This window comes from Erpetoichthys calabaricus, chromosome 4 (assembly GCF_900747795.2).
Source record: "Erpetoichthys calabaricus chromosome 4, fErpCal1.3, whole genome shotgun sequence".
Classification (NCBI taxonomy): domain Eukaryota; kingdom Metazoa; phylum Chordata; class Cladistia; order Polypteriformes; family Polypteridae; genus Erpetoichthys; species Erpetoichthys calabaricus.
This window is the reverse complement of record NC_041397.2, coordinates 123,169,374-123,241,462: the sequence shown is the minus strand read 5'-3', so window position 1 is coordinate 123,241,462 and position 72,089 is coordinate 123,169,374.

Genomic DNA, 72,089 nt, shown 5'->3' with positions numbered 1-72,089 from the left:
AGTATAGTTTAGGTTTTTACCAATTTATCACTTTAGGAGGCATTACAATAATTCCATATCTCTGTAATTAATGAAACGTAGGATTGACAGATTGTGTTGATTTACACCAGGGGTCCTCAATCATGGTCCTTGAGAGCCGCAGTGGCTACAGGTTTTCATTCCGGCAAGTTTCCTAATTAGACCTCAGTCCTTGCTGATAATAAAATTTGGTGTTTAACTATATGGCTTGTTAGCACTTTCATTAATCAAAGACAAATTTAATTACATTGTAGATCAGAGGTCCTCAATTACAGTCCTGGAGGTCTGCATTGGCTACAGGTTTTCACTTCAACCAATTTTTTTAATTAGAGCCCATTTATTTACTACTAAATCAATACATTTTTGGGCTTAATTTTAGTTATCTTGCCTGTTACAATTCAGAACCCTTAATTGCCTGTTTTAATTTTAGCAGCTATATTTAAAATTTAAATTGTTGCCTGTTCTGTTAATCAGACATTACTTAATATTAAAATGCTGATAACCAATAAACCAGCAGCTCTCCAGCCAACGTGCTTCCTTTTTAAGCCTGTGCATATGCACCATTAAAAGTGACTGCGTTTTTAAAAAAAATGTTTAGAACAAAATGAGAGGGGAATTGGAAGGAGCGTTAAGATTAATTCTGTTCTAGTCCACAAAACACATGGATAATGCTCTCAGGTAAAGAACAGGTACAGCGCAATTACAATTTCTCTTGGATGAATGAAAGCACTAACAAGGCATACACTTACAGTAAATACTAAGTTTCATTATCAGCAAGAACTGAGTTCTAAGTAGGAAACCAGTTGGAAGGAAAACCTGCAGCCACTGCGGCCCTCCAGGACTGTGATTGAGGACCCCTGATTTACACGATGAGAGAATTCTGGCATGTTTTGATTTGTTAAACTACTTGTGTTCCACTGAGAAGCAACATAATCTATTTTGATCACAAAGACAAATGCAATGATAATTGTTCAAATTTTGGGCAATTGTACTTGTCTTTCATATATACTATATAATTTGCAGTTTGTAAAAAAAAAAGAGAGAAATGTGATTCAGTTGTGCACAAGCAACTGCACGTTGTGGAGAAATTCACATGTTATTGTAACAGCTTAAAGTGTCAATAGACTATTGGTCCAAAGCAACTGAGAAAAATTGTAAAGTACAAATGCAAAAGTCTTTAGGGGCTGAAATCCCCAGAAATCTTGTTACTGATCCTATCTTATTTCATATCTCCTAAGGACTTTTGCAAGATCAACACAGCATCCCAAACTCTCTCCAACAAACATCCCACCCTCAGACCCATCATTATTAAGTCCTTTAATCCACTTCAGGTTTAGGGGGCCAAAGCTTATCCCAGTGCCCTTGGTGAAAACCAGAAAACAATTCTGGATGGGGTGCCAATTCATCCTGGGCAGACTCACACACTTTTATGTTACCAATTTAGATTAACCAATTAACCGAACGAGTGTGTCTTTGAGGTGTGAGCAGTAAAACCAGAGAACCAGGTGGAAAAACCCAGACAGACTCCACAAAGACAGTGACTGGGCTGGGGGTTTGAATCTAGGACCACTGGAGCTCACCCACCCGCTCGTTGTGCCATTGGGAAAGCCATTACAGGAATATAAAATCCATGACAATGAGACTACATAACAGTTTCCGCTCACAAGCCATTAGGCTTGTGAATGGCTTTTATTCATTGCTACTCCCATAACTGTACTGGTATAGTTGCATTTTCTTTGTTGATGATTTTTATTATTTGTGTTATTGGTGAAAGGCAGAAAGAAAAAATGTTACCGTTGGTATAACAACTGTTTTACTGTGCATATAACAATAGTTTCTAAACCTAAATGTAACCACTGCACCCCTCCTTAGATAAACATTTAATTTCTATAGCACCATTCTCTAGTGAATACTATGCAGAGGTGACTGTTTTAAGACTACAAGGGAAGCTCTGCTTCATCTAAAATGTCACAAAAAACTGTCAAATATGTACTGTTGTATTTACTTTGATATCACAAAGAGTGTGCTAGAATGTGATCAACTTCACGACTAGTTCATTTAGACTCTACAATAATTTCTTGTAGGTCATTTAACATGATTTTTTTTCTTATACATTCCTGTGGCAGCACAATCCCTTAAAATCCATTGGGGAGCAGCTTCACTGGACTTCAATGGCACTTCAGAATATGCTTTGTTTTCAGTACAGCAAAGCTAGATTTTTATAGACAAATTCTTGAAAACATCATTTCCAGGGAAGCTCAGCGTCCATGGGAGTAAATGGGGCGGTGGGCTTGCAGGACACTGTGCTCCTACATGATGACTGGAGGAACTGTCAAAGTGGCTGGACTTCTTTCTGATTAACAGCGTTTTGGCATTGGAGCATTTCAAGTTCAGTCCCATGCGGATTTTAGGCAAAAGAAGCTGTTGCTTGTACTCTGTTATTTACTAGCAATATAGCCCACTAGTTTCATTTGCACTTATCCTACTGTAAATAAAAACATAAATATATTGCTCTTGATTCCTTGTTTCAGTTTAGTAAAGTTTTTTTCGTTTATTTCAAACTAGGTCACGAGCATGTTGGAAACTAGCCAGCCAGGGATAAGCTATGTGATTTCTTGGTGTTTTTTAAAGACATGGAGTCTTTACATGAATAGTGGATAGTGTAATGCCCCAGCTATACAAGCTATTGTCTTTAGTGGCAACTATTGGAGTTACATCAGGAGGTGTAGAGAGGAGCTTCTCCTACTTAAAACTAATCAAGTCATACAGCAGCAACTCAATGGGCCAAAACCATGTAAGCAACCTGAGAGGAAACTGGTCAAGTCTCTGAAAAAGACTCCCAGTTGGTATGACAGTGTCAAAGACCATGTTCTACAAAAAGAAAGGAGGGCAGATTTTACATATAAATAACCTGATGCAATAATTGCCTAATTTTATGATGTAGGCCTAAAATGTGCTTCCTCTGTTTGAAAGACCACCAGCCACTGATAGTATGCTAAGGTTCTTTATAAGCACAGAACGCTAGTATTATTATTTACAACTATTTATCATAACTGAACAATTGACATGAAGATTTACATATTGAATGGCTCATGGAGACTGAACTATCAGTTTATTGAGTAATCCATTAGACCATTGTCAGCCCCCTCTAGTTACGTTATAATTGCTGACGTTATATCATTGTAATCCCTCATGCTTCAACTCATAAGACATGAAGAAACATCACATAAGTGTATAGTATCCTTAATATATAGGGTAAGTTCATGCTTGCTATGCAGATATTTCTCAGCATCTATCCTCTCCCTAACAACTATGGAAGGCTTCTCTTTGTTGCTCCTTAGGACTGCAGGAATTCTTCTAATATGCAAAGTTCCCTCAAGCAAGTACAAGTGCTTATAATGCTAACCTTTGTTTGTATGAATTATAGTGAAGGTTGATTGGGAAAATTTTCTGTGACATAAACATGTGCAGTTTTTGACTCTGACACAGAGCATGACTTGCATGAGTAATCCAGATGTTATGTTCCTCATGATAAATCCAGCTGATGATGTTTTTCTGAAGTTTTTTTATTCCTTTCCATTAAATACAAAAGTTTTGAGACCTTTGCATTCCTGTTTTAGGTACTTTCATTATTTTTCTGTATACTACTTTGTACTATGCTAACTGTATTCTTGGCTCTTAATAAATTAGCATGAGAGGCAACCAGTGACCAACGTAAGTCTACCTGCAGATGCTGTAGCCTCAGACAAACACAAACTATTGTACTGTTCTTCTCTTTGAAAAGGTAGAAGTTGGAAAGCCCCAGGAATTGTGGTGGTTTAAAGATAACTTGATAGAAGATATAAAGCTCTCCAAAAAATTATTTTCAATCATAATACAGGGTCACTAAATCTATGTATATAAAATTGTATATGGGTAAATTATTATGACCAACTGCCAACAGTGCCCTCCTAGTACTCACTGAAGAACCTCATTGTAAATATGGCCAGTCATATATAGTACTTTACAGGTAGTAGTTGAACCTGCTTACTACTAAGAAGAAGCCCATAAACATAAGTATCTTTGGAAGTAATTCAAATTAAGTATTGTGCTATTATTCTGTAGCATTCAAAATGAACTTGGCATTTTAATAAAGACCACTTTTCAGTAAGAAAGAGTGAGTTCAGTAAAACAATAAATATCTTTTAGTAAGTAGTGTGGTAGGAAGTCACTTGGGGACAAAAAAATATATGAGGAACACAATGTTCTACATTTTTTGCGTAGATGTTTGAAAGACCAGAACTGCAATGACAAGTACTGCAACCAACAGTTCTACACTTTAAAGGATGCAGCAGATCCAGTGTTATTGCCTTGGGTCTCATTCTTTGCTCTCATTTTTATCTTGTTCTTTCTCGCTCAATACTTTAATATATTCTTGAGACATATGCACCATTGTATTTTGCTAAATTTAGCAGATATAATTTTAATCAATGACCAGAAGATGAAACATAAGTCAGGAACCATGCTAAGATCTTAAACCAGAAAATCAATCTGATCATTCCTCAGACCATAGTCAAAATAACATTGCAAAGAACTAAATATTAGAAAAACTAATGTAGAAAAACACAGCACTGCAGAAAGTGTTTCAGGGATTATCTGTTAAACTCAGATAAAGAGGAAGTGAACAGCGTGACCTTTATAGCATTACACTGCTGATGTCTTGTGTCACAACCTCCAACTCAATAGCAAAGCCATAACGACAGTCATCACAAAATGCCAACACCCATAAAAACAAAAAAAGGAGTTGGAAAAAAAAGTGAATAAATTTTAACACTACTCAACCTCACAAAAAATATAATTTTATATTTATTTAGAAATATGTCTACAGAAATGGAGTCAGTCAGTCAGTCATTTTCCAACCCGCTATATCCTAACACAGGGTACCGGGGGTCTGCTGGAGCCAATCCCAACCACCACAGGGCGCACGGCAGGAACAAACCCCATGGCAGGGTGCCAACCCACCGCAGCAGAAATGGAGTAAAAATTATAAATATATATAAAAATATAATCAAAACACATTGATTAAACATCTGGGGCCAATTTTCTAAGTTGCACATGAAAACTGGCAGACACGGTATTAAGACTGCCGAATGATAGCCTCATCCCTTCCTGCATCTTCCTAAAATGTTTTCCCATAGTGAAGCACAAATAAACATTTTTATGACGATACACACAAAAAGAATTTCAGATCAATATAAAAAAGTGACACTTCACATATAATGTTCAGTTTATGCAACATAATTACAGCCTCGTCACCTTGTTTGGTTCCAGTGCTACCAGGATAAACACCAACTTCCAGTGACCTTTAAATGACATAAGTGGGTTTGGAAAATGATTGAATAAATTAATCAGTGCAAGTGGGAGTCTCAAATATTTTGTCGATGTTTATCATAATATTGCACCACACCCCTTTAATACACTTGTCATGTTTTATCCAGGGTCTTAACCCTGTCTTAAATGTAGTTCAATACATGATGTTCTTATGTTGTTCTTAAAATTTCTTTACTATGCATATGTGTCCTTTTTTCAGTATCGTTTTATTAATTACCAGTTAATTACCAGTAATGGTGCTCTGCACGATAACGTGCAGTGAATATACTTGACTTAAGCATTCATAGTTCATTCATCTTCTACGCAGTGGTGTGCTGGGGAGGCAGCATTAAGAAGAAGGATGCCTCACGCCTGGACAAACTGGTGAGGAAGGCAGGCTCTATTGTAGGCATAGAGCTGGACGGTTTGACATCCGTAGCAGAGCAACGGGCACTCAGCAGGCTCCTATCAATTATGGAGAATCCACTACATCCATTAAACAGTGTCATCTCCAGACAGAGGAGCAGTTTCAGCGACAGACTGCTGTCACTGTCCTGCTCCACTGACAGACTGAGAAGATCATTCCTCCCCCAAACTATGCGACTCTTCAATTCCACCAGAGGGGGTAAACGTTGAACATTATTCAAGTTATTGTCTGTTTTTTACCTGCATTTTTTATTACTCTTTAATTTAATATTTTTTGCTGCTGGAGTATGTGAATTTCCCCCTGGGATTAATAAAGTATCTATCTATCTATCTATCTATCTATCTATCTATCTATCTATCTATCTATCTATCTATCTATCTATCTATCTATCTATCTATCTAGTTTTCATACTCTTTCTCTGTATGTTTAGCATTTGTTTGCTCAGAGGTTGATGCGCTTGCTGCTTCTTGAGCAGCTCTTCTTTTATCCACCCTAGCGGCCGCTTCTTTTCTTCTTTCGTCTGTATCTTTTCACGTTAAAACTGATTAAGTCAGTGTTTGTGCTGCAATTACTTAGTACGTTTTCCTTAATTTTTCACTTAAGCTGGCACTTCAATCTGCCTCAAGAATGATTTAAGATATGAAGAGGTAGGGAAAGTGACAGCGAAGGTGGTACGCGCCCGTATGCATGCACTGCACAGCCTCCCTGCTGGCTACTGCCGAGAGTTGATTCTACAATAAAATAAAATAAAATAAAAATAAAAAGTGGAATAACCTTGGAGGTCAATCATCACCCCAGAAGCGGATAGTAGACGTCATGTAGTATATGTGTACCAAATTTCAGTTCAAAAAGTCAAACGGTTTGCGAGCTACAGGTGATTTAAAATCCTGAACAGACAAACAAACAGCCACGGTAGCATATTATATATAAAGATTTCTGTACGGTATGTAAATTCACCTTTGTACAGATGTGTTTAGTTATGTGCCATGTCCCCTTTAAACAGACTATCATGGAGTGAAGCCATAATGACATCACCAGAGATGGATTGCCCTTCCACTTTCCAGTCAGGTGAAGGAAATGGGACCCTCAGATATCAATTGAGTATTGGAGTATAAGGATATTTATATAAATATTGTATTTGATTTTTGTTATGTTTCAACCAATGTTTATTTCCTGGCTTGTGGAGTTTTTCTGCTTGTTTTTTTGTTTTGTTTTGGTTAATTTTGAATTATTTTTTCCTAATTTCATGCAATTTCTGATATGGTTGCTTATTATTTAGCATTTGTGTACTATCTCTTAAGGTTTCTATATTTTCCTGGTGTTCTGTGCAATGGAACCCTAAAAGGAATGTCCACCATGATGCCAGACCTGAGGTACCACCCTCCACCTTTATATTCTGATGGCTGGGATGGCTTCCCCCAGGCTGTTATTGAGTGCTGTTTGGAGGTTATTGTATTTCTTTCTGTTGATTGTTATGGTTTATTGATATTTTTGCTTCTGTTTTTGAGATAATAGTTTCTGGATTACATACTGGGACTGCTTTGCCTTGTATTACATTTTTAGGCAAATCTTATTTACCCCTATTTTCTCCTTTGGTACTTTTTGTGCTTTCTTCAGTTTTATTTAAAAAAAATATAGATTTTTAGGAATTATTTGTTGGATTTTTTTCATAAAGCCTGATGAATATGATTCCTCTATCTACCTAGGCATTTTTGTCATTTTTTTTTAATTGGGCCTGTGTTGGCCTCCACCTGCTTGTGGTAGTCAGGGACATTTGTAGAAAGGCCAGAGAAGGTGCTCTGCAGATCTTTTAGGATACCTTACAGCCTTTTTGTCATATTACTGACTTCGTAGCACAACAATTTTCTGTTTTTCTGTGAGTTTTTGCTACTGTTTACTGGATTCTGCTATTGGATTAGATAGATAGATAGATAGATAGATAGATAGATAGATAGATAGATAGATAGATAGATAGATAGATAGATAGATAGATAGATAGATAGAAAGAAAAAATTTTTTAGATAGATAGATAGAATTATTTTGACTCGTTAGCTTTAAATTGCATTTTTAGGCAAATCCTTTTTGCCCTTGTTGTGTCTTTTACCATTTTTGTTTTATTTATTGCTTATTTGTGAATAAATTATTTATGAAGATTGTTCATTGAACTTGGAGTATTATGTGACCTGTGCCCTCTTTTACCATTTTGTGTGCTGCTAATTCATAATAGCACCACTGGAAAGGATAAGGGTTGAGGGGCAGCCTGAGTTAATCCTTTACATTTTGTATAATAAAGTTTTATCAATAGGTTTTCCTTTTGTTTGTATTAGACCTTTAGATCTGATATATTGTTAATTTTGGCATCAACACAAAATTCAGGCTACTCAGGTCACTAATGTGCATATTAACGTTTTTACTCATCCATATTTAAATGGGCTTAATTCAATTATATGGCTATAGGGGGCTGAAGCCTATGCCAGCAGCATATTGCTGCCAAGTGGGAACCGACTCTATTCAATTCACTTGAGCATCTCTGGGTGCATTCACACACACACACACCCACCCCATTCAAATATTTCAAACCAATTCTGATAAGAGAAAAATCTATGTGAACAAAGGAATATTGTGCAAATTCATCACAGACAGTGACTAATGAAGCTGTGAAGCAGCAACACTGACCACTATGTTATTGTGCTACCTTTGGCAGTTTGGTATATTCATTATGCTGGTTTGATTCTTTAGGAGTTTTGAAGATAAATGGCTCAAAACTAAACTCTTCTATTATTATTTTTTATTCTCATTCCCTATAACTCATACCTACAAGTGTTAAGCCCTATTTGGACAGGATTAGTTTTACACCAAAAATCATTATTACTGAAGGTCTTGTCCGTAACATTTTACTGCATGTTCAGATCTCAGTAAAGATTACAGAGCCTTTTATCTTCAATAAAAAGTCGATAAAAATTATCCCCAAGTTAAACTAGACCTAAAGGAATCAACATGCCAGTAAAACCAACATCTGAGTGATTTGGATGGGATTAAAATTACAGTGATACTCCTTTTTGTGCATGCTGAATAACACTGGGATGGGGTTTCCCTTTGGAGATCTGAAGACATGCTGACAATTTATATCAAGATGGTGGGTGTGCTCCAAATTGGAGGTGCGAATAGACACACTATTGTTATATATAAAGGCTGCTACTGTGGTTGCAACTGACAGTATGCACCAGTACACATACATTAACTAATGGTACTCATAAAGCATGAACATTAAAATGGAGGTACAAGGTACTGGTTTGTACTGGACGATGGATCACTGACTTTCCCCATCTCCTGGTGTAAAATTAATCCTGTCTGAATAGGGCCTTGGAATACTGTGCACAGAGTCACATCCAATAGCTTTGCTTTAGATTTTCTCTTATTGTATAACTATATGGAGGCTAATACACCACACAGTATTCCATATGTGGCCTATGAAATAACAAATGCATAAAAAGTGTGGGGAACTACGGTAAACCCACTTAATTTGCTTTGGTATTGGTGAAAAAAAAAAGTTGTTGGAACCTTAATGTGCTATGCTCCACAGTTGGTCCATAAATGAGGCCATTGTTTTTCTTTGGGGAGCTTCTAAGAAAGGCAGGGTAAGGAGCAGAGTCTGGAGACGGTTCACTGTTATTCTTTCAGGTCATTGTCTCCATGTCTGAAAGTGGAAGAGGATAATGGGCATGACACTTTAACATCTAAATCTTTCTATTGTACACCTGAAAAGTCTATCCCTGTAGAAGATATATTATACCAATGCAGTCGATAGACATCACATGTGCATTAGGCTATTTAAACATCATCTCTTCTGAGTTACTATATACTAAATATAGTGTGTATTTAAACCCTATTACTTTTATTTAATTACTTCTGTACATTGTCTAAATAACAACAGTATTGAGTCCACCACGGCTCACCAGTGTTTATCATAAACTGTAATTTACAGTTACATACTTTATTTCCCTTGTGCAAAATGGTATATTTTTCTTTGTGACACCTAATAAATTTCATTTATATAAATGTTATGTTCCAAATACCTTTAAAATTTCAAATTCAAAACTGCTGTTTCCAATATCCTGTTATAGGGAGGTCACAGAAGACAGAATTACACTGGATGGGAGATGAGTCCAATGTAGAGCATTCACACATATATTGTGACAATTAATTATCCTGGGTTAATTCAGTTACCCATTAATGTCATGTGTGTTTAAAATAAAAAAGGTATCTGGCAGAACTAGATGAAAGTGGATTGCCAATAAGGAAAAGGCGTAAGTATATTTTTGCATAGCACCAGTGCCTGGGCCTAGCACTGAGCCCAGATTTGTGAGCTAGCAGCATTAACTATTGTACCACAATGATGCCTAATCGGCTAATCCATATGTTTAATGCTATGTGCCGATTTAGCTATAATTGGTTAATCCGTTTATTCATTATTCACTTAATCCAAGTTTTTAATGTTTCACATTGATGGAGATTATCTGGGAACCTTTAGGCCCAAGTACAAATGAGTAATGAATGCCATGTCTATCCAACACACACACCCATTCTACCCTAATTTAGAGGCACTAATTAACATAACATGTAGTATATGCCTTTGAAGCATATGAGAAAAATACAGAAAAGAAATCACAAGACAGGGAGAACAAGCAAACTGTATACAAATGGTGCCTCAACAAAGAACTAAACTGAGGTCCCTAGGTATGATGAGGGAGCAGAACTACAAATGTGCTACACCCTGTTTTTCATGAAGTACTTTATTACCAGTCAAAGACAAAAATGAATAAGCACTAAACAATCTGCCTGCAATTAAATTCTACTCGGAAGGATCTTGCTGTAATGGAGAATTACCCAGGAATGGTTCCTACTTTTCACCCAGTTCTACTTGGCTTTTCCCTATATGCTGTGATACTGAATTGGATTCAGCAGGTTCCATAATGGATGGATAGATGGATGGATCAATACACAGTCTTGTTTTAATATAAATGCACAGTACACAATGACAACTTTGCCAAATTTCTCAAAAAGTAAAGTGCATTATACAGCATTTTAATAAAATTTATGAAAAACAGAAGATAAGCCACTAAAGTAATATAATGGAGAATTGAAGGGGAAACTAAAATTGTCTAGAGTTTTTAATAGTGTTTAAAATTAGTACAAAAAATTAACTCTTATAGAGCAGATAACAATATAAGCCAAGTTGGCACCAAACGTCTACGAACTTTCAATGTCAGAAGGCTTGCACAGGTTGTCAACTAGTCATTTAATCAATCAATCTACCATTCAATCAATCAGTTCCGCAGTCTCTCAATAACAATCCCTTCATTTGTAATCAATCATTTAATCAGTCAATCATCTATTCAACTGTAAAGATCTCCATAAGAAGCTGTTCATGCTTCAGTTAACTGTTCTCAATATTACATTCACAGCCATTGTTTTCCATTATATTAATGATGTATTAAGAGCTCATTTGACAAGAAGGCCAGCCAAGTACTACACATCTGCACGGTACAACAAATGTCTAGAATGAGAGCTACAACTAGAATGTCATCAGCTGGAAAACAAATATTGAAACCCTTCAGTTTACAAGACAGTATCCCTCATTCAGTTGATCAGGATCTGCTTTTCCCACTTCCGTTCCAGTTGTCCAGTAAGTGGTGTGGTGACACAGCTCTTCAACAGGGTTTGTATTTTACAACAGATGAAAACATCAAAATATCTGTAATTATAACTTCAAGTTTACGTTGCAGCAGATTACAAAACAGATGCATTCACCTCAGTGTGACTAAATCCAACTTTATGTATGTTCTTTTTAATGGACTTTGTCTTCTCTAAGTCTGTTTATGAATTCAATATGAAATGCAAGACAAAGCAGCAGTGTGTATGGCTCATTTAGCAGGAATTAAAACATACATTTCAGGTTTTTTTAGTTACATTGCCTTCTAAACACACAGTGAGCCAAACCATATTCATTATGACTATTATTTTCTGCCTCTAAAATATTCATGCGGCTGGCAACACCATTCATACTATTGGCAGACATCCTAGAAGCCAATAATTTCCTCCAGTTATTTATTTCTTTATTTATTTTTGCCATGCACAACAAATTATATTGGAGAAGAGCAAGTAGTTACATAATGCGAAAATACAGACAGCTTAAGTAACAAGTGGATAGATAATGGTTGTGAATCTTCTAGCAAAATGACAAATATTAAGCTTTTTTGCTGTTACAATTCATCTAAAAATACAATCAAATGAGTGAAGTGCTCCTTATGGTCTGCTTTTGGGTTACAGATGGCATTTGAGCATCATTCAAAAAAGCGACTTTAAACTTTGAATCAGGTGCCCGACAAGACCTGTGATACTGTGATTGCTCTGTTAAGCACTTTGATTACTGCTCACTATACAAGTTAAAAATGATTTCTTTTTACTGCCTTTATAAAATGCTTAGTGACTATGTTCTCTATAAATGTGGACAAATACAGTAAGTAATGATCATTTTACCCAGTGTGAATGACTATATATTATATAAAATAGTAAATAATGCATTTTGAGTAGCTATTCATAGTTTTCAGTAAGAGTCCAAGTATTACATTAATAGTTTTTAATAGCTTAGCATAGTATTCTAGATGATTATCATTGCAAACTCAAAAAGCTTTGACCAAAACTTGGTTCCAGGCTAGTTTGCATTCTTTGTAAAGTTTACATCGGATTCTCAAATTCATCGAGCTTTGACCTCATCACCCATTCTTAATCTGATGTGTTTAGACTTGGCTGATTTATTGTGGCCTGTGCGTGTGTTAACATCAATTGAATCCTTCAATGTAATTACTGCACCCTGTTTGTGACCCTCATAAAGAGCAGTAGGTAACTGTGTTTGTGAGAGTGTGCCGTGCCACAGTCATGTATTGCTCATTGTTTGATCCTACCTTGCATCCATCTGATACTGACAGAAAAGCTGCTGACTCTCTATAATCCTCTATTAGTGATGGATTAGCCAATAACAATGATTGGGTTTCTTTTTATTACATGCAGATTATATACTGCATATAAGACTTTAAGATGTTGTAGTTTTGACACTTTTCATTAGAAAAAGAACTATACCAAACAAGCTTATTTTTAATTACTTATTAATACTTCTAACTATTAAAGATGATTGGACTGATTCCATCATTAAGGTTTTGGCTAAATTTTTCAACCAGAGGCCCTTCCTGACATTAACTCTCTCTAATTATCCAGACTTGAGACTGGCACCAAGTACTCATGAGTACAACAGAAGTGGGAGAAATATCTAAGAAAGTACAGGAAATTAAGTTGAAGTGGTATGAACATGTTATGAGGAGAGACAATGAACATGTGGTCAAAAGAGTGGTTGGAATGGAAGTACAGGGGAAGAGAAAGTGAGGGAGGCCAAAGTGGAGGTGGATGGATAAAGTGAAAGAAGACTGGCAAGGAGGTGTAAGACCGAGCTGTACAGAGAAGGTTGATCAAGCACATCAACCCCAGATAGAAGTAGGAAAAGATAAAGAGGAAGAAGAATTCTCACTTTTGAGAATAATATACGTAATAATACATATGTAATAATATGTAGTGTAAAACATTATATATATAATGTTTTGTCCCTCTACGATTTTTATTGATTGTTTTCACTGTGAAAGCTTGAATGTCAAATACATATTAATTTTAAAAATGTCTTTTGTAAAGTGCTTTGTGGTATTGATACTGTAATTATAAAAAGTACTTTACAGAACTGATTGATTTTTACAAGTATTGCAATGAGAATTATTTAATTGATCCTTATAAAAATCATCTAGTGAAATTGAGAATATTTTTTTAATAATTCTCACTTAAAAAAATTCCATAAACTAATGTCCACCAATATTTAAAAATGCCTAGTAGACACCATGGTAGTCTGATCCTCAGCACTTCTGCCTCACATCTCTCGCAGTCCTGGATTTAAACCCTGACATTGAGCCCTTGACATCTTGTAAAGCATTTTAGCTAGCTACTTCCTTTATATGAAAATGTGCTATAGAAATAAATGTTGTTGTTATTGACCTGATCATTGCCTGCGTGGGTTTTGCATTTTTTGTTATGTCTGTTTGGGTTTCTCACCAGATCTTCTAGTTCTCCCTCCAAATCCCAAAGACTGACATTATATGTTGATTAGTGACTCTAAATTGGCTACTTACAGTGAGAGTAGGCTTAGGGTTGAATTCCAGCTGTGGTGAACTGACACCCTGTCTAGGGTTAGTTACATCCCTCTGCTCAGTTTCGCTCCGACAGGCTGCAGTCCATGCAATACTTAACTGTTTTAAGAAGGTTGAATATATAATGAGTAGACAGATAAAGTACATCTGTCTGTCTATTTATCTATCTATAGTAGATACAGTCAAATCCACATTTGGACATTGACATAATTTTCATAATTTTAACTCTGTGTGCCAACAAAATAGACTTGAAATAAAGGAATCATTATGTGATTGAAGTGTAGACTTTCAGCTTTAATTTAAGAGGTTTATCGAAAATATCATATGAGCCGTTTAGGAATGACAGCCATTTTTATACATGGCCCCTTTAGTTTCAGGGGCTCAAAAGTACTTGGACAAATTAACATAATCATGAATATAATGATCATTTTCAATATTTGGTTGAAAATTCTTTACAGTCAATGACTGCCTGAAGTCTAGAACCCATGGCAAATTACAAATGCTGGGTTTCCACCCTACAAATGCTTTTCCAGGCCTTTACTGCAGCTGTCTTCAGTTGCTGCTTGTTTGTTAGACTTTCTGCCACTGGTTTTATCTTAAGCAAGTGAAATGCATGTCTAATTGGGCTGAGGTCAGTTGATTGACTTGGCCTTTGAAGAATATTCCACTATTTTGTGCTGAAAAGCACTTGGTTGGTTTTCGCAGTATGTTTTGGCTCATTGTCTATCTGTACTGTGAAGCGTCATTCTATCAGTTTGGCAGCATTTGGCTAAATGTGAGCAGACAGTATATCCCTGCTATTTCTGCCAGCAGTCACATCATCAATAAACACTACTGACCGATTTCCTTTTGAAACCATGCATGATCATGCCATAAAATTGCCTCCACCATGTTTCACAGATGATGTAGTATTCATCAGATCATGAGCCATTTCTTCTATTCTCTGTACTTGTCTTTTTCCAACATTCTGCTATAAATAGATCTTAGTTTCCTGTGTTCTAAAAGAAAATTGTTCCAGAGCTTGGTTGGGAGAATGCTCTAATACAGCACAAACCACCAGACTGGGGCCCAAATGCGACACCTCAGCACCACACTGCAGCAGTTTGAGGAGGTTTTTATGGTGGCTAGAGGGCCAAACTTGCCACCAATCCCCACCAAAGTTTTCCATGCAACAAAGTCTAATCTGTGCTTTATATGCTTGAGGTTTATCAGTGGTTTGCACCTTGTGGTAAACCCTCTATCTTTACTTTCATGAAGTTTTCTCTTGATTGTAGACTTTGGAAATGACTTGCATGGACCGCTCTTTGGACCTTTTATATGTGGAGTTTACAGTGAAAGCTTCTAAATGCAAATGCTTAGAATCAACTCCTGAAATTTTAATGCTTAATAGCTGATTGAAATAAAGAGGGGACTGTTCCTACCTGGCTATGGAACATCTTGTAATTCAACTGTCCACATACTATCGATCCACTGAAAATAGGAGGACCGTGTATAAAAATAGCTGTAATTCCTAAAGGCTCATACAATATTTTTGGTAAACCTCTTAAATTAAAGCTGAAAGTCTACACTTCAATCACATAATGATTGCTTTATTTTAAATCCATTGTGGTGGTGTACAGAACCAAAATTATGAGAATTGTGTCACTGTCCAAATACTTATAGATCTGACTGTTGTAAGAACGCTAGAGGGCACTGTTGCCCCATCAACCCAACAGACAGATACGCAGACACAGGGTAAAAGCACAAAGAAGTTCTTTTAATTATTGTTCTTTCTTTAAAGTGCCTTTTAAGCACCACAGCCACCATACACAAATAAACCAATGACAAATAATGCAATTTTCTCCTCCACACCTCCCAGCAAGCTCTGTCAACTACCTCCCAACTCCGGCTCCCTTGCTGGGTCTCCACCAGTCCTTTATATAGTTCTTGGTGGAGTCAGATGGAGAATCCCAAGTCTTTAATCAGCCCGGAAGTACTGTGGGGCTTCCATCCTCATGACTTCCACACACTTCCAGGCTGTAAGGGAAGCATGACTCCCCAGGTCCTTTAACAGCTTCCCCTGGTGGCAACCACCGCACCCAACAGGGCTGAGAAACCTGACTCCAAGTCCCAGGATACCCTACAGGAATCCGCTACACTCCAGGGGAACTGCCATCTAACGTTTTGGGGGAGGCAGTGCCCTAAAAAAGCTGCCTTCCCCCATCCTTTCACTTCAGGGGCATCCCGGCCAGGTTGAGCTGCCGGCCGTCCATCACACTGTACATAATTTTGAGGGTAGACACAAAAAAAGGGTACCTTTATGCCCAGATTTGATCTCCTGGAGTGAAAACCTATTTACCACACTGTACCAGTCAGATTTCCTCTCCGATTTAATTATTTTGGTTTGAATTCTTTTCCACTGTTTACCCAATATGGACTACCTATTATTTTGCAGCTAGTATGCACTCTTCAATAAATGAATTACTTCAATAATTTGGTGAAATAGCACAGTTCAATGCAAAGTTAAAATGATCTAGAGGCAATCTTGGCAGCACTGAGCATAGGTAGGCTTGGATAGGATGCCTATCCAATGTAGGGACCGGCTAATCAGATCTAGTGTGTATGTCTCTGAGATGTGAGTGAAATATAATAATGTTAAGAAAACCCTCAGATTTCACATGCTCCACACAGCAACTAACTGAGTTGGCAATCAAACTGACTTGTGATTCTATGAAAGGTGCTATATGAAATAATAATTTATTTATAGTGCTACCTTATGCTTCATTACTTTCTCAAGATTATTTAAACTGCCCCTGAATAGTTCTCTTTGGAAAATACCTTCCATGAAGCATTTTAATACTTCTTTTGTGTTGTTTTTTAAAGAAAAGCTTATGTAAAAAAAAAGATTTGTGCTAAATGACAGCATTGCTAAGCACTAGTAAATCCTGCCTTTTGCTATTTGCATCAGACCACATGAAAACCTTAAGAAGCCGGGCTGAGTCCCTTTAGCTCAAAAAATCTAAAATCTCCAGGTTGAATGTTTCTAGTTACATTCAATAATCTACTTGCTTAAAATAACTGGAAATTCTTGCAGCAACCCTGATTGTCTGGCTGCCTCCACAGTTGCAATCATCAGACACTCCAGAAGTTCTATAATTTAATTTCTCACTTAATACATTTGGGCTTTAATGCATGTATCAAGTTTTGGAGAGAGAAGCCAAATCGTGTGACTAATGTCACCAGCAAGATTTCACACAGGGTGGTTAAAACCTGTCAATATCCTTAGAGACAGACATAATTGAAAATAAAATCCTGCTTTAAACATCCAAGAAGTAAGATAAATCTTGTTGAGCTTTCTGGCATCTCCCTAAAGATGTGCACTAACACAAAAAAAGCATATCATAAGCTGTTGCTACGTGGTACTCCTATAAATAATAAATAAATAATTGTGGTGGATCTTTAACTCATTTAGATTTTAAAGTTGAATTTTACTATTTTTTTCTGAATTCTGTTTTGTTTGGTTTTGTTTTTTTCTGCTTTATTTTTTTAACTTTCTGATGTTTATTCTTTTCTTCTTTTTTTCTAGTCATGGTGATGTGATGAAAGAGGTGAAAAATTATGCTTCCAACATTGACAAAAAAAAGCATTAAGTCTAGAATCCCTGAAGCCTAAAAAAATATTCGTAATGCCAGGCCACTTTAAATTCCATCACACCTACTCATCAATGTCTTTGTTTTGCAAATGTGTCGATCAGCACTGGAAGTGCAAGGCAGCTGAAGTCAAACACAAAATTCTCAGAGCTCAGGGGTATTTTCCGTACGTCGCTTAAATCATCCAAGATCAGATGCCTCATCTTAAATAAGTTAATGCCGGTGACACTCCTCCGGGATAAGTCAGTTTTTCAAACGCAGCCATGTAGTAGATTAGTCTAGCTGGATCTAATCATCCGAGATGAATGCGCACGCCCGCGCTGATTGAATAGCCCATATATATTGAGTTTAGAAAACATGATCAGCAAGTCTTTGATAGGCTGTAACAAAATGACGAAAGAACGGGCGCATTTTTTTTCACACAAGTGGAGCAGGACCTTTTATTCAAAGGACATGAAGAATTTCAAGATTTAATATGCACAAGGGGTAACACTACAAAAGCAGCCCAAACCAGAAAAGATGGCTGGCAAAAAGTGGCCGACAAATTAAATGCTAAGTAGTGTGCATTGTACTTACTGAATGCAGCGTTTCATTTCCTATGTGTCAGATTAATTATTATTTAATATGTCATAATTCCAGATCAAACGTGAGCATGGGAACAGGTTATAGTGAAGTACAAGAATATACTTCAAACTGGTAAATATTGGTATATAACTATTTAAAGAATTATTGACATAAATAATCATATATAATATAAAAAACATTAATTTTAAAGCTAATAACAAGGCAGACAAGCAAAAAACAGGTGGAGGTCCACGCAGTCCAGACCTAACCCCTGCAGAAGAGTTGGCTCTCCAGCAAAATGCCCATCGCCCTGTTTCTGAGGGCATTCTAGGGGGAAGCTCCTCCCCAGAACCAGTAGCAGGATGCAGTGGTCACTTCATTTCAGGTAAAGGATGGTCATTTCATATATTTGTCCTCAATGTGTGCTATAGGTATGTTCCATATGGCCCTCTTTTTTTTGTTGGGTCAGTTGCAGGGAATGTTATATCCCTAGAACTTGTGTCTGACCAACAAGATGTTGACGAAGGTCAAATATTTGATGAAGACACTGTGTCTGATTATTCATCAGGAGGAAAGGTACATTTTCCAAATAATGTTTGATCAAACTCCACTCTGATCAGTCCCATGTGCCCCAATCACATTTGGAAATCCTGGGTAATGAGAATGTTAGGCTGTATGTGAGATTCTTCATGGAACGGTGGGTGTTTTTGCCTGTGTATTACCTACCTGCAATGGCATGAAACGCCTCTTTTATTGTCTGCACACGCAGGTGTCCAGGAAACACTATGAAAACCCAAAGGAAATATTTCAGAGCCAAACAGACTTTACGAATTGCCTGGCAAACTGCACTTTTAGATAGATTCTCCGTATCACCTACAGTATATAAAAAAGTGCTGTCTGTGTGGTTGTGAGAGCCCAACTTCGCTTAGTTTGACTTCGAATATAAGGTGGTAATAAATTTTTGAGGTACAATATTCCCCCTCGGCTAAAGTGGTATCTTTCGAAAAGAATTTCCTCTAGGAGCAATAAAGGATCTTGCCGATCGCAAAAAACCCTCTCCATATGAAATTCTCTTCTTATAATTTGTGCACCGATATCAATTGGTTGCTCATTCATGAACGGTGAAGCCATGACTGAATGAATTCCATGAACGGACACTGATTAAGTGTGTGAGCTAATCCTTGTTTACATAGAACAAACCATTTAGATGTGCTGCTATGACAACACATCCAGCAAGAGTTTCGAAAAACCGGCAGATCCAGGATCATGCCAAATCGTCAACAATTACATCCGGCTAAACGAGTAATCCACGTACAAAAAATACCCCCCTGAAGTCTCTTTATCTGGGAGTGAGGTGTTTGGAATTGTAGAAGGTAAATAATATATTGTTATTTGGAATACATACATTTCATGTGCTTTCCGTGTTTACAACAATTCGTGTAAATTTAGGATGACAGGAAATGTGATGCAAAAAATGTTGAAAACATAACTAAAACAGAAGCTTTTTTCAATGTTATAGTAATGAGGAGAAGGTACTGATGAGGAGGTGCAATGGAATTTAATGTGGCCCGGCATTACGGATATTTTTGTAGGCTTCAGTGATTCCAGTGTTAAAAGACTCCTGCAGACTTTAGATGTCTGATGGCAGATGCAGCATTTTTCAATATAATTCATTTGACTCCTTATCTGGCCTGACTGCACTAGCTTCCTGTTCATTTCAGAAACCTGATTCTTGCTTGCTTACATATAAATCCCTTCATTCAAAACTACAGAACATGTTAACTACAGTAGCTACCCACTGAAAATCTAAGAGGCATCTTATTTTCTAGGAGGATGACCTTTTCTCTTCTCCGCAGACTTACTTCACTAATGCTGGACAACTAACTTTTAATGCATTTTCATAAAGCTATACAGTACAGTAATAATACAGTATAGGTGAAAAAGATGAGTAACCTCCCAACACTTGCAAGGACTATTAAGAAGTTACTTAGAGATTGGGGAATTGTAAAGGAAGAAGTGCTGCTTAGATGAATAATGGTGAAATTAAACACATTGCCAGGACCAGATAACATTTTTTCTTGAGTGCTTAAGGAGGTTAGTCAAGACATTCAGTATATAAACCCTTAATGAAAATTTACAGAGATCAATGCACTATAAAGAAATTTCTAAGGACTGTTGCTAGCAAATGTTACTTAATAAATGTGATCGGGCAGATCCACACAGCTGTAACACAGTAAGCTTGCATGCATAACTGGTAAATTAAAGAAAGCAATTATTAAGGAAAAGATTGAGCAATACATTTCAAGAAAATTAGTATTGGTGAACAGTCAGTATGAGTGTAGGAATTGTATTAAGCAATAAAATCATATGATCAGAGAGGTCCATATGATATTATTTATTTTGATTTTCAGATGGCTTTTGATAAGGTGCCACATGAAAGGCTAGTGACCAAACTTGGGACCAAACAACTGGGAATTTAGTTCACTGTGTAGATGGGAACAAAAATGGTTTAAATATCGAAAGCAAAGGATTATGGTATGAGGAATTTATTTTAGAATTAAGTTTTGGTAGAATTGGTGTCCTTCAGGGAATAGTACTGAAGCAGCTGCTCTTTTTAATATATAAGTGATCTAAACAAGAAAAAAAATAAGAAAATGGTTAAGTTTACACAAGATACCAAACTAGATGGAGTGACACATAATGTAGAATCAGCCAGCTCACTACAGAGGGTCTTGGATAGAGTACAGGTTTGTGGTAGATTAAATTTATTGTGAATAAATGTAAAGTATTACTCATATGAAGTAAACATGTTAGATATTAATGCACAACAGGAGATTTGAAAATATAAAATAAATTATTTGAGCAGAACTTAGGAGTCATCATGGACTCTTCACTGTCTATATCCAAACACTCTACAGAAGCCATTATGAAGGTTAATAGGATGTTAAGTTATGTAACACAGTTTATAGTACAAGTCATGGAGGTTTAAGATTATCCTATTACAATACACCAGTGAGGTCTCTTCTAGAGTATTCTGTGAGCTTTGGACTCCATATTACAAGAAAGACAGCAGTGACTAGAATAGAATAGACTAGATTCAAAGACTTAGCGTTATGAGCTATAAGGAAAGACTGAAGACTGAACCTTTTTAGTTTAAACAAATGGAGCTTAAGAGGTGACATGAATGAATTGTTTAAAATTATGACAGAGGGACAGAGATGGAAACTTGTTAATCGTAGATTTTGCAGATATGTTATTTTGGACATATTAGGCAACATTGAGCCTTTGAGGCTGAATGGCTTCTTCTCATTGAGATTGCTCTAATGCTATAATGCTATTATTGAAACAGACTGAGGACTCACCCTTCTTCCACTGAACCTGTAACACTTTCATTTATTGCTAACACCCGTGCTGTTCCTTATCGTATATATAAACGTCTATGCGTGGAAGTGTGTATGTTTGTCTGGCCCAGAAGTGAATGGTGGAGTCAGAGTAAGGGCTCCGCCTCCAAGGAAACAGAAAACTAAATGTCTGCATGTGTGTGTGTGTGTCTGTCTATCTGTCTGGCCCGGAAGTGCAAGGCTACTACAGCATGAAGTTCAGAGAGCTGGCAAGGAGGACCCAAGTTAACGAGTAGGAAGAAGAAAGCGACTCTGTTGCCAAAGTAAAACTGCTGAGAAGAGAGAGAAACTCTTACGCAAGCGAAATGAACACATTGGCAAAACAGAATCCCTTGTACTTTTCCTCCCGCCGCTAATACACAAGCGAGGCGAGCAAATCGGCAAAATGAAACCTAGGAGAGAGATGCCCAGAGTAGTGTTTACAGCATGAGCCTACACAGCTAGTTTACAATACTGTATATATTAACTTGACCCTGCCTTTTGCTGATGCACCAAAACAAACTAAAAACAGGTCTTTATACCAACCATCACCCTCCAAAATGAATATAAATATTAACAGCTTCATCAGAGGCCACAGAAACAGTCCTTTAATTCAAGCAACTGATTAAGTTGTTGACTCAAAGGGTTGTGTCAAAGAATACCAGGTATGGTCTCTGTGCTTAAGGTCTGACTTTTATATTGCAGGCCTCCTCAACCACTGTCTGGTGATATGGAACACATTTGGTTCTCCTGTTCCAAACTGCAAGGTGCAGACTCAAGTAGTCGTGATGATACCCATCACTGAAGAGTGTGTAAATAGAACTGGGTCAAGGGTAGGGCTGCCCTGAAAATAAGGACATTGGGTCAAAAAATGAGGACGCCGTTCCCTATGATGCCATAATATGCCCTTTATACTGTCTTCTGCTTTTTAAAAATGATATAAACCTTTAGTAGCAGTTTATCACTATAATTATGATATGATGGCCACAAATACAGTCACTGGCAAACTAATAACCCATTAAATATTTTGAATATGTCAAGCCTCTAAAATAAACACACTTTATTCCTTCCATTCTTATTTGGATAGGTGAACTGTTGTAAACTTGATACACATGGTAAATTTGCTTCAAGTAAAATAAAAATAATTTTACTCTTTTCAATTTAGTTTATTTGCATTTATCTACATTCTTTTATATTTTTCTACTGAAGCTATTTTTCTCAGTAAATCTGGTTTCTTGGATAAATATGTATAGAAATCTTTACATAGCATGCTAGTGAAATTGAATCTTGTGAACATTAGCCCCTAAATTGAATCTGTTCTGCCCTTTTGAAAACAAGGATATTTGCTACTCATGTAGTCTGTGAACTTGTACTTTCTTTTCGGCATAATGGGTATTCCTGAATTTATATAAATGAAAGAATTATGAAAATATTATTATATTGCTTGAAGAAGTGACTTATTACTTGATCAACTGATAACTAAAATGATATTGCATTTATATGACAGAATAAAAGTGTGATTTTGTTTTTTAATTAACTGAAACTTTAATAGTTGACGCTTTCATTTACAATTATAAATCCACTTTGGAACAGTGGGTGGTAATGACAATATTTTCCATTAAAATATTACAAAGCAGTACTTATTCACACTTAAATATGATGGACTGTACCTGGATGTATGTAATTTCTTGTTTAACCAAACTGCTGTAAGAAGAATCGAAAATAAGATCTCATATAGAAAACATGAAATTGTAATTTCGATTTTGAAAAAATTAACTTAGTTAAGGTGAATTAGGATTACAAATAATTAAGGAAAGGAACAACATTTATAATGAACTGTCTTCTCGCCAAAAGTTGAAGTGAAAAAGCCAAGTTGGACAGACGTTGACTATTCTCGTCAATATCTGTGTTGTTTGCTACTGAAATAGAAGTGAAGATTCTGGGAAAAAAGTGTTTGCACTACTTCCGCAAATGCTGAATGGTGTACGGCTTTCAAATGCTGAATGGTGTACGGCTTTCAATTTTTATCAATGATAAGGATATGGGGATTTTTCAAATTTTGGGAGCTAAAATTCCAGACATTCCATGGCATGTTAAAAATGAAGACATGTCCTGGAAAATGAGGACAGCCCTAGTGAAGGATGGGTTTTATATATATATATATATATATATATATATATTTATATATATATATATATATATATATAATTTTGCAGTGAGGAAACCATGCTCAATCCTTGCTTCATTGCCAAACTGCAGAGGACATCTTTGAATACGAACCTCATTTCTGACATGGGTGGAGAGAGACATTTGTGGATGAAGTCTATTTTTTCAAATTTCAGCATTAACTGAAAGCTCCTTTATTTGACAGACTTCATAACTTAGAAGAGGAATGATTGGATTAACTACAGTTCCTATTACAAAATTTGTTACCTTTTACATTTACTGTATACTATACAGAGATTTCAATTTGGAAAAAAAATAGCCATGCTATTTAATTAAGCCTCATATTTTTGAGATTATCATTATTTAACCCAAAACCAAATCACAACTCCAACACTTACCAATTAATAGATAACAGAATTAAAAAATATCTGCAGAAGAGCATTAGAGATTACACAAAGCAGTGAGATGTGTGGTTAGGTCAGACAGGTAATCAAAAATAGCTAAAATAGATGAAAATATCCAATTGAGAATAAATTTAAGTACTGTTAAACTCATCAAACTCATCAAATTTGAAAATACATAAATTAATTTTAATGTTATGTTAAATCACTCACTATGTCATTTGTGAAGTAATAGTGTATTTAGGTCTAAAGAGTCTCAGTTAGTCTAAGATGTCCTAATTTCGGGTGTTCATAAGCAATTTAATGATTTACTTTTTAGATGGAAGTACATAATAAACAAGAATAGTGACATTATATGTTTGAAATATTAAAATGTGTGCTTCAATTGAAATGTCTAAAGTACAAATTTACTTGATTGTAATAGAAATTGGTCATTTTTCACCCTCTAATAGTGGTCCATAGTGGGTTAGATCCCTAGGAAAGGATAAAATATATATATATATATATATATATATATATATATATATATATATATATATATATATATGTGTGTTTTTTTTTAACCATTGACATTGAAATAGTCTAAAAAGATAGCCCTCATTCTTATGTTTCCACATTGACATTTTTAACCCTCTGGGAGTGGCTCTTAGAGAGCTAGAACCACCAATAAATAGTCAAACATCAAGCATATTATCATATTTGTGATTAGCAACCTTGAAATAAAATAAATCAATATATTGTCGATACCAATTTTTTGAAGTTTTGTGAAAATGAGTAACTTTGACCCCTCATATTCCATTACGGGTGAACCCCTGTGGTCACTTGATGTGGCACGCACAACTTTGTCCTTTTGATCATTTTACTGAAGAAACCTATTGGTTTACTTTTTATCATAAAGGTGTAATATCCCACACAAAATATTGTCCAAAAATGTCCTAAAATGAGGAGTTTTGGGTCTAAAGGCCAAAAATAGGGGAAAACCAAAAAAAAGCTCAACTTCTTGCATAACTAACAGTCAAACAGTATGTCATATGTGTGTGAAGGAGCAGGACAAAAATAAAAAACAGAAGTCATTTCAAACCATTCATTAGTAATTCTTGATAACACAATAGATATTTTGAAATAGTCATGTTTACTTGACTTGTATAGTTTTTTTGCCAATCAAATATTGACGCTCCATGGTATTAGAGATAGTGAAGGGAGCATTGATTAGATGTCTTGATCCAGGCAATCCTAAAACAAAGCTTGTCCTGAATGGAATGTAAATTTTCATCCAATCAAGTTAAAGAAACCTTACTTTAGCTCAAGTGACATATTGTTTGTAATGGCAGTCTTTTAACTGTCACTTTTCACCACAGTGCTAAAAGCAATCACATGGAGAAATGGAGTGTACCGGTTTATACAATATACAAATGAAGGCTGCCTGCAGAAATGAAGAGAAAGAAGCAAAGTTTGGCAAAGCTCAAAGAAGATACATTACCTGTGAAACCTGTTAAAACAGCAAATTATAGTTTGATTAATTTAGTATTCTTGCTAATGGCCAATTGACCACATTGTGATAGTGTTTATTTGCTATGTAAATACATGCTGGTTTTCCATTGGCTGCTCTGTTGTATATATACAGCAGTATCTCTAGCTGTGAAACACAGGAGAAAAAAAATGTTCACACAAAGAAAAGCTTTCCTACATAAAAGGATCACAGGCTAGACTGATTACTATGACTTCATGTCAAAATAGACAACTAACCTTGCTTGACTATTTTATTTCTTTCAGCACTCTCTCAAATTTACAGCAGTTCTGATCATTGCCTTCTACTATTTATGTCAGCTATTCTCTCATCACCTTGGAGACTGTTTGTTCTGTTTGAGGTCTAGTTGATGTTGATACAGTCTCTGATAAAGGAAAAGCAGTCATTTTCCTAGTGAATACATATTTTGTGCCACTTTATATTTCTGAAATCATTGTCTTTATCTAAATACATCACATTTTTCTGATGACAACTTTTTATAGTATTTTTATTACAATAGTTCAATGCAAAATGTTACAAAGTGAGAGACATAATTGACAACTGTGTGAATGGCCTGAAGGTTAGCTCTGCTCAGTACACCTAATTATTTTTTTATCTTTGAAACTAATTTAGTCATCAAATTGCCACAATTTCTGGTATCTACTTTCTCAATCCTAAAATAATTTTTAAAAAAAGGCAGATTTGTATTATAGTTAACTTATCTGGAATCACAGATGTATGGCTGTATAACTCCAATTGTCAAATCAGTATATTAGTTTCCAGTTAAGTCCGCTACAGATTTTAAAATCATTTCTAATATTCAGTATAAAGTCTTTTACTACCTTTTATAATTTGTTAGTGCCTATACTATTACTACAATTATGTTTGAGATTTTTCATATTTGCTTGCATTATTGAACATAGATTTTGCAGTTGCTATTATTTTCAAGCGATTAAAACATATTTAATGCCTTGTTTGGACACCATTTCTGGTTCATGAAGGCCACAATGCTGTTTTGGCCACCGGGACCTGTTGCTGTCATGGAACAGTTTGTGTGGCTGTGTCAATGGGGCTCCCACTATTAAAGCTTGGGGGCACTCAGTAGTGTCAGGAATGCCACTGTCAATCTGAGAAACTGCCAAAGAAGAACATTACTTAGTTAAGAACAGAATCCTAGTTAATGGAAGTTTGTGTACAAGTAAATAGATAGATAGATGCTTTATTAATCCCAAGGGGAAATTCACTATATATATATATATATATATATATTTATTTATATGATATACAACTGGATCCAGTAAGAAAGGTATTTAATAAATAGTATATTAGCCTTCCCCCTTCATCTTATCTGCAACCTTGTCAAAAATGACAACATGGGAACTACAATTACCATCAGCCAGTGTGCTGCTTGAGGCAATTTCGTCAGTGCTCACAAACTTTAAATAAGAGCATCAGCAAATGCAGCATATAATGAAAAGCAGCAACTGCTGTGTTTTCCTTTGAACTGCTTTAGGAAAGCAATTTCATAGTCTCACTGGATTACAGCATTTATATTAGAGTATGTCTTTTTGTGTCATTTTAGACATGTTGAATTTACAAAAGACAGTTTTCCCCCTTTTATTTTAATCTAGACTCTTTTCTAAAAAATATGTTGCCAAAACCAGAGCTACTGGAAACACACTCATGAAATGTAACACATTCAAAAGGAAAATCAGCTGCTTTTCCAATTAATACCTATTGTGATGTCATGAAGTGTGACAATTTAATTCCTGGAATGGCTGCGTAGTGTACCCGTGACGTAATTGTATTGAAATCACATGAGTATTCATGTTGAATATGTTTGAACTAATATGTGCATAAATTGCAAGCTGATAGAGCCAGTTGTTAGTTAGCTATTGGGAAGTGTGGACTATGCCCGGCAGCTTATCCCGGCCAATACCCACAAGCCGCCAGGTGGAGCCCTCCCTGCAATGTGGAGATGCTCTGGGTTCCAGCAGGGCATCATGGACCTTGGACTTTCCCTTCACAGCCCTGCTGGATACCATGGGGACCGCCAGGGGTCGCTACAGGGAGACCCAGGGACTGCTACCTGCCCTATAACCCGGAAGTACGTCATTTCGTCTGTTGCTGTGACTAAGACGTACTTCCGGGATGAAGAAAAGGAGTTTTCACCTGACACCCGGAAGTGCTGGGTAATCACATGGACTGAAGGATCAGAAGCACTTCCAAGTCATGGACTATAAAAGGATTGTGGGAGATCCCAGCAGTGAGCCGGAGTTGGGAGGGAGTGCGACAGAGCTGCTGGGAGGAGTGGAGGAATTGGTATTGTATTGGATTATTGATTTATTATTGGAGTGTTGTGGAGTGGGGGTGCTTGGTGCACATTATTATTATAAAATAAATAAAATACTGGACTTGTATCAGGTGTCTGACGTGTCGTCTGAGGGTTCAAGGGGACGAGAAGGGACCCCTATTTGCCACAGAAGGTAATAGATATCTGTGTGTACACTTTGTCATAAAAATGAGAGATCGGAATTTAGTGCAACGTATGAGTATTAATATTAAATTTTGTGGGAAAATCGGCAAGTGCGCTTCTGAAACGTTACAACTGTTGCAAGTGACATATGGTGAAGATGCTAGGAAAAAGTTGAGTGTGTTTGAGTGGCATAAGAGGTTCAAAGATGGACGAGAAAATGTGACAGATGACCCCAGAAGCGGACAGCCAAAAACAACAATGACGGATGTTAATATTGAAAATGAGTTCCAGGCCTGCTTCCAGAAATGGGAATGCCATTTAAGTTGGTGTATAGATGCACAAGGGGAGTACTTTTAAGGCGACAGTAGCCACTAGTGTATAGTTACATATGTATATTTTTTAAAGGTGCGTTCCGGGAATTAAATTGTTATACCTTGTATATTTGATATAACCTACAAAGAGTGATTTGGGCAGCTGGATGGAAGTGGCATGATGCACTTGGCCAAGTGTACACTTCATTTTACTGTGTCCACAATATGTGACAATAAATCTGAAATTAACTGATTACACTACATTTGTTTATCAGTACATGCATTATTGGAAAAAAAAACACACTGCAAGTTAACTGATGGATCCAAGCCACAACTAAACAGTGTAAAGCACAATTTGTTTTAGTAGATGTTGGAAATGCTGTTTTTCCAGAATGTGATAAGAAGAGAACAGGACAGTGCAGCCTTTGTTTTTTTTGCTGGTAGACATTCATTCAAACCCACAGTATACTGAGGCTAATGGAGATTCAAGATTTTTGGCAGTCCTTTAATACAGAGTTCAGCTGCCATCCCTTTCACACCAACACCACCAAGAACTGTATAGAGCAGGTTCAAGTAAGCAGCTCAAGTGAACTAATACTATTAGCCCCTGGAAAAAATATACAAATATTGTATACAGAAAAGTGCTTAGTTAGTTACAAAGTACTTCTGAGACATCCAGTTAATCAACAGCACTATAACTGAAGGTCATTAACTTCAAAAATTTCCCACGTGATGCTAGGCAACACAGCTAGTCATACAGACTGTATATTAATATATTTATATGTACTGTACATACATTGTGTAATGTTTTGGGGTTAGCACTGTATCCTTTTGAGTTTCACTGCTTGCAATTTTGGGTTTTATGTATATTTGTAATTGTAGTGATTCTGTATGTTTTTTGTTACGTTTCTAAATCTCTGAAGGATTCTGATTCTGCTTGTGCTGTCACATATGTGCACATGGGAGGCAGCTAAAGAGCTCAAATGAGGGTAATTCCATGCTGGACCAGGGGCCTCATGTATAACGAAGTGTGTAGAATTCACACTAAAACATGGCATATGGACAAAAACATAAATGTGCATACGCACAAAAAATCCAGATGCATAAATCTGTGGGTATGCCAACTTCCACGTTCTTCTGCTACAAAAATACCGGTCACCATGAAATGTAACGTATGTGCATGCACCTGCCACCCCACCCTGACTCCTCCCAGAATTACACCTCTTTGAATATGCAAATCAATGTAAATAGCCTCTTAAGTTCAGTGTTCTATGAAAAGACAATGGAAAAGGCACGAGGAAAAAATAAAATTTTCAGCGAATACCAAGTGAAGGCAAGGAAAAACAAACTATTTGTTGGTTTAAGCAGTGGTATAAACAACAAAAGAAAGTTGATTGAGTGGTGAAGAAACTCAAAAGGTTCAAGTTCAGAAAGTCGCACAAAATAAAAAAGAAGTGGTCAGATATCAAAGTCGCTGTGAAAATGTGAGTCGTAGCCCATCGTCTGAGTGTCATATGGAAGCATATTAGGATACAGAGAAAAGAAAAAAAACAGGAACACAGTGGAAAAAAAGGTTGAAATTTCCACTTTAATCACGTAGTTTATTTTGTCATTAAAGAAGAGCGTCATAAACTTCATCTTAAAATTGTTTCATTTACTAGTTTCTCAAATACCATCGTAACTAAAGTAGCACGTTAAATACTTTGATTTGTATGTGTTCTTCTATGTGCTCTATGAGTGTGAATCACTACGTGATCCTTAAACGGCCTTTCTCTTCCTCTGACAGGACACAGAATACATTACATTCATGATATTACACCTCTTTGAACAATTTAAGTACTAAGATGTATACTTGATATCATTTTCATGATGACAAGTATTAAAGCACATACTAAACATGGGGGCACGGTGGCGCAGTGGTGGCGACGAGCTGGCACCCCGTCCAGAGATTGTTCCTGCCTCCTGCAAGATGCTTGCTGCGCTATGCGCAACCCTCAGTAAAATAATTTATTGCAGCAGTACTGTCTCTTTCAAACTACTAACCCCCAATTCCTGTCCTTCCTTTTCTTTCTCCAAGTAATCAATCTCCACACAATTAACTCTTCAATAAATGTCAAGCCGTCTGTAAGCTTAGAATCCTGATTCTTCAAAACTTTTAAGGAACATTGAAATATCTTCGTAGTGTATTTTTAATTATTCTATCCATTTATCCATCCAGGGTTGCGCCAGTCCCAGCAAGCATACAGGAACAATCCGAGGCAGGAAAAATCCCTGAATGGGGCGCCAGTTCATCGCTACCACTGTCCACCATGTCCACATGTTTAATTATTTAATATTATACATTATTTAAATGAAGTTAAAAAATTATCTGTATGATGTAATATACTGTATACCTTACTGCATTTCATCTTAAAAAAGATATCAAGAGCTCTAAGAAGATAGCGCTTGGGAATTCTAAATTGACTTAGAAGCCAGTCGTTGTCATTGGTAAATACGCGCTCTACTGAATTGAATTGAAATCCTTTATTGTTATTGTATGGTACAATGAGATTCAATATGCAAATCCTCCAAAAATGTATTTTCACTTAAAATGGTAAAATAACAACAACAACAATAATAATAATACGATAAAAAGCAATGAAAAATATACAATATGAAAGCATAAGTGGCTACAGTTGTGCAATATTATAACTGTAATGCAAGTTTACAGTGAGGTAATTGTACTTATAAGTACAAGCAGTTCTACTAGGAGCACTTGATTGAGTGCGTTTATAGCTCTTGAGATTAAATTGTTTCTGAAATATGAGGTTCCTACAGGAAAGGCTCTGAAGCGTTGGCTGAATGGAAGAAGACTGTGCCCATGGCTGAGGCAGTGTGTGCTAGAAGCTGTATCCCTATAATTCTCTTCGGTTTCGGCAGAATCTGCCGTAGAGCTATCCGATCAGCTTCTGTAGAGCAGTTGCTCAGCTGCAGTGGATTAAAATACTCTTGAGTGGTGCACTGAGAGTAACAACACTAAAGCAGCTATGGTATTTGGAATAGTGTTTCCATTCCATGGACCATTATATTGTTACAGGTTGATTACAATCAGATGCCTTAAACTAATAAATGATATGTGGTTAATTTCAGTGTATTTGATAAAGCTGCGTCTTGGGTGTGAAGCTAAAAAATAAAGGGAAACCACAGATGAACAGTAGTACTGCTTTGATGCTGGGTGCCGGCTGTTTGCAAAACCTTGCCGAAAACTTGCATATGCAATGGTTTGACCAGACGTGAGAATGTGCGTGGCAAGTTTAGTTTTTATACATCGCGATGTGAGTGCGCACCATTTATACATGAGGCTGCAGGGGAGGGCAGAGTGCATTAACCCTTTTTCTTTTTTTCCTGCAGACCAGTCACAGGAAATCCTGCCTGGCCCTGATGATGTCAATTCTTGTTCTGGCCCCAATGATGTCTCTTGTGGTTCCAGCCCTGGGGCCTCATGCATAACGCCGTGCGTAGAATTCGCACTATAACATGACGTAAGCACAAAAGCCGAAATGTGCTTACACACAGAAAAATCCAGATACAGGAATCTGTGCGCTCGGCAACTTCCGTGTTCTTCTGCTACATCAATCCCGCTCAGCGTGGAAATAAACGCACGTGCACGCGCTTGCTGTCCTGCCCCAACTCCTCCCAGAATTACGCCTCTTTGAATATGCAAATCAATATAAATAGCCCTTAAGCCCAGCGTTCTGTGAAAAGGCAATGGCAAAAGTACGAGGAAAAATAGAAGAATTCAGCAAATATCAAATCGAGGCAAAGATAAACGTACTATTTGTTGGTTTAAACAGTTATATAAGCAACAAAAGGAAGCTGATCAAGTGACATAGCATGTCGGAGAAACTCGAAAGCTCAAGTTCAGAAAGTCGCACAGTGCCCGAAGTAAAAAAGTTGTCAGATATCAAAGTCAGCGTGAAAAGGCGACTCATAGCCCACTGTCTGAGTGTCATATGAAAGCTTATTAGGGTACAGTGAAAAAAAAGGCACACAGTGTGAAAAAAGCACAAAATGTCAACTTTAATCTTGAAATTTCCACTTTAATCATGTAGTTTATTTTGTCATTAAAATAGAACATCATAAACTTCATCTTAAAATCGTTTAATTTACTAGTTTCTCAAATTCCATCGTAACTAAAGTAGCACATTAAATGCTTTGTTGTGTACTGTATTTGATCTTATATGTGCTCTATGTGCCTGAATCACTACGTGCTCTTCCTCTGACAGGACACAGAATCCATTACGTTCGTAATATTACAGCTCTCTGAGTAATTAAAATACTGAGAAGTATACGTGATATCATTTTCATGATGATATGCATTAAAGCATGTTATTAAACATGGGAACACGGTGGCGCAGTGATTGTTCATGTCTTACAGCAACAAGATGTTTGCTGCGCCATGTGTGACCTTCAATGTAATGCTTTATTACAGAAGTACTGTCTTTTTCAAACGTACTAACCCCCAATTCCTGTCCTTACTTTTCTTTCTCCAAATACCCAATCGCCACACAATCTGCTCTATAATAGACGTTAAGCCATCTGTAAGCTTAGAACGCAGATTTTTCAAAACTTTTAAGGAACATCGAAATATCTTGGTAATGTTTAATTATTCTATCCATCTATCCTTCCAGTGTCGCGCCAGCCACAGCATGAAAACAGCATGAAGCAGGAATAATCCGTGAACGGAGAGCCAGCTCCTTGCTAGCACTGCGGCACCATGTAGTTAAAGTTAAAGTTTTATCTGTATAATATAATCAACATATTTTGCTGCATTTCATCTTAAAAATTATATCGTTATCATATGTAAATACTGTACGCGCTTTATAAAGTGGCTCAGGTTGTGCAATATTATAACTGTATCCTAAGTACAAATACCTCACGGTAACTTGCAAGTACAAACAGTTCTACAAGGAGCACTTGGTGGACTGATTGAGTGTGTTTATAGTTCTTGGGATGAAACTGTTTGTGAACCGCGAACAGAGAAGGCTGTGAAGCGTTGGTCAGATGAGAGCAGTTCAAATAGCGAATGGCTGAGGCAGAGAGTGCTTGATGCTGTATACTGATAATTCTCTTTCCAATCGCTGTAGATCTGTGATTCACACTCAGATACAGTGATATAAATACTCCGAGTGGTGCAGTGCGAGTAATATGGAAAAAGATGATCCGCTGTGGCAACCCCTAACGGCAGCAGCTGACAGAAGAAGAAGAAGGTGCAATGAGAGTAACAACGCTAAAGCAGTTATGATATTTAGAATAGTTTGACCATTCTGTGGACCATTATATTGTTACAGGTTAATTACAATCAGATGCGTTAAATTTATGAACGATATGCGGTTAATTTCAGTGTATTTGATAAAGGCACCATTGTGGATGTGGATCTAAGAAAGGGTAACCACACAGGAACAGTAGCACTGCTTTGATGCTGGTTGCCGCCAGTCTGCAAAACCGAGTGGAGAACTTGCGTACAACAGGGTATGAGGTACCATGGAAAAGTGCGTGGCTTTATGCCAAGTGTAGGTTTTATACATCACGATTTGAACGTGGAAACGTTCTTACGCAACATTTCTGTGCGTACGCACCGTTTATACATGAGGCCCCTGATGACCTCATTTCCTCTGCCTAAATTTAAAGCTGTCATTTTGTCATCTATACATCAGTTCCATCTTGAACTCAGCTGAAATTTGTTTTCTTTGCCAGACCAGCAGCAAACCACAATATACAGGGTGGCTACCCCAAACCTTTAGTTCTGACAATACATATTCATTTGTTTTCTCATTATGACAGTTACATCTGTACACCATTTTTTGTGGTTATTTGCCAAGGGTGCTGCCATTTTTTATCTAACTTTGCATAGCTGTTGCCATGATTTTTATGGTTGTTATGTCTGTTGCTAGAGATGTGACCTTTAGATCATGTGACAGAGCATGTCATCTACATAATAGATTGATAGAATATGGTTGCACTATGCAGCATGCATCTGTGAATGGGACTGCATTTAAACAAGCTACATTTAATTATGTGAGTTTGGGAAAAATATACTAGTCTAGGCTTAGGAATTTGTACAACATTGTTTGGTTTTGAAATTCACTACTGACAGCTCTTTTGGTGTTTGGACCACAGCTTATTCTGGACTTACATTGTGACCTTAACCTTACCTCTTAACTTATTCTATAGTTTAATTTTTCTATACTCTGTAATTTTCTATAAGCACCTGTACCATGCTTTGTATTCATAACAGTACAGCCCTGGAAACTTGAATTCATTTAAATGGGTTTTAGGATGTTATGCTGTATTTATAAAAGAATATTACACTGCTTTTTAAAGGGGTACACTTCAGAATTGAAATTGACTACTTAAATACTTATATTTGTTTAATCAATCAGGCAGTTCAATAACTATGTAACCATACTGAAATGATCAAAGCAATGATAGAAAACACTTTGTTCTAGAATAGCTTTTTCAGCTTGGCGAGCTGTTCATTCACCTTCTGATGCGTAATGCATTTGGTAACTAATTGTCTTCATCCCCCACAGAGGATTAAGGAAGGTGATGATTATGTGGAATCAGCGCTTCTTATTGTTGGGTTATTCTTCCATTCATTGCACTCTAAGCATTCACTCACTCATTCATTTATTCATTCACCCACTCAACTAATAAATACTAATACTGCCTAAGTGTTTATTATAGGTAAATAACAAAATTTGAGTTCATTATAAGAAGTTTGTTTATAGAGGTTATTATCACTAGGCTGTCCATTTATAAATATGGTAAATAATGTCAGATTTAAGATCAACAAATGAAGATTTCTATTTATGCCCTAACTTAATTAACTTATTCCACAAAATGTCCTCAGTATATAATAAAACAAAAATGTACCCTGTTATAAAATGCTAACATGCCTCAAATTATTATAATATATATAAAGACTCAAATTAAACCTTGCTGATACAGTACTGTGGTGTTCAAGAACTGAAAATCTTATCTTTGACTTAGTTGCTTTGCTCATGTGATTCTCTGTATGATTGCTTATGCAGTATAAACTGTCAAAACTCTTGGAAAACACTGTCTTGTGATTTTAAATGTGAAATGAAACATTCATTGCTGGTCAACTTGTAGTGTACATATTCTTTTCAAATAATCACAGTTAGCATTTGCCTGCTTACTTGTGCAATAATATATCTTAATAGCATGTCTAATTAGCATATTAGACTAATACATTTCAAGGGGTTCTAATTCATTTCCCACAGCCAATGGGATGGGTAACAGAAAATTACTCCTTTAAATATTTACTGTATAAACATGTTTATATTCAGCAAGTGGTTCACACGTGAAATACAGATATACAAATCAGTAATGGATTATGTTTATGATTAGCTGTACTATCCATCTCAGAAGGGTTAAAATCTAAGTAATTAACAAAGACCTCAACATTAATGTTTGTAGTGCACCGTCTACTGGAATGTATTTTGTAATGCCTAGTAATAAAATGCCTGGCATTTTTTTATTTCAACAGATGGTGCATCACAAACATTTTTAGTAATAAAATGCATTACTACAAATGTTGGAATGATAGAGATATACTATACCAACCGGATGGACACACACATACACTGCAAACATTAACACTGAAGTCTGTGTTGCTTACTTAGATTTCAACCTGCCTTAAACAGGTAGCACAGCGAGTACATCTACAGTGACTTTTCTACATATATATACTGTATATATAATTGTCAAGAGAAGAGTAACTATTTCTCCAGTTTATTTCCACCATATCTAAAGTTTTACTCTGAGCTTCATTCATAATCATGGGAAAGCTTAATTAATAAGTGGAATCTTTTAAACCTCAGTGGAAGATAATAATTCAGAGGAAAAAAAACTTGCCCATTGATTTTACCTGATATCACAGTCACATAGTCACAGCAACATTATGGATATTTTTAATTGTTAATATAATGCCAGTGAAAACCAATGAGCCATGAAATATTGTGTACATACAGTATATTACACTTTTGTTGGTAAAAATAGGTTGGAGCAGCACTGAAACTTACAAAGAGGTGAGACTTGGAATTCTAGTTATTTTAAAAAATCACATTATATACATATCTGTTTATGTGATTTTCAAAAAATAAGATTCAATAATAGAAAAGTAAAGACAATTAAAAGATAGTATAGTGTACTCCTGTTTTAAAATTTAAAAAAAAATATATTGATCATAGGTACAGTAAATATTTCAAAATACTGATGCTAGCTAAATATTTCAAGAAATAAACTGAAATTATACATATATTTTTTTTTAATTTTCAGTACTTTTTCATTACCAAGTGTTACTCGGGCTGTAAAATCAGTACAAAAAGCATTAGTCCTGAGTGTGACACAGGCAACAGTATAGACACATCTCACATAAGACCTGAGGTTTACTCAGACTGTAAAAGTGCCAACAGCAACGGTATAGGCGTGTCTTACGTAAAAGTCCGGCCCGAGTGTTACCTGGGCAATGGTGTAGAAGTGTCTTCTTCTGGCCTCATAATGGCATCTCGTATGAAACGCCTTTCATTAGCAGTGATGACGAGGTGAATCTGTCTTCCGACAGTGAAATTGAAATGGTTGGTGAAACCAAAAGTGATTCTGAGAATCCATAAGCGACACACATGTGCAGTGTGCTGTTAATATTATTAATATTATTATTCACCATTATTATTATTGTTTGTATCATAATTATACTTTCTACACTACTGACTTTGTACTTTAAGATGTTTTGCACATTTTACAGTAGAAAGATGAGATTTAATAAAACTCATTTTTCAGGGCAAAAAAATACAACAATATTAACATGTATTTTTGAGAAAAAATGTAACTAACGCTAAGGCGGTTAATGGGAATTGAGTTAAAATCCAAAATATTTGTGTGTAGTATGGATGTTTGTTCCAGTGTTTCAGAGGGATTATGGTATTTGGTTAAGAAATGAAAATGGGAAAATGACTGTTCTTTAATGTGACTAGTCCTTAACAAAACTGTTTCAGTAGCATTGGGTGATGAAATTGTTGTGGATTGTATTTTGTACTGTGTAAATAAAAGTTACTTTTACAAAAAAATCACTATACAGGTACAGCATATATCTTGGAATATACCAATATAAACTCATTTTGACCTCACAAACAATACTGAAGAGTACTGAAACACTCTGCAATGTTTGATGACACTGGCCATCTTTAGACATACAGTAGGAGCCTTTCATAGTAAGTTGATGACAATAGTAATTTCTTATTAAGATAAAATGTTTGACTTTGCATAGGTACAGAGAATGCTTATGTCACGGATAATGGAAAGTTATTAAAGCTGCCTTATGCCCTACAATCTAACACGTTAATATAATGATGTGAGCAATTAGGGTTGGAAGGTCAAATCATAAATGAACTAATCAATTCCAATTTACGTAAGGGAATTGGAATTTTAAATAACTTGCAGGAATCAGACTTGAAACTGAACTGGAATTCCAGCAAATTGAAATTAATTCAGTGACATTCTGTGTATCATGCAGAATAAACTGAGACATTTAATGGGCACAGCAGAGAATAAAACTATACTGTGACAGTGTATATGATCATTATTAGACAAAAAGAATTCCTAAATTAAATTGCAGGTGATATTTGCTTAGTCTAAACATAGATACACTAATGAAATTTATTAGCTAACCTGCTATGTTATCACGTTTGCGGTGAAAAAAAGAAAAGACACCTTCTTCCAGTTTTATGATTAACCATATCACTGGAAAAGAGGATCATATAAATAAAAACAAGGTGTCTTTTCTTGAGCAGAACTTAAAAACAAAAATCAGACGTGGCAGGAAGGGACATGTACTGTACATATGCTAATATTACAAGTTATTTTGTAATCTGATGTACCAATGGTTGAGTCCCGGTAAAGGTCAATAACCCCAAACTGGCTGATCAAGAGATGGTTACTACAGTCATGAACCTTGACTCAGTTCAGAAATTATTGTATCGAATTCTGGGTATTTAAATTTTCTTTATAATCACATGAAATTGTGTTGAAAATTAATCCTGCTTAATGTGTGATCATAATACATAAATTATGATTATAACTCCATTTGATTTATAATCTTTAACAAATCAAGACTATCACTTTTTCAAAGTAGAATTACATATTATTTAGTAGATTTTTAATTATGTTTTCTGTAATTCCAATTAAATTCTGATTCTGTTTCCTCAGAGCTTGGTGCAGTTCCACTTCCAATCCCTAGGACTCATGGAATTTTTTAGGGATTCTCAGTTCAGTTTAATTCTTGAATGGCCCCGAACTCGGGTTGAGCATCTGTCTATCTAAATTAGCTCCAAAGTTAGCTTAATGAGCTTAAAACACAGCAAGCAACAAAATAAATGAACACAAAAACACAGAAATGGAAAAAATACTTTGAAAAAAGTAACAAAACAGTTTTCTATTCCAAAATATAGTGTCAAAAATAACATTCATGTCAGCTCATTGCTGACTGATATGACCACACTGACTGCATTATTTTACCACAGTCCTTTTTGCTTGATAAAAACATTAGCATAGCATTAAATTTACTAAGTCTTCAGTGGCATCTGACATATTCCATCTATATAAATGCTTTTTACACTTTTCTGTTGATGAGTTTCAGACTGAGTATTCAATCATCTTATTTTCTAAGACCTCTGTTTCCAGTATAAAAAAGCATAGAGTCCGAGAATACATACAGATCTGCAGTTATTCCTGAAAGGTGCACATGATTATCAGAAAGCATAATTATGCACATACCCACTATCCCTTGTGATAAGAATAAATATGCTGGAATACTTGGGGAATATCCCCGTATAATGTCTGACAGACGGTATAAAAAAAAGTGGCCAAAAGAATCAAAAAGTTGAAAATTTCTACAAAAGATATTGGTTACAATGGAGTTTTATATAGCAGAAAATGGTGGCAAGAAATGGTCATGACAGGAAATGATAAAACAGAAGTGATGTCATCATGGCCCGACATGACGTCATCAGAGATGGCCTGAAGTGACATCATCAAGGATGGCTGGAAGGGACGTCTTTATGGTGGAGCTGGTAGTGACGTCATCGATGGATTGTTGTGCTGGGATTGTGGAATCGTGGCCATTTTGAAAACCCAGAAATATGATAGATGAACTATTGTTTTTCTTCTTCATTTCTGTAGATGTAGAAAGAGAGGCATTAGTAGATATAATCAACCTTTATCTCGCGTATTATCACTCACCTGAGGGCTTGCTGGCTGCTTCCTAAGCATGCGTGTGTGACACCCTGAAACTGGCCTAAATCTTACATCAAATCTTTATTAATGTAGTGGAAAAATAAAATTACTAGTGGAAAACTTAGCAAACAGTCAAAATATAAACCCAGTAAAGGAGCCATCAAAGTTGGAGTCAAGCCAGGTCTTAAGCTGTCTGTGCCAGTTACTGAACCCACTGCTTCACCTTGACTACAAAGTGTAGAACTGATAATTGGTAATTCACCTCAGTTATATTTGCCTTTAAACATAAAAATAGGAGATACACATGTAATGTATCATTCTTCAAAAACCATCAGATTTGATCATTTGCTGAATCATGGGACAGTAAATCACACTTAACCTTGTCAACAAAGTTTTTCAAAGTTCAAAGTTTTTTCTAAATAAACCTTGCCCTAAATTCATCCTTATGAACACTTCACCACACAAGATAATCCAGGACAGAGAAAACAAAATTTTTTTTTACAAATGACCGATAAACAAACAAATTTGGGGTTTTCGTATATTTTTTGTCAGGTTTTCTTAATGAAACCTCTGCTAACAGAAATGGTTTCTGTGGCTTATTTAAAACTTGTAATTTGGCATTCATATGAGCAAGAAAGTAAATGTCCAAGACTGTAGCAATCAATCAACCTTAATTTTATGTAACATATCTTTGGTCAATACACAGAGACAGAAGTAAATAGAGTGTATTGGAGAGACCTGTTATTTCTTCACAAATATGGTATATATGCCTTTTCCACATGAAATTGTGCTTCAAAGTCCAGCAATTTCTATAAGTTTTAAACAATATCTTGTCCGTGATGACACTTTACAGTGGAAGCAATGGGGCACAAAGCACAGCTGGAAAATAAAAGGCTAATGCTTACCAAATACATCCTCTTTGAGTTTTGAGAAAAGAAAATACGCCTTTGGAGTTTCCAACAATTGTTTGTGACAACAATATTGATCTGGAAACAATCATTTTATCGGATATTCATGATATTTGTGGTGCTAATTTGTAGTTGTTTGTTCTCACTTTGGAGTACCATTACATTTAAAAAACTGTACAGCGATAAAAGGAACCACACTACTACTCTCACCACTTGGGTCATGTGTGGTGAGCGTACTGGAGCAAAAAATGGCTGCCATCACATCATCCAAATTGATGTTACACATAAATGGTAGTTGAAGTGGCTCCCCACTCACTATGAAAAGTGATTTGAGTAGCAAGAAAAGCACTATGTAAATGTAAAGAATTTTTATTATGATTATTATTATTATTAACCCAGCCACAGGGGATGCACAAACCAGTGTGTTTCTTTGGGCCGGGTCCCAAGCCCGGATAAATGGAGAGGGTTACGTCAGGAAGGGCATCCAGTGTAAAATTTTGCAAAATCAATATGCGGACAGCAATACAAATTTCCATACTGGATCGATGGAGCCCCGGGTTAACAACGACCGCCACCAGTACTGTTAGCCAACAGGGTGCTGGTGGAAATTGGACTACTGTTGGCCGAAGAAGAAAAAGGAGAAGAAGAGGGGGGAGATATGTCCGGTTGCAGGAGAAGAGAAGGAAAGTAAAGAGAGTGGAACTGAGTGTAGGAACTTTGAATGTTGGCAGTATGACAGGTAAGGGGAGAGAGTTAGCAGATATGATGGAGAGAAGGAAGGTTGATATATTGTGTGTGCAAGAGACTAAATGGGGAGTAAGGCCAGGTGGATTTAAGGTGGATTTAAATTGTTCTATCATGGTGTGGATGGGAGGAGAAATGGGGTAGGAGTTATTCTGAAGGAACAGTATGTCAAGAGTGTTTTGGAGGTGAAAAGAGTGTCAGGCAGAGTAATGATTATGAAGCTGGAAATTGGAGGTGTCATGATGAATGTTGTTAGTGCATATGCACCGCAGGTTGGGTGTGCAATGGGTAAGAAAGAAAATTTTTGGAGTGAGTTGGATGAAGTGATGAACAGTGTACCCAAAGGGCAGAAAGTGGTAATTGGAACAGATTTCAATGGGCATGTTGGTGAAGGGAACAGTGGAGACAAGGAGGTGATGGGTAGGTATGGTGTCAAGGAGAGGAATGAAGAATGTCAGAGGATAGTGGATTTTGCCAAAAAGATGGACATGGCTGTGGTGAATATGTATTTTAAGAAGAGGGAGGAACATAGGGTTACGTACAAGAGTGGAGGAAGATGCACACAGGTAGATTACATCCTATGCAGAAGAGTTGATCTGAAGGAGATTGAAGACTGCAAAGTGGTGGCAAGGGAAAGTGTAGTTAAGCAGCATAGGATGGTGGTCTGTACGATGACGTTGCAGATCAAGAAGAAGAAGAGAGTGAGGGCAGATCCAAGGATCAAATGGTGGCAGTTGAAAAAGGAAGACTGCAAGGTTGAGTTTAGGGAGGAGGTGAGACAGGCACTGGGTGGTAGTGAAGAGTTACCAGACAGCTGGGAAAATACAGCAGATGTAGTAAGGGTGACAGCAAGAAGGGTGCTTGGCATGACATCTGGAAAGAGGAAGGAGGAAAAGGAAACCTGGTGGTGGAATGGGGAAGTACAGGAGAGTATACAGAGGAAGAGGATGGCAAAGAAGAAGTGGGATAGTCAGAGAGATGCAGAAAGTAGACAAGAGTACAAGGAGATAAGGCACAAGGTGAAGAAAGAGGTGGTGAAGGTTAAAGAAAAGGCGTATGATGAATTGTATGAGAGGTTGGACACTAAGGAGGGAGAAAAGGACCTGTACCGATTGGCTAGACAGAGGGACCGAGCTGGGAAAGATGTGCAGCAGGTTAGGGTGATAAAGGATAAAGATGGAAACGTACTCACAAGCGAGGAGAGTGTGTTGAGCAGATGGAATGAGTACTTTGAGAGGCTGATGAATGAAGAGAACGAGAGAGAGAAGAGGTTGGATGATGTGGAGATAGTTAATCAGGAAGTGCAATGGATTAGCAAGGAGGAAGTAAGGACAGCTATGAAGAGGATGAAAAATGGAAAGGCCATTGGTCCAGATGGCATACCTATGGAAGCATGGAGGTGTTTAGGAGAGATGGCAATGGAGTTTTTAACCAGATTGTTTAATGGAATCTTGGAAAGTGAGAGGATGCCTGAGGAGTGGAGAAGAAGTGTACTGGTGCTGATATTTAAGAATAAGGGGGATGTGCAGGACTGCAGTAACTACAGAGGAATAAAATTGATGAGCCACAGCATAAAGTTATGGGAAAGAGTAGTGGAAGCTAGGTTAAGAAGTGAGGTGATGATTAGTGGGTAGCAGTATGGTTTCATGCCAAGAAAAAGCACCACAGATGCAACGTTTGCTCTGAGGATGTTGATGGAGAAGTTTAGAGAAGGCCAGGAGTTGCATTGTATCTTTGTGGACCTGGAGAAAGCATATGACAGGGTGCCTCGAGAGGACCTGTGGTATTGTATGAGGAAGTCAGGAGTGGCAGAAATGAACGTAAGAGTTGTACAGGATATGTACGAGGGAAGTATGACAGTGGTGAGGTCTGCGGTGGGAGTGACGGATGCATTCAAGTTGGAGGTGGGATTACATCAGGTATCGGCTCTGAGCCCTTTCTTATTTGCAATGATGATGGACAGGTTGACAGACAAGATTAGACAGGAGTCCCTGTGGACTATTGATGTTTGCTGATGACATTGTGATCTGTAGCGATAGGAGGGAGCAGGTTGAGGAGACCCTGGAAAGGTGGAGATATGCTCTAGAGAGGCGAGCAATGAAGGTCAGTAGGAACAAGACAGAATACATGTGTGTAAATGAGAGCGAGGTCAGTGGAATGGTGAGGATGCAGGGAGTAGAGAGTTGTTGAAAGTGGATGAGTTTAAATACTTGGGATCAACAGTACAGAGTAATGAGGATTGTGGAAGAGAGGTGAAAAAGAGAGTGCGGGCAGGGTGGAATGGATGGAGAAAAGTGTCAGGAGTAATTTGTGACAGACTGGTATCAGCAAGAGTGAAACGGAAGGTCTACAGGACGGTAGTGAGACCAGCTATGTTATATGGGTTGGAGATGGTGGCACTGACCAGAAAGCAGGAGACAGAGCTGGAGGTAGCAGAGTTAAAGATGCTAAAGATTCGCACTTGATGTGACGAGGATGGATAGGATTAGAAATGAGTACATTAGAGGGTCAGCTCAAGTTGGACGGTTGGGAGACAAAGTCAGAGAGGCGAGATTGTGTTGGTTTGGACATGTGCAGAGGAGAGATGCTGGGTATATTGGGAGAAGGATGCTAAGGATAGAGCTGCCATGGAAGAGGAAAAGAGGAAGGCCTAAGAGAAGATTTATGGATGTGGTGAGAGAGGACATGCAGGTGATGGGTGTAACAGAACAAGATGCAGAGGACAGAAAGATATGGAAGAAGATGATCCACTGTGGCAACCCCTAACACGAGCAGCTGAAAGAAGAAGAAGATTATGATTATTATTGTTATTGTTAGCTCGCAGTGCTAGCTCACAGGAAAGAATCCTAACCTGCCTACTTCAGTAAAATAAGAAAAATAAGTCCTGTATTCCTTGAAAGAACAATGAAAAAATCAGCCTATCATCTGAGGCATCCTCAGCTAGCACTTTTGAAAGCAATCAAAGAGCAATTACTGCAAACCTGTTAGCCATTTTGTTTCTGGCTAATTATTTCTTGCTGTGCTTCCTCTTTTTCATTAAAGAAGATGGATTTATATTTTACTATTACTATGCAGTGCTCAATATATAACTGCTTCTGCTATACTAGCTATAAAGATCCAATTAACCTTCATATGCTCATTAAATTTCATAATTTTACCATATTTGTTAACTGAATATGGACCTTAAACAATTTCTATTTTCTTTTGTTTTATGTTTCATAATTTTTTTTTTCTAAACAAAAACATGCTGTGCCAAGTGGCTTCCTCCTGTGCCTTTTATAAAAGATCCCGGTAGTATCACTCTAATGGCATACCAAATTACTCCATAACGGAATAACTAAAATGAAATAAAGAATCAAAAAGGTGTCAAACATCAAAAAAGGTACAAAACATGATCACAATCCTCAAATCCAAATGTTTGTAGTTTCATTCTTTAGTTCCTCAGACAGTTTCATTTCATTCTTAAATACAATTACAGACATCTCAAAATTCCACCTGATGTCACCTGTAAAGTTTTAAAATCTAACACAAAACTGTGAACTGATTTGTTTTATTGTTTAGATTTAGCAGCCTGTATATGTTATGCCAGCTAAAAAACCGCTCAAATTTTTTTAAAGAAATCAATAAGATTAAAATAGAAAGCGTGTCTGCAATTGCACATTGCAGTAACCCTCTCAAATGGTTTACCAATTGCTAAAGAAACGGTAAATCTGTTTCTAAAATAGGGCAATCAGCGTGAAAGGAGGTTGACTGTTATTCCAAAATCAGATTGCATTTACAGCAAAATCCTCCCCATCATCTGGATCTCCATTGATTTCTTTCGAAGTAGGGAGTATTATGTTCCACAGTAACAATTAATTGAGCATCCCCTGCAACTGTCAGAGTGACTGGTGTTTCTCTTCTAGATGGCCTGAGAGATTGTTCATGAGCTGGAATTGCTTGTAATTGCCCAAATGAATACAGAAACTGCTGAACTGCCTGATTTAATTAATCACTTTGCTGCTGGAGTGAATTTAAATGTGTCCCCTGTGAAGCCACAGCAGTACAAAATTCTTATCCTTGGAGGAATCCATTTTTTGTGGTTTAGTTTTATGTCACACTTTTTTGAGATAATTCAAACTGATTTTTTCAGAATTAAAAGGAGTGTTTCCATATGAAGTTATCTGATTGTTTGGATGTGGAAAGAGAAATCGAGTGAAAAATAAAGTTGGATGAACACAGCAGATGTTTAATTGCTGAACTATACCTTTTCATAGCTACAATTGCTACTTTTTCTTTGCTTAATTACTAAATTTCTTAAGGATGTTTCTTTTATACTTGCAAGTCTTTAGACAAGCAAATAAGATGTCAGAGCTAACGTTAGCACTGCACACTTAGTTATCTAGTTCGGATTTGCACATAACTATCAACACGTAATGTCTGACTAAACGCTATTTAGATACTTTTAGTGTATATATTTACTTCAGAGTTGATGAAAATCTAAATGGTGCTTTTTTGATCAGTTCTTGAAATATCTTGTATTGTGAGATAACACAAAATGGCATCAATAATTGACCGATGCTTGAGATGATAAATATAGCGCCCTTCTCTTCATGTGGCATTTAGATACTACTTAATAATGCCAATTTTGCATTTCTTCTGATAGATGCCATTGGCTTAAAAGTGTAATGAACCCCATAGAGTGCATTACACCCTGATGAACAGTTGTGATTCAGTTTCTCTTTATCACTAAAGATTCATCAAATAAAACTAAAATGAACCCTGAAGTTTAGGTTGTCTTTCATAAGTCATATTGTACATCTGGACCTATTGTGAGACACCTTTATTCCTCTGTTCTATTTAAAGTGGAAACTGAAGCAACATCTGACCCAGGAATCATAGTGACTGTTTCTCTAAAAATTCAAGATAAATGCAAACATCATCAGTTTACTTTCATTTTAGAAAAATGCCTCCTTCTGAGCAATAATTAAGATTTAAGAAACAGAGAATCATGACCTATTAGGAAAGCATTAGTGGAATGAAGACACTAGCATTAAGAGGCAAATTAACATTTAATGGTATTTACAGATCACAAAAACCTGTTTTACTTGAGAAATGATAAACAATTAAATCTCTGGCAGGCTTAATGGGCTTTTTTATTAGAAATTTCATATTCTTTATTTGTTATCAGCCAGATGAAAAGAAAGTTTAATGATAACATCCTTCCACGCTCATTTCATGAGACAAGTCAAAACTAAGGCTTTATTTAGTACTGTACAGGCCAGCTGACCGCATAAGAAAAATAGCTGCATACAGGCAACATACAAAAGAGAGACAAGAAAATGGTGCCTTAGCTGTAAAGCAAACAGCCTCCACCTAAGTTATTTGAATATCTGATACAACAGACAGCATAGAAACAAGTCTCATACCTGGCTTAAAAGAGCCATCATATATTGAATTCCTTTTGTTAATATTTAAATATTTTTAATTTGTATATTATGTTTATTGTTAGCCTTTGAATATTGTTTTATTTGTTAATTATTTATTATTTATATTTATTTTTGTGGCAGTGTGTTTAGTTATGTGCCTTGTCCCCTTTATGTGGATTTCCACAGGTCGGGACCACCATGATGTTTCAGATGGAGGGCCACCTTCTGCTTATAGATAGATAGATAGATAGATAGATAGATAGATAGATAGATAGATAGATAGATAGATAGATAGATAGATAGATAGATAGATAGATAGAATTCTTTATTGTCATTATGCATACACATAATGAAATTTTTTGTTGGTAGGACTCCTTAAAATACACAATACACTATAAATAATAAAATAAACATAATAAGTATAAAAGACAGCAGCAATAAAACATCATCAAGTCCAGACTTTCCTGAGGTAGTATGCCTGCAGAGACCAGTGATCTGCATGCGTGGGTCTGCAGGGGAGGAATACGGGTGTGTGTGTTTGATTACGAGAGAAAGTGCGTGTGCATGTCTACGGGGAGCAGGATAGGGGTAGATGTATATGTGTGTGTATCAGCAGGGGCAGATGTACTTCACAGCTCTGGGGAAAAAACTGTATTTCAGTCTGCTGGTACATGTTTTTATGTTTCTGTACCGCTTTCCCGAAGGCAGTGGTACAAACAGTCCATTTCCCGGATAAGTGAGATCCGCAGCTATACATTTGGCCCTCTTCTGCACCCTTCCAGAATATACAGAGTCCAGGTCTAGGACAGGACTTCCCACGATCCCCTGTGCTGTTCTCACCACCCGTGCCAAGTCCTTCCTGTCCTGTGCTGTGCAGCTGCCGTACCACACTGTCATACTGTGACAGAGAATGCTTTCTATAGTGGATCTGTAGAAGTTTGTGAGCAGCCGAGAGGAGAATCCAGCACTTCTCATCTTCCTGAGGAAGAGGAGTCTTTGTTGGGCCTTCTTTACCAGGTGAGATGTGTTCAAAGACCAGGTCAGATCCGATGTGATGGGGATACCCAAGAACTTGATATTGTCCACACACATCACAGCCTCCTCGTGTATGAATATAGGAGCATGTTCTGTTCTTCTGGACCTCCTATAGTCCACAATGAGCTCTTTGGTCTTGCTGGTGTTCAAGATGAAGTTGTTGGCTGAGCACCATAGTGCTAGGTGTTGTATCTCTTCTCTGTAGTGAGTCTCATCATTGTCTGATATGAAACCCACCACGGTCGTATCATCTGCAAACTTCACAACCATATTTGTGGCATGGATGGCAGAGCAATCGTGTGTAAATAACGTGAAGAGTGCTGGGCTGAGCACACAACCCTGTGTTGTGCCTGTGTTCAAAACCAGTGTGGCTGATGTACGATCTCAAATTATAACCACTTGAGGCCTGTTGGTGAGAAAGTCCCTGATCCAGAGACACAACAATGTGGACAGACCCAGATTATGAAGCTTTTGTACAACCTTTTCCAGGATTACGGTGTTAAATGCTGAACTAAAATTGATGAATAGCATCCTAACATAAGTGTTAGGGCACTGCAGATGAGTCAGGTCTGTGTGAAGTACTATTGAGACGGCATCCTCTGTAGATCTGTTCCTTCTGTAGGCGAACTGATGGTTGTCAAATCCAGCAGGGATGGCATCCTTGATGTACTTTAGGAGGATTCTCTCAAAGCACTTCATTATTACTGGGGTCAGAGCCACAGGGCAGTAATCATTAAGGCAGGTGACTGCTGATTTTTTAGGCACTGGCACAATAGTGGAGGATTTGAGGCAGACAGGGACTATTGCAAGTTGTAGAGAAAGGTTGAAAATGTCCAGAAAGACTCCTGCCAATTGATCAGCACATATTTTCAGTGTCTTACCCGACACCTTATCCAGTCCTGCATCTCTGTTGGTGTTGATCCTACTCAGGGTGGACCTCACTTGGTGTAGTTGCAGGACCACAGGCTGATGCTGCTCCTCCAACTAAGGGAGATGTACAGTCTCCCTGCTGCTAGATGCATCAAAGCATGCAAAGAAACTGTTCAAGGTGTGAAGGAAACCTAGGGTCATAGCTGACCAACTGATTGCTGCGTTTATAATCCGTTATGGTCTTTAAGCCTCTCCACATGTTCCGTGGGTCATTGTTATCAAAATACTCCTCAATACACTGTTTGTATCTGTATTTTGCCAGGTTTATTCCTTTTTTTAGTTCTTTTTGAGCTTTGCTATATGCCAGCCTGTCGCCTGACCTATATGCAGCATCCCGGACTTTAAGCAGGGACCTCACCATACTGTCCAGCCACGATTTCTGATTTGGAAACACCCTGAAGGTCTTCGTGGGCAGGGCAGCATCAGTACAGAACTGCACATAGGATAGGACAGATGATGTATATCCCTCTAGATCTGAGCCCTCTTTGAACACTCCCCTGTCAGTATGCTCAAAACAGTCCAGTAATGCTGAAGATGCCTCCTCAGTTCATACCTGTACTGTTCTGGTAGTCGGTTTCATTTTGCAGATCTTGGGAGTATAGGCTGGGATCAGCTCCACTGCAATGTGGTCCGACATGCCCAGATGTGGGGCTGCTACAGCCGTGTATGCTCCTAGGATGTTGCAATAAACTTGATCCAGAATGCTATTGTCTCTAGTTGGAAACTTTATAAATCCTCGAAATTTGGGAAGCACTGCTTTTAATTCTACATGATTAAAGTCACCAGCCACAATCACAGCCGTGTCTGGATTGGCATTCATTTGTCTGCTAATCAGGCAGTACAGCTTTTTCAATGCTAATTTAGCGTTAGCTTGTGGTGGGATATGAACGGTCTGCATTTCACTGCCAGATATTCCAAGTCGGGGGAGCAGTATGTATCAATAATGTTTGTAGCTCTACACCAGGATTTATTAATGTACATTGCCAGCTTTATATTTAGCTAAAGCTGCGGTCCTGTCTGCCCGGAACAGAGCGTGCCCCTCTAGCTGCATCACAGCGTCTGGGATGTTATTATCCAGCCAGGTCTCTGTAATAATTGCTACACAGCTGTCCACCCTACGTGAGGTGATCCTCAGCTGAATCTCGTCCATCTTATTGGCGAGAGACCTGGCATTAGTGAGGAAGAGACTGGGAAGAGCCAGTCTGTATGGGTTAGCATGTAGCCTAGCACGTAGGCCGTTCCTTCTGCCCCGTTTTTGTTTACACTGTCTCCTCTGCTGTCTCGGCCACAGAGAGGGGATGGTAAAAGCCTCAGTAGTCTGCCTTACCTCTGGTTGAATAAAGTCCAGCCTTGGGGATGCGTGGAGCTCGAACCGCTTCCCTATATTAATTAAATCAGCCCTTCCATACTGGATTAATGCTTTGAGTGGTTTAAGTAACAGTAAAAACTTAATTACAAATAAAACAAAGCCAAAAGCCGAGAGCCACCGAGCCGTGGCGTGTGTCTGTGCCGCCATGAGTATATTGTAAGCAAAGGGCCAGGTTCTTCTGATTGGCGTTGAGACTGATCATTGTTATTAGCAACTATCATTTGGGTTTTCTGGTTTTTTAACATTTCATGATCTGTTCTTGTGGAATTTGGTCATTTAATTTTGATCTTGTGCTGTTCATTCTGGGTGCCTTTTATGCACACAATTTCTGCTCTTTTATCAATATAGTTTTCTTTATTTATTATGACAGCTAAGCTATTAGCTAAACAAATGAGCTTAATGGACTGAATTGTCTCTTTTGTAACTTTTGGCTTTATGAAAGTTTCAAGAATGTTTTGGTGCTAGGCTTTCCCCTATCTGTGCCAGTGTAGGCCAAAACCTATATATACTGTATACTTGGCGCAAACCTATGCTGAAGTCTAGGGAGGTTTTCCATGAAATATGCTTAATGAGTAAGTCTCATTTAACTTGAGATGCTGTGTTTATCTAAGCCAGTTTCAGTTCCACCAAAGAGAATTATGGTAAGTCACACTTGGTAACCAAAGGAACTTAATGTCATGTCTTAGTCTGGTCCATAACAGGCTAAAGATGAAGCTAAGTGGACTATTGAGGATTGAAGTTCATTAAATTCTTCAATAAGAAATCAAACCATTGACAATGATTGCATGTTTTTTGTAGCTTATCTAATGTTGCTGAACTTTCATTCAAATTACATGTTCATTACAAAATGTTAAATTATTATAACCTGAACTTATCAATCAAAAATGTGCAACATTTAAGTCATGCCATTCATTGACACCTTTTTTGTCAGTGACAGAATTTTTTAGCATATTTAATATTACTGCATTCTTAGTTAAGCTATCGCTTAAATTAATCGGATGTTTGTTGCAAAATGGTAAAATAAGCAACTGTTCATTGAAATATGACAGCAATTAATACTATATCATATTTAAATTATAGCTCCATTTGTCCCAAAAAAAGAAATAAGATAGTAATAATGCAAAAAAGTTAAAAAAACTTGTGTTCCATAACGGTGAATCATCAGTTAAAAAAGTAGAAATACTAAGTCCGTAAACGTTTAACTCTAAATTAGTGCAGAGATATGTAATAGACAAGAAGCAATGCTGAACTGAAAACCTTGTAGGATCAACCCCGATGTGCTCCAGTCTTTGCATATAGGGTTTTTAAACCACCAGCATAAATAACAAATAGAAAGAAGTCAATTATCATTTTTAAAACAAGTATATACATTATAAAATAGTAAAAAATGCATTATATTAATCAATTTAATTTCATACCTGAACAATTAATTGTACTCAATTAATTGTTGCCCATATTGTGTTTTTCCCAATACAATAATATTAAAAATACAAAAAGTTCCGTAACTGGGGATATACCGGTAAAATAGTAACACTCTTTACAAATTTTGTCAAGTCTGGTCTGGTACTCATGATGATAATGAGAGATCATGGTGACGTGTCTATTCTTCGAAATTCCAATGAATGTGGGGTTTTGGATTGTCTGTTACAAATATTTGCGGCATTTGCTGACAAATATAGAATTGCAAAAAACAACTTTATACAATTACTTGAAGACTTACATTGCTTCAAGTCTTTCCATTGTGTCCGCACTATTGATAGCGAGGGTTGCTGTTTTTTTAAATCATGCATTGAGCGCTCCAGACCTTTTCACCTTTCCCCACAGCCATCCATGGTAAGGATCCTGAGGGGTGCTTTTTTGGTAACAATAGGAGTGTGCACCTTAAAACACACTTGAGTTTCTTGTGTTATTATCATGTCGTGTCTAACTGACAATGATGCTTCTTATGACAACATAGCTAATGCCGGCTCACTAAATAACTTAGCAGCCAACAAGAGTAGTTGTAATGCAGCACCACTGCCTAGATTTTGCAGCCAGCTTTAGAATATACAGTCGTGGCCAAAAGTTTTGATAAAGACACAAGTATTGGTTTTCACAAAGTTTGCTGCTTCAGTGTTTTTAGATCTTTTTGTCAGATGTTTCTATGGTATACTGAAGTATAATTACAAGCATGTTTATGCAAAGACTAAATATTTGCAGTGTTGGCCCTTCTTTTTCAAGATGTCTGCAGGTTGCCCTGGCATGCTGTGAATCAACTACTGGGCCAAATCCTGATTGATGGCAGCCCATTCTTGCATAATCAATGCTTGGAGTTTGTCAGAATTTGTGGGTTTTTGTTTGTCCACCCACCTCTTGAAGATTGACCACAAGTTCTCAATGGGATTAAGGTCTTTGGAGTTTCCTGGCCATGGACCCCAAAATTACGATGTTTTGTTCTACAAGCCACTTAGTTATCGCTTTTCCTTATGGCATGGTGTGCCACAATGCTGGTAAAGCCCAAACAGGGCAGTATGGGAATTGGAGTTCTTTGGCTCAGCCCTGTTTGGTTCTGTGGGTGCCACCATGGGCTGCTGTGGGAACTAGCGAGCCCTACTTTGTTGGGCTCCCACCTTACCCGGAAGTTCTCCTGGGCCAGGTCTTTAGGACACTGGAAGTACTTCCGGGAAATCACTTAAAAGAAGCCAGCTGAGTCGAGAGGTGGAGAACAACGCTTGTTGGAGGAGCAGAGGAGGCAGAGAAAGAGGAAGAGAAGATAAAGTGTTGCAGAGTGTTTACTCTGGGCTGCTTCTGTAACTGTGCCATGGTGCTATGGGATACGCCTGCTATAAGACTTTCCCAGAAATAAAATCCTCTTGTTTATTTTACACTTTCCTTCAGAGTCTTTGTGTTGGGTGTTTGGGGAGGTGGAGTGCCCCCAACAGTCTGCAAAAGTTATGCAATAATATGTTATAGCTATATAGGCATTGTGTATTTTGTATTACAAAGTCATAATTAGCCATGATACATAGTAATACACACTATGTGTGTGTGTGTGTGTGTTCACACTGTGAAGGACTGGCACCCAGCCCAGGGTTTGTTCCTGCCTTGCACCCTATGCTAATCTGGATAGGCTCTGGCATCTCCTGTGACCCTGGTATTGATTAAGCAGGTTAGCAAATGACATGACATAGCAATACATTTATATAGTAGTATCCATGTTAGCTGCTTAATGTATTGGTTATTAAAGACGAGGTTCGTCCTGTGAGAAGTTAGTTCAACTGCAGGATCCATGTCATAGACAGCAGAGGACTGTACTTCTGGGTACATGATAGAGGTAGCAGCAGGTGAGGATGATAATGAAATTAGATACTCAGGCAGACAGAAGGGATGTAGAGAAGGTTACTACAAACTTTGATTACTTTGCATCTCCCAAGTCCAAAGATCTTGATCTGTTTTTCAATGACCATCTCCAAGACAGAGCATGTTGTTAATGTGGTAAAAGTGTTTGGAAAACATAGCCTTATCTATCGAAGGTACATACTGTAGTTGAAGCTACCTGTAATCTACAAGACAACACTCTTGACCGTGGCAACTTATTGCTTCAACATGTACATGAGTACATTGAAAAGAGCAAAAGATAGATGATTTAGGATTTGCCTTCTTTTGTTGCCAGTTACAATGGTGACTTAGTGATAATGACCTCCTTCCTCCACCCTCCTGGAGTGGGTTGGGTTGGTCTGTATCATGTCACTCCAGGGCTGAAATACAATGCTACTCCTTCTCCCCAAACTACCCCGCCCCACACTCTTGGTTGTGGATTTTGCGGAAAGAACAGGACAGACAGCTGAAGAGGTTACACACGCATACGTGAAGAGGACTCTATCCAGAGTCAATCCACTCAAGGCTGCAGGACTTGACAACATACCTGGTTGTGTGCTCAAAGAATGTGCCAGTCAACTGGATGGTGTCCTCACAGACATCTTCAACACATCTCTGAGCCAGTCGTCAGTCCCAGCATGCTTCAAGTCGACCACGATCATACCAGTGCCGAAGAAGTCATCAGTGACATGCCTGAATGACTACCGACCAGTTGCACTGACACCAATCATAATGAAGTGCTTTGAAAGGTTAGTCATGTCACACATAAAGACTAATCTCCCTGCTTCCCTTGACCCTCTTCAGTTTGCATACCGCTCAAACAGGTCAACTGAGGATGCCATATGCTCTGCCCTTCACCTGTCCCTGACACATCTGGATAAAAAAGACACAAATGTCAGGATGCTATTCATTGACTTTAGCTCTGCCTTCAACACAATTATTCCTAGAAAACTGGTTGTAAAACTGAGCAGGGTGGGCCTGAACACCACCCTCTGCAATTGGATCCTGGACTTCTTGACAGAGAGGCCCCAGTCAGTTCGGATAGGCTGCAACACTTCCAGCATCATCACACTGAGCACTGGAGCACCGCAGGGCTGCGTGCTTAGTCCACTGCTGTTCACCTTGCTGACTCACAACTGCACAGCCATGCACAACACCAACCACATCATCAAGTTTGCGGATGATACGACGGTGCTGGGACTGATAAGCAGGGATGATGAAAGAGCATACAGAGATGAGGTGGAACAGCTGTCTGCATGGTATGAAGACAACAATCTATCTCTCAATGTCGATAGACAAAAGAGATAATCGTGGACTTCAGAAAATCACGTCCTGCCCACATCCCACTCAGCATCAACGGTTTAGATGTGGAGACTGTTAGGAGTACCAAGTTCCTCGGTGTGCACATAACTGAGGAACTTACATGGACACATAACACCTCATCACTAAACAAGAAAGCCCGAGCAAGTCTTCCCCCTTCCATCCTCACCATGTTCTACAGAGGCACCATTGAGAGTGTTCTGACCAGCTGTATCACTGTCTGGTATGGCAACTGCAACATATCCGAAACCAAGCACCTGCAAAGGATAGTGAAGACAGCAGAGAACATTATTGGGGTGCCTCTCCCTTCACTACAGGACATATTTTACAAACACAGTGTCCGCAAGGGCTGCAGCATTGTGCAGGACCCCTTACACCCCTCACATGGACTTTTCACACTTCTGCCATCCAAGAGAAGATACTGCAGCATCAAAGTCAGATCTGCCAGGCTGCAGGAGAGTTTTTACCCCCAAGCTGTTAGACTTCTTAACACCAGGCTGCCCCCTGGGACCTTCCACATGGCCTCAACCACCTCTAAAAACAGAACTTTTATACATGCGAGCCACTGTTCTGCAAAGACGAGTGTGCATGTAGAAAGAACTGAAAATCTCATACTGACCTTTTAAGTATTTTGACACTCTTGTTATCCTTCTGCTGTGAAACATTCTGACCTGTCGTTGTTTACACATGTCTTAAACAACTGTTATCATACACTGATAATTTCTGTATTATCTATATATATTATTTATTATTTATTTATTTTATTACATATCTTACATATCGATATTGCTGCTACTTCTTTGTCTTGTCTTTGCACAATGTCTTGTCTTGTTTGTGTTTTAATTTTAATTTAAATTTTAATTTTAAATTTTAATTCTATTTTTAAATTATTATTTGCACGTCATGTTGTTACACTGTGGACCCTGAGCTTCGCAATTTCGTCTATCTGTATACTTGTATATGGCTGAGATCACAATAAAGTTCACTTTGACATTGACTTTTTGACATATTGCCAGAAACAACCATGGCAACCTCCTAGTACGTAAATACATTTTGTTTATCTTTTTCTGGACTGTAGGAAATTAGGCTCCATTTCTTCCCTGGTCAGCACAAACTTTTCTTGATGAACTGGGTAGTGATCAGGTTTCTTTATCCATGTCACAGCTGACATGGCTGTTATTTTTTCTTGATAGAGACTCCATCTCTTTCTGTGCTTCCATGGAAACTGTCCTAATAAAATAGACTTGATAATAGCACTAACTTAAACATACAGAACAATGTTAAGCAACATTGTGTTAATATATGTGGAAATACTATTTGTGAATATTTTCTGAAGACCTGGATGATGAGATGTGTTGCCTGGATTGTTGCTCTTGGATGTCAATATGGCCTGTTTTATGAAACACATTTTTTCTCTATGACAGATCCAGAGAAAATAAACAAATAGGGAATTGTGAAAACAGAGGGGATGTAGTTAGTATGTTTCTGTTTTAGGAAACTGATGGGCCATTCTGATGAACTGTAACAAACATCTGTTTGGGGCTTTTTTGTAAAGTGATGGGGAGGAGCAGGCAGACCCTAATATTTTCAAGTTTCTATACTTGTGGTTGTGTGGTTTACAGTTTACCTCACCCCAGTCTATAAAGGAGTTAGCAGAGCAATGTCTCCTTTCAGCCTCAGTCTGCAGTTTTCCTTCTGGAAACGACAACAGTAAGGATTTAGTAAGATATAAAAAGCCTTCAGAAGCCACTTGTAAAGACATTCAGGAATTTTTTTACATAGAGATATATCTGGATATCTATCTTTTCCTATTTTCTCTCTGTATATTTTTGACCAAAACTGCAAATGTTAGAACTAACATTACTGGAAAACCAAAGGCTGTAGGATGAAAATCGACTCCAGTTCTCTTGTACATGCAGCCAATCTGACACCCACATACTGCTTTGAAAACCACAAGAGAAGTGGTTAATGGGAGGAAGTAGAGAAATCATATGATGGCTGAAAGAAAGTTGGAATGGCTTCTGTTTACTGGAACATAACTCCAAGTTGTCAGCATTTCAAACTTTAACTTAGCAAGGGGGATACTTTAAGGACTTATGACACTAAAAGAATGACAAATGGCAGTCAAATGATTAATTTACAAGTAACCAAAAGAGACATAAAATATCTATGAAAAAATCCATTATATGAAATGTTACAGAGGCGGCAGAATTGCGAAAAAATATACAGGCAAGTTGAAAGCTTTGTCTAATATTAATGAGAGAGAGTACATTTGCTTTACTCACCTTTAGTCATTGTATCGCACGATAGATTTATATAACAACGGTTCTTTTATATGTACAGGGTATGTGTACTAATTAGACTTCAGCTTGCAAAGATGTTTTCTATTTGAGTGGCAGATTTTTAATTTCAGGTAAGAAGTGAATTGTGAAAATACAGGGGAACATGACTGTTCAGATCTGAAATGTTTTATAAAGTCTACTGGTAAGTAAATGGAGCCAGCATGGTAATGTTCACCCTATATGGCTTCAATGCAATTTGTTTCAGTAATTTTCGGTTATCCTTCCATGATAAGTGAAATTATATGATGAAATACTATATTTTGGGCAGCACAGACTTTGTTGTCAGTTAATATATAAAATCACCACCAGAAGAATTTTTGTTGTCTAATGTGCAGTATTGCAAGAGATTGTTGAGGTTGCTATTTGCTTGAAGATGTTATTTTTGACATTTGTAATACATAGTTGCAAATTTAATCAAATATTTTACATGCATGAAATGGAAAAACATCAACTGCCTCCAGTTTCTCCCAACAGCTAACCAGTCTGGAAATAAGATAAAGTGTAATCACCCTAACTTGTCTTTAAAAACTGAGTGAATTACTAAGTATTTATCCATTCTTCAGTCAATCTACCCATTTTGAAGCACTTTCATTGTTTTTCCAAGTGGTGGATAGTAGGACTTTAATGATCTTCAAGTCCTGAGTTAATGTCATTTTGGAGAATGTACATGAATAGAATTTGCAATCTTGCTGGGCTGAATAGTTTGTTCTTGTCACCACTGAGGTAAAATTGTAATGTGGAGTTTGGATCTGTCCCACCAGTATTAGGTGGTTATACATGAAGGAAGTCCATCAGAGGGTAAACCTTCATGTTTTTGGTGTGGTAGAAAACATAACAAAACATAACAAAATCCTCAAAAACTTTAGGAAAACTTAACAACTTTACACAGGAGACATTTCACAACTAGTTACAAACTGATCCACCCCGACCCCATCCCCCAAATAATCCCATTCTAAACATTTTGTCCATTCTTCTTATCAGACGTTATGTATTAACATCAAAATACACAAATAACATGCATATTCTTTTTCAACAATGTTGTATTATGATTGACTTCAGCAGATATATGTAGAATATATTTGCTATAAATCATTATAATTACATATTTTACATATACTTATAATAGAGTATTATTAAATCCTGTTTCAGAGGAAACATTTTCATATTTACAGAATAAAGCACATTATTATGATAATACATTATGACTTGTGAGGTAATAAGATAAACAAATACACAATAAATGCCTAATAATGCAGTCACTATCCAAGGATTTCCAGCTAAAGTGTGACTTGATAGTACTCTTGGGAGCATACATTAAAGGTAGAAATGCCTGAAGGAAAATTACAGCTTATAGAAAAAGATAAAGCAGTCTAAATGAACATATTAGTGTTCTCTAAGCAAAAGAGAGAAATGCTTCTTAGAGGTTATTTTTACTCACAGCTAAAATGATTTAAGTGCATCCAAATTACCAGCTGAAAAACACTATCAAGTTTTATATTTGAAGATATTGCAAGGTGAAATTTTTAGTCACAAAGACCCATTTTAAAAAATGAACAGTAGACCACTCATACTTTAAATTACTGAAAACTGAAAATGCATACTATAGTGCAATCCCTCATAACTTAAAATGTTAAATATTGCCTTGTAGTGAATATTTTGTTTAACTAATTTAACTTTAAACATCATAAATTAACGTACAGATAAAATTTGGGGAAAATGTTATGACAGAAGCACTCTCAAGCCATCTCTGAACCTAGAATTGATGCAAAATATGGCAAAAACAATAAAAGGTATAACATAATACAAAAATAAATGCTAATCCTGCTACTTCCCTGAGCCTTCCTAAAATAGAATGACCAGCCTGCCTAGCAGGTGGGTCATCTTTTCCCCTTTCCAACACACTATTGCACAAGATACTCCATGTCTCACCTCAAAAATTCTGACCTCCCTTCTTCCCAAATATCTGCCACCAGCTTTCATCCTGACTCCATTTTCTGGGTTTCTGAGTAAAGGCCATTCTGATGTCCTTCTCAAGATCACTTCTGTCCACCCAGCAACAGCACTTTTGGGATCAGGGTGGCTCTGCATGGGGCTAGATGTTCCTCTACCAATCCTTGGTAAGCCTCCGGAAGACCTAAAATGGCCAAGTCTGCAAGATCGCTCTGCAAGGATAGCACAGTCCGCATGAGTTCCCACTGGAGATTGTGTGTTCACTAGTGGCAAGCAGGTGTTGCCATTGCTGGTGTTTCCTCTATCTCTGTTATGATTTGGATATTTTTGATAATTTTTCTGTCACATCTTGCACCTTTATGGTGAGTTTTTTATTTATTTGGTCATTTTACTTATAGTAAAACTAAACTCTAAATGTTTAGTTTCACTTTTAGAGTGTTTTTCTTGTCATTGAGTTTATTTCACGTCTCATAGTGACTTCATTATTTTTCAATATGGGCACTGGCATTATGTGGATCTTTTGTTTAAAATTGCCGTAATATTACTTTGCATGAATAGTTGGAGGTGCATGGTGCATGTTAGCAGAGACCCAATAATATACAGGTTTATTATCTACAAACAATGCCCCTTTTTTGTGATCAAATTTTTATTTCATGTTAACCAATAAAAATAAAACAGTCAAAAAGTTACAAATAACAAATGTAATATCACTGTAAGAAAATCCCATCCTAACCAGCACAAACATTTACTCCTTCCTTCCAACCCCATAATGAAATTTACACACAAAATGAATAACAGCAAACCCAATCCGCCGAACCCTTACTTCCCAGTGTCTTGAATTTCAACTACAGATAGTTAAGACTACTAAAGAGACTGACAGCAATGGAAAGGTGCTAAAAACAAAAAAGGAGGAAAAAGGAGACTATACAGTATATAGGATTTTAGTACATCAGCCACTACCACCCACAGGTTGATAAATTAAGAAGAAACATTATTAATTGTAGCAGTGGACATTTCTTAATGGATTACCCAGTGTTGAGAAGTCATCAATTCTGGGGATTTCTATCTAGATGCAACAATGATTTTAGCATCTACAGTACCTAACGAGAAAAATGCTGATATTTTTTGCTGATAAATAAAGGAAAGAGAATTATCAGCAAGGAGAAAGACTGAAGGAAAAAAAAGGGGTTTTACAGTTTGGTATACAGGAGAGTAAATGGGCAATTGCAGAGCAGAAGACAGAGATGCTTCGACACTCCCAGAATACATGAAGGAAAAGTACCAGGAACATCACGTGAGTGGGAAAGACACAACAGATAAGATACCAATCCAGTTTTGTATCTCCTTCTAGGACTAAGGAATGTTCTATGAATGGTCTACAGTTGTGAGAACTGATAGTTTGGGAAGACAAACATACATTGTAAAACACAGTGTCCCAGCACATGTCTCTTTTATAATGGGAAAAGTCTTTACTGTAGTCCAAACAGAAATGACAGAAACAGTTTTATAAGAGGAATTAGATAATAAAGTGTAGATAGCCAAAGCAGGGCCTTTGCTAAAAGGGATGGTTATTACATAGAGAATTAAAGGATGTGAAGGACTGTAAACTAGAAATAACATCTTTGTGTGTTTTTGTGTATCAAGAACCTCTGAACAACAACTCTTCACTTTTGATCTTCAATTTAATATCTAGTTTAGTGTTTTGACTTTGACGATCCAATTCTTTGTCTTGTTATTTATGGGAAGTATTTTCAATGGTGTTTCATATCCTGGTCCCTTAAACAATAAATCTTTGTTGTTTCTGTCTCTAGCAGAGGAGTCTCCCTACCTAACACAAGTCTAGAGCAATCAGAACAAACACAGAGGGTTTGTCAGAGCCTTACACCTGCTCTCTGTCTCCGGATCTAAGTACTGTACATTTTACTTTTACTTCAGTTCTCTTTCCTTCACTAATGTCACATAGTTAGGTGACATGCTCATAACACATACTCTTGTAGGAGATCTAATCTAATTTACATTATTTAAATCTATAATAAAAAAGGTTACAGTTTTGATTTGACTATTTTATCAACTTAGCTAATAAAAAAAATGAAAATAGACAAAAAAGACACACACCCAAAGATTGTCAGCTCTCTTCAGAAAACCTTCTGATCCACTTACAACATGTAACTCTGACTTTGTGGTAATAACTGATAAAGCATTGTATATGTAAATTAACAAATGATTCACAGTTCTGTGAAAGAATCATCTTCTATACAATAAAATGCTAAGGTCTGTGTATCTAGATTCTCCAAGCAACCTAGTGATCAGTTTGGCTTTGGTGATGCAGTTGAAAGAGAGAGTAGAGTGTGAGAAACACAAGGAGGAGAAAAGACATAGAAAGCGCGATGAGAGTCCCCTTCAAAGACAAGAAGTACAAAAGCAGACAGAAGGCGAGCAAGGTGCCTTGAAAATAATGACAGAGTCTGAGAAGCAGGCTTTACTGGAAGACACTTTAGAGATGGAACCTCATGAGAGGTTCAGACACATAAGGATAGTAAGGAAAGGCACTGAAGGCACATGTAGTGTGAGAGATTCAAATTTCACATATATTCTATTACCTGTCTATGACTGGTAACATGGCTAGTAATGCTATACATCAAACACTGACAAACCACTACAATGGAAATGGCGATGCACAAAAACATTACAACATATACAGTAAATGTAATTGCAATGACATTGTTGATAAACACACTACCAATAATCACACTTTACAAACTAAACCTAACTATTACATTTGTATTTACATCATCCCAGATTCCTTCAAAATGTTATACTGTTAAAATGAAATGAGACTTAGATCTGACTATTCTTAAAAATTATAGACTGAGTTGGAAGGTGCCATTTCTTTGTGCATTTTTGCTAAAATTGTAATCTCTCTCATTTTATCTTAAACAAGCTGGTATCACAGAAACAGACTTGGTTGTATTGTAAATGATATTTTTATATCCACCAATGTTAAAAATAATGTGGTTGTTATGCTTTTAGCTCTCAGTCTATCATGGCATTTAGTAGGACTTTTGGCACTGTTTCTTTAAGTAATAAAGTTGTAAATAGACTGTCATCAATGGCATATCCACACTTCCATCCATCCATCCATTTTCCAACCCGCTGAATCCGAACACAGGGTCACGGGGGTCTGCTGGAGCCAATCCCAGCCAACACAGGGCACAAGGCAGGAACCAATCCCGAGCATGGTGGCAACCCACCGCAGGACACACACAAACACACACACTATCCACACTTTAACATACTAAATTTAGTAATAAAAAACATCAGATAGTATATTGCAGGCGGCACGATGGTGCAGTGGGTAGCGCTGCTGCCTCGCAGTTAGGAGACCCGGGTTGGTTTCCCGGGTCCTCCTTGCATGGAGTTTGCATGTTCTCCCCATGTCTGCGTGGGTTTCCTCCGGGTGCTCTAGTTTCCTCCCACAGTCCAAAGACATGCAGGTTAGGTGCACTGGCGATCCTAAATTGTCCCTAGTGTGTGTGCCCTGCGGTGGGCTGGCTCCCTTCCTGGAGTTTGTTTCCTGCCTTGCGCCCTGTGTTGGCTGGGATTGGCTCCGGCAGACCCCCGTGACCCTGTATTTAGGATATAGCTATCACAGGATGAAATATTTATTAAAATTTCCAGAATAACTAAAACTACTAAAAGAAACAGAGGCTTTAGCTTCCTGTTAACATTATAAAATACAATTTGTCATTATATTACCTGTCCTATATGAAGATGTGTGTATGTACAGTATACGTACACGTATGTGTGTGCATGGGCTTACACACTATGCACTCATGACCTCACTTGAACATCGTCATTTGCTCATCTCCTTTATAATTGCACTATTCTGCAACTGTTTATAATGTTATGTTATCTATGTCATTTGTATGTGATGTTGTGTTATGTTATAAGCTCTCTATGTTAATACACGGTGGTGTAACTCTGGACATGTTAACGTCAAAGTCTCCACTTGCTGCAGGGACATCGAACTGTTGGCCGTAAGTTTGCGTTCCTATTACTTGCCCAGAGAGTTTGGACACGTCATTGTTGTCATCATGTACATCCCACCTCGGGCGGACGTGGAGACAGCGAGTGACATCATCCATTCTGCTGTTGCTAAGTTACAAACGCAGCACCCTGAGGCGCTTGTGCTAATCGCTGGACACTTTAACTATGTGACGCTGGACAAAACATTACCTGCCTTCTTCCAGTATGTGGATTGTAACACCCGGGGAAATAAGACTATTGATTTACTGTATGCAAACATTAAAGATGCATACAGCGCCACCCTGCTGCCTGCGCTTGGGAAAGCAGATCATAACCTGGTTCTGTTTCAGCCTCACTACAAACCAAGAGTGAGGGTCCTACCTACAACCACACGATCATTCAGGAAGTGGACCCCAGAGGCAGAGAAGGCTCTGAGAGAATGTTTTGGAACTACAGACTGGGATATCCTGCAGGGATCACATAGTGAGAACATTGAGGAAGTTGTTGACTGCACTACTGACTACGTCAACTTCTGTATGGACATTGTAGTTCCAGTAAGAACTGTACGCTGCTATGCTAACAACAAGCCATGGATTACAAGTGACATCAAGGGCCTTTTGAACCAGAAGAAAAGGGCTTTTAAAGGCGGTGATCAGCATGAGCTCAAGCATGTGCAGAAGGAACTCCCGAGTCCAGCTCAGGGCGGCGAAGGAGCAGTACAGGAGAAAGCTGGAGCAGAAGTTGCAGAATAACAGCATGAAGGAAGTGTGGGATGGGATGAAGATCATCACTGGCTGCAGCTCGAAGCAGGGTACCACCATCGAGAGAGACGTGAAGAGAGCAAACCAAATGAACAACTTCTTTAACAGGTTTGACCACCCTAACCCACTCTCACTCTCACCTCGGAGTACTGCACCCTCCACACATCCTTCTGCTGATACCAACATAGGAGAGACATCCCCACCCATAATTACAACAGCGCAAGTGAGCAGAGAGCTGAGGAGACTTCGTGCCAGCAAAGCAGCGGGTCCAGATGGAGTATCGCCATGACTGCTGAAGGTCTGTGCATCGGAGCTGGGGGGTCCTCTACTGCGCATCTTCAACCTGAGCCTGGAACAGGCGAGAGTCCCGAGGCTTTGGAAAACATCTTGCATCACCCCAGTCCCAAAGGTATCACGTCTTAGTGAGCTGAATGACTTCCGGCCTGTTGCTCTGACATCACATGTGATGAAGACCATGGAGAGGCAGCTGCTTCACCACCTGAGGCCACAGGTTCAACACGCCCTTGACCCTCTGCAGTTTGCATATCAGGAGAAGGTGGGAGCAGAGAATGCCATCATCTATATGCTACATCGATCCCTCTCCCACTTGGACAGAGGCAGTGGTGCTGTAAGTATTATGCTTCTAGACTTCTCTAGCGCCTTCAACACAATCCAACCTCTGCTCCTTAGGGACAAGCTGACAGAGATGAAAGTAGATTCATACCTGGTGGCATGGATCGTGGACTATCTTAAAGACAGACCTCAGTATGTGCGTCTTGGGAACTGCACGTCTGACATTGTGGTCAGCAACACAGGAGCGCCACAAGGGACTATACTTTCTCCAGTTCTGTTCAGCCTATATACATCGGACTTCCAATACAACTCGGAGTCCTGTCATGTGCAAAAGTTTGCTGATGATACTGCTATCGTGGGCTGCATCAGGAGTGGGCAGGAGGAGGAGTATAGGGACCTAATCAATGACTTTGTTAAATGGTGCGACTCAAACCACCTACACCTGAACACCAGCAAAACCAAGGAGCTGGTGGTGGATTTTAGGAGGCCCAGACCCCTCATGGACCCTGTGATCATCAGAGGTGACTGTGTGCAGATGGTGCAGACCTATAAATACCTGGGAGTGCAGCTGGATGATAAATTAGACTGGACTGCCAATACTGATGCTCTGTGTAAGAAAGGACATAGCCGGTTATACTTCCTTAGAAGGCTGGCGTCCTTCAACATCTGCAATAAGATGCTGCAGATGTTCTATCAGACGGTTGTGGCGAGCGCCCTCTTCTACGCGGTGGTGTGCTGGGGAGGCAGCATTAAGAAGAAAGACGCCTCACGCCTGGACAAACTAGTGAGGAAGGCAGGCTCTATTGTTGGAATGGAGCTAGACAGTTTGACATCTGTGGCAGAGCGACGGGCACTCAGCAGGCTCCTATCAATTATGGAAAATCCACTGCATCCACTAAACAGTGTCATCTCCAGACAGAAGAGCAGCTTCAGCGACAGACTGCTGTCACTGTCCTGCTCCACTGACAGACTGAGAAGATCATTCCTCCCCCAAACTATGCGACTCTTCAATTCCACCCGGGGGTGTAAACATTAACATTATACAAAGTTATTGTCTGTTTTTATCTGCATTATTATCAATCTTTAATTTAATATTGTTTTTTGTATCAGTAAGGTGCTGCTGGAGTATGTGAATTTCCCCTTGGGATTAATAAAGTATCTATCTATCTATCTATCTATCTATCTATCTATCTATCTATCTATCTATCTATCTATCTATCTATCTATCTATCTATCTATCTATCTATCTATCTATCTATCTATCTATCTATCTATCTATCCATCCAAAGATAAATTTCTGTACATTAAGAACTAGTGATTAAAAGTGATTCTGATTCAATTTACCATTGTAAAAACCAGATAAGCAGCATACTGACATGGATCTTACCATTAAAAGCTGGGATTAAGATACACTTCAGTTGAGGCTTGACCTGAAAATTGCCTGTCCTCATGCAAAGTTCCCTTTCAGACATGTTAACATGACTGAACTGCAGCAACGGCCCATTTATTGTGTTTTTTTACATTGCATACTTTACATCACACCTCAGAAATAATAATAAATATTCCTTTACTGGTTTATTGTTTTCTCCAAGAGTAATTTCCCCACTTACTGCTTTTAGTTTAGGGGCTGAAATCTGTTCACTCCTTTATTCTGCACACTGTCACTTGCACTTTTTCATTCTCATTTATTTTTGCTTGTCCACAATATATTTGTTTTCTCTGTTGTCTTTATTGTTTAGTATTTATTATTCTTTTACAATAACCTCAATCAACCTCTTATTTTCTCGTTTGATTTGTCCCATGTTTGCTTACAATACATACTGTATGTATTGTCTATTGCTTAGCTGACTCACAGCTGCCAAGTACTTTCCAAACTTTCAGCTATTTTCAGAACCATGTATTGCATCGATTAAATAAGGTTTAAAGAAACCTTAACATAGCATTCTCAAACAGGCCTAATCTAATTTATGATTGCAAAAAGATGGAGTCTACCATTGCAGCATCAACAACAACAATGTATTTCTTATATAGCCCAAATTACACAAAGAATCCCTCAATGGACTTTAAAAGGAACTGTTTTATTGACAGCCCCCCAGTCTTGACTCTCTAAGAAAACAAAAAAAAAACACCTAGGTGCAAAACAGGATTCAGCTCTAGACAAGATGGCAGGTCATTCATACTCACAGGTCATTCATGCTCAAACTCACATAGAAAGCTAATTTTGAACTGTCAGTCAACCTGTCATTCATTTTGTTTGGCATACAGGAGAAAAACCCGACTAACTGAGGAAATAAGCACACAAATAGAATGAGAAGAACTTGCAGACTCCACACACAATTGACCAGGTTTTGGATTCCAACACATTACATTGACTCCATGAGGTAGGAACACTACCACTACACAAGTGTGCTTCCTTTTTAAGAAATATTTAAGACATTAATTGTTCCAGAATTTCTAAAGCCTCCTTTGTTAAGAGAGAGTCCTGAGTATGTATTCAGGATTTAAAAATCATAAAAAATTAGCAAATAATTAGTTCCTATCCAGTTCCATTGTGTTTTAGCATTAGGCTAAAGAAAGAACATGCATTATAAATGATAGTAACATTTTAAATACAGTATATCCAGTTTAATATGCATATTCTGTAATATTATGCTAAGATCTCCTTTACACTGTATTGTATGATACACATTTGTATAATGCTATGAATTTTAATGAATACAAATCTGGAAAGGAACACACTGCACATCTATCTGCTTTTAATTTTCCACTAATATAAAGCAACTCCCTGATATGCAGTGCCTTCAGAACCTTGACCTACAGCATCCTCGGTGCGATGGCAATACTGTATTCAATCAAAAAACTAATATTTATTATAAAATCCAAATATGTAAAGAAGGCTAATTATAGTGCAGAATGGTGAGCGACTTCATATGACCAGAAAAGTGTAATAATTAATTAGTTTCTCATCTGTTTGCTTGAGTGTTTGATATTAGTAAGTTTTCGATAGTATTCAGACTAATATTATCGCCTGGAGAACAGACTAAAAAAAAAAATGTAAAAACAGTAACAACAAACAAGGCAATGGTTTTTCTAGACGTTCATAAAAGCTTTTGTTAATGAAAATGTCAAGGCTTTCTTACAGCTGAATAAAAAGACACATTTTTGTGACTTTCAATAGCATTTGTTAGAACCTTGCCTTCAAATAAGGCCGTAATGAAAAGAAGGTAGACGAAATATGCTGGAAGAGTGAGAAACACACAGAAGGTGATTTAAAAGATGAAATTACTTCTTCTATCTAAAATAAAAATAATCTCTTTTCACACATGACCGCTAACTGACATTAATGCCCAAAAGACATCCCTTGTTACTCAAATGAAAGGCTTGCAATATTTTCCTATATTTTAAAATAACTGCTATCTATTTTACTTATTTTTGTTAACATTCATACAAATAATCTAGATAGTACTGTATAAATATGGTAGTATACATAGTTTTATGCTATATGTATATTATTACAGTGAAAACATTTTCTTATAAAAAGTTACAACTTAATATGAATTAAGCTTGTGATATACTGAATTCATGGTAAGCCACACTGTCATTCAGTGGTATGTCTACATGATTTAAAGATATATGTAAATGAAACAGATATCTATATTGATTTAATTACTTATAATTTTCTCTAAATTCTCTAACGATATCTTTAATTAATTTACAAATTTGTTCAAATTGCTATTCAGTCATTTAGAGAAATATTGTAATCATTTTCTTCCCATTTAAATGTATATTTATTTGAGTAACAGACATGAATAAATCAGCTCTCTATTCAAAAATACTTTAAAAAGATTCACTGATTTGTGCAAATTGCCTAAACCCTTTGATTCAGGTATACACTGCAGAAATGAAAGCTCTTGATAAATGAGTAAAAATTAGCTTTGGCCATAATACCTGTAGACTACTGCCTTAAAGAGTTCATAAATTTTCTTTTTTGTCACACTTGCACACTTGCACATTTCTGTTGTAGAAAGTGTTGTCCTGAGCTCAATTTATTTATTTTATTGATTTTTATGGAGGGGGGACTATTGTAATTGTTGACCAAAAAAAGCATGATGGGCTTGGATTGCAGTAATGTGACTTGATGTTTCTTATTTTTGTTTTCTGGATCTGCAATTTACATTGTACCTTTCTTAAGGTGGATGGCAAGCATTAAAATGTATCTTTAAATAGGCCAGAAGTGGTTTAAAGACATTTTTAACTGCCACTAGCTTATCTAGGAGCAATTAGAAGGAAGGATATCAGAAAAGTGAAGCTGGGATTCAGATCTTGACATAGAATACAATGGCACAGGCCCATAGGACATTGAGGCACCTTTTAGACAGATGGACAGCTATGTAACATGTATAAGACAAATGATGTTGTCAGTATCAGATGAGGCTAGGTTGAAAAATATTGCCATTGGTTTTGTATATTATTTCATTGTTTTGTTTTTTTTGTTTTTGTAGAGCTTCAATTACTACACTCTGTCATTTTTCCACTAATTATTAACTTTTTTCTGCTGCTTTTTTCATTGTGTTTAAGCAACAAGTTTTTGCTTTCTTTGATCATGGTCATTTAGTACTTTATTACTTTTGTATATTTCAGTGTCCTGTAGTGTTTTACACCCTATAACGTTTAGTTAATATCGGCAGGTTACTCAAGGTAACTGGTTTTGGGGCTTCTTCTTCAACTAAGACCATGAAAAAGTATGTGTGTGTATAGCACACATCCTCCCAAGCAGTGGCATAGCCAGCTTGCTGAAGGCCCCTTTGCAGCGCCCTGAGGATCCCTTCCTATCTAGCATAACTTTTAGTAATTTATTTGCAGCTAGATCCTAGATAGATAGATAGATAGATAGATAGATAGATAGATAGATAGATAGATAGATAGATAGATAGATAGATAGATAGATAGATAGATAGATAGATAGATAGATAGATAGATAGATAGATAGATAGATTTTTTATTAATCCCTAGGGGAAATTCACATACTCCAGCAGCATCATACTGTTAAGTAAACAATATTAAATTAAAGAGTGATAAAAAAAAATGCAGGTTAAACAGACAATAACTTTGTATAATGTTAACGTTTACCCCCCCGGGTGGAACTGAAGAGTCGCATAGTGTGGGAGAGGAACGATCTCCTCAGTCTGTCAGTGGACCAGGACAGTGACAGCAGTCTGTCGCTGAAGCTGCTCCTCTGTCTGGAGATGATACTGTTTAGTGGATGCAGTGGATTCTCCATAATTGATAGGAGCCAGCTCAGCGCCCGTCGCTCCGCCACAGATGTCAAACTGTCCAGCTCCATGCCTAAAATAGAGTCTGTCTTCCTCACCAGTTTGTCCAGTTGTGAGTCGTCCTTCTTCTTTATGCTGGCTCCCCAGCACACCACTGCGTAGAAGAGGGCACTCGCCACAACTGTCTGATAGAACATCTGCAGCATTTTACTGCAGATGTTGAAGGACGCCAGCCTTCTAAGGAAGTATAGTCAGCTCTGTCCTCTCTTGCACATAGCATCAGTTTTGGCAGTCCAGTCCAATTTATCATCCAGCTGCACTCCCAGGTATTTACGGGTCTGCGCCCTCTGCACACAGTCACCTTTGATGATCACAGGGTCCATAAGCGGCCTGGGTCTCCTAAAACCCACCACCAGCATCTCAGTTTTGCTGGTGTTCAGGTGTAGGTGGTTTGAGTCGCACCATTTAACAAAGTCCTTGATTAGGTTCCTATACTCCTCCTCCTGCCCACTCCTGATGCAGCTCACGATAGCAGTGTCGTCAGCGAACTTTTGCACGTAGCAGGACTCCGAGTTGTATTGGAAGTTCGATGTATATAGGCTGAACAGGACCAAAGAAAGTACAGTCCCCTGCAGCGCTCCTGTGTTGCTGACCATAATGTCAGACACACATACTGAGGTCTATGAATTTCCCATTGGGATTAATAAAGTATCTATCTATCTATCTATCTATCTATCTATCTATCTATCTATCTATCTATCTATCTATCTATCTATCTATCTATCTATCTATCTATCTATCTGTAAGATAAGATCCTAGGGGCTGGCTGGGCAGTGGCGTCCACAACCGCGTCACTATCACATACTGCTGACAAACAAACCAGCTCTCTAAATGAAATTTGTAATAACCTTTTAAATTGCTTTGTTACAGCCACTGTAAGTTAGCAAAAATCAAATAAATTATGTGAATGGAATGTGGGAGGTGTGGGTACATACTAGTACATACATACTAGTACATAGTACATACATCTCTATAAGACGTGGACCCGCTTACTTTTCCAAGACAACTTTGTGAAAGAAGATGATTAAAATATAATGTAAGCTACAAAGTAGAAATTGTTCTGTGCTATAAAATGTAGCAATTTCAATTTGTAACAGGTTAAAACGACAACACCAGCTGACAGGATATTACTACACAATGCTTACTACCTGTTTGACACAAATTTTGAGAAAATGGACATCATAAAGTGGTCACGCTCTCAAATCCTCACGGTAGTGACACTAATGCACAGTAAGCCATACTAAGGTACACAATAAAACAGATTAAAAATTTGTTAAATTGTTAAAGCTTACAAAAGTAGAATTGACTGACAAGTCACAAATCATATTACTTCTAATATCAATAGTACCTTAAGATACTCACTTGCGTGCCTTCTGTTGCGGAAAAGTCTCAGCAGTGTCTGACACATCAAGTTGTCTAGCACGCTCGTTTTCGACTGAGAGTACAGCCAAGCCAATAAGTCTGTCTTGCAACATGGAGCTTCTGAGGTAACATTTGATGGGTTTTAACTTGGAGAACGATCGTTCACTTGCAGCAACAGTCACTGGTATAGTCAGCAGATAACATGTAAGCCATGCATACTTAACTGAAAGTAGACAATGGTGCACAGTGATCTATCAGCAACAGTTCAGCTATTTCAAAAACAGTCGACTTGGATGACAGGATGGATTGGAAACATGCGCAAAATGACAACAATTGAGTGCAAAATGGCAGTGAAATGTCGGTGCTAAAGCATTTAACGAGAAGATTGACAGCCATGTACAATTCGTCATTAGCCATTGAAGTCAGAGTTGATGGTAGCAAGACATTGAATGCTGAAGCCACTGCATCGAGACTGTGAAACTGCTGTTTTAGTTATGTTATTAAAATGTTTAAAAAATGTTTATGGCCCCAAGTGGGCCCCCAAGCTCGTAGGCCCTTGTGCTTTGCACAATCTGCACAATCCATTGCTACGCCAGTGCTCCCAAGTACAGACGATCACTAGAGAAGGGAAACAGGACGATTAACATGTGATGTGCGAATTCAAATCTGATCAATTGTGAATGTACACATCTGCCCATCACATTCCATGTAATTTAATGTGTCAGTAAGGAATAAGAATTCACTTCATACATATTTTAAAACATTCTTGTGTCTCATAATATAAAAGGAACAAGCAATCACTTTAATTCTTTTTTTGAAATGAAACTAAACCGGGGACCAAAACTGATGGGTATGTCATTAGATTTGTCCCCCACTTATAATTTAATGTAGCACTAAAGAAT